The 72,089-nt window shown below is 41.0% G+C and overlaps 1 protein-coding gene across 2 annotated transcripts; it reads right to left on the bottom strand.

The window, feature by feature from the left end:
* Positions 1 to 14,574: 14,574 nt before the first annotated feature.
* Positions 14,575 to 61,047, bottom strand: TRANK1 (tetratricopeptide repeat and ankyrin repeat containing 1). 2 transcript variants are annotated; one of them, XM_050890716.1, is made up of 24 exons: positions 60,914 to 61,047; positions 58,919 to 59,042; positions 57,393 to 57,543; positions 56,258 to 56,376; positions 53,724 to 53,807; positions 50,087 to 50,225; positions 49,363 to 49,494; positions 47,193 to 47,360; positions 44,869 to 44,878; positions 44,301 to 44,446; positions 43,664 to 43,915; positions 42,622 to 42,798; positions 38,283 to 41,162; positions 37,474 to 37,673; positions 36,857 to 36,994; positions 32,418 to 32,558; positions 31,534 to 31,690; positions 30,260 to 30,348; positions 26,032 to 26,135; positions 24,241 to 24,373; positions 23,189 to 23,334; positions 18,352 to 21,428; positions 16,699 to 16,800; positions 14,575 to 15,464 (listed from the first exon to the last, which is right to left on the bottom strand). In XM_050890716.1, exons 1-24 carry the CDS (start codon positions 61,045 to 61,047, stop codon positions 15,352 to 15,354), a joined length of 8,916 nt encoding a protein of 2,971 aa, XP_050746673.1. In that variant the 3' UTR covers positions 14,575 to 15,351. The 2 variants fall into 2 exon arrangements, with proteins under 2 accessions (XP_050746673.1, XP_050746672.1); XM_050890715.1 differs by lacking the exon at positions 44,869 to 44,878 and having other exon boundaries at positions 44,301 to 44,459.
* Between the last annotated feature and the right edge of the window lie 11,042 nt (positions 61,048 to 72,089).

Raw genomic sequence — 72,089 nt, 5'->3', positions numbered from 1 at the left:
CCTCATGAGGGCAAAGCAATTAGGATGTAGCTGCTCTTCACATATGCAACTGCTGACAACCAACTGGCAGTCAAACATGGGTAATCATCCCTAGGTAGCTTCACATTAGCCCTGGCCCTGTTTTTCAGAGCTAGCATCGACAGCTGCTGCATCAACAGCACAAGGTGGAGACCTGACATTATTCAAATTGGAGGAAAGCATAAGGGGGGAGATAAGAGACTGGAGGCAAAGGACAATTCATAGCAAAACAGGATTGCTCAGTCCCACTGCTCGCAGAACAACTTGCTTAAATCTCACTGATTTTAAGATAGGGGCCACAGCACAGACACACTGGCCATTTTAGAAGAACACAGTAAAATGAACACACGGCATTAATTTTGACTCCTCAGAGAAGCACTTTAAAAGTCTTGCCACCTTTTTTTGATAGCACTTTCCTTTGCTTCCTGTGCCAATATGCAGTATTACATTATTTACAAGCTTCTGAGTTCTTTATGTTATTGCTTTCATGACTTAGCCTTGCAAAACAAGAGTGCAAGAGATGCACATAACTGGACAAGGTGAAAAATCATGAGAAAGTGTGTGGTTTTCCACTGGCCCTAATGAACTTTGCTCAACCCCAGAGAACACAGGGGAAGCTGAAGTACTGAAAGTGCTTCTATATAGCTGCCAATCTACCCGTACCCAAGTAAAGGAGAAAGATGTAAAAGGCAAGAGCAGGCAGTTAAGTGCTTTATTAGGATTTTGATGGAGATGGTGTTTTAGCACACAGCCATATGGCAGCAAGCCATTTTTTTTCTGGTTTTGCCCTTCTTGTAGTGCAGTGAAAGAAAGTAGAGAAAAAGTTGAGGGGCCTCCCAAACCGTGGCCACTCAGCCAAGAGGACTGTGCCTAGTATAGCCTTTCCTCTGCCATGTGTCCTTCAGACACAGTAATAAGCTCCTTTAGAGGGAGAGGGAAACAATCTCCTTTCCCTGCTTCTACCCATATACGTTACACATCAAATGGTATGGGCACAATCCCTCGATCCCCCTCCCAGCTCAGTCAGATCAGAGCTGCCCCTATTCTCAGAGACGTCTTGTTGGAACAGAACTTGGCATAAGATATTCTGGTTAAGAAGTTTTCTGTCCCTCCTTCCCTGGCACAGATTTGTGGTCCCAGCTTATTCTCTAGTGCTCTATCCAATGCTATTTGTAAAGTCTTGTTTTTACAGGAGGCTCAAACTGAAACAGTTAATGTGGGTGCACCGTTCAGAGATGATCTGTTACAGGGTTAAATTAGCTGTTCTGCAAGAGATTAAGAACACCTTTGTACCAGACCTCCACTCAGATTTCATTCCTAAACAGCTGCACTAAGATTTTAAACTGCTTTGAACTAAGAGACCTAAGACTAGACCAATTTTCCTCCTGCTGAAAGGGATGAAATTTTTCTGTACATGCTGAATAATGAGGAATAGTGCATTGATGTGAATGCTTTTTCAGTCTCCTCAGGCAGAAGACATGGATGAAGTGTTAAGTTTACAGATAATGCTATTTATTGTTACGGCTACAGATGGCTACATCCTTTTATTTATACTTTTCTCATTTGCCAGTGTTCCTCACAGTCTCTGTCTAAACCAAGAACAACTACATTTGACATTTCAATGGTGAAAAGGTGAGAAAAGAAAAAGAGGTGGCAATTTCCTTCCCTCCAAGAAAATTCAGACAGTCTCTTCAAAGCCATCTTAAATCCATTGCAGATCACTTCACAAAGTCCCATGTGGCACCTCACTTCACACAAAGGCACCACAAAGCAGTGAGGGCCAGCTGCCTGCGTCACTTCATCTAGTCAAGCAGTAGTTTGCCTAGAAAACATGCGAAGTCACCCAAAAATTTAAGTTCACTTCAAAAATGTCCCCTGCAAACACCACTTTTCCCTCCCTTAAATGATCCATAAATCCCTCTCAAGTAAGGAAGCAGGAGCAAAACAGTTCAAAGTAAGCAAAAGGTTTCTAATCCCTCTATACTTGTTAGGAACAGGCCTGCAGTGGAGTATTTGCTCACAGCCTGGGAGCCTGGGGACAATATTTTGCTACCCAGGCGACTTATTCACATCATCAGTAAAGCCCTGTGGATAGTATCTGCAAACCAATCTGAATGAAAAATCCTGCATCTCACCAGCTGTATCTTTTATTTACTCAACAAGATACAAATACAGCATCTGTCTGATGGTTTTTGTAAAGAAAGGAGTGAAGTTTACAGTGAAAACTTGATCGGAGTTGTTAACCAGTGCTTTATCCTCTGTGCTGAAGATCACCATAAGACTGTCAAATGCACTCCAAGGATGCATTTCCCTTATGTGAAGCTGGTGCTGAAATGTGGCATACCTTAGACCTTTGTGTGAAATAGAAGATGTGATTCAAAACACCATCTTTGTATCAGAGAGTTATTACAATTATCTGTTGAGTTTTGCCATCAAAGATGAATAAAAGAGTGAGTCAGCCTTAACTAAAGACGTAAAAACTCCTAGTCCATTTGCTGAAACCAAGCGGATGAGATGCTTTTATGGATAACTTTGCTCATTTTAGGAACAAACATAGAGACTACTCTCTAAAGAGAAAATGGGTGTTCCCTGTGTAAATTTTACCTGCTTCAAGTAATTGAGGCTATCTGGAGTTTCAGGTATTTTTAAATACTGAATGTATTAAATAAATAGGCCATTGTCCTGGTTTTGGCTGGGACAGAGTTAATTTTCTTCTTAGTAGCTGGTACAGTGCTGTGTTTTGGATTTGGTGTGAGAATACTGTTGATAACATGCTGATGTTTTAGTTGTTGCTAAGTAGCGCTTATCTTAAGGATTTTTCAGTTTCCCATGCTCTGCCAGCAAGCAGGTGTGCAAGAAGCTGGGAGGGAGCACAGCCAGGACACATGACCTGAACTGGCCAAAGGCATATTCCATACCATAGAACGTCGTGCCCAGCATATAGACTGGGGGGAGTTGGCTGGGAGGGGCGGACCACTGCTGGGGCATTGGTCAGCGGGTGGTGAGCAATTGCATTGTGCATCACTTGTCTTTTCTTGGGTGTTATTTCTTGGGGTTTTTTTTGTTATATTCCTTTTCATTACAATTATTATTATTGTTATTATTACATTTTGTTCTATTTTAGTTATTAAACTGTTCTTATCTCAGCCCACGAGTTTTACTTTTTTTTCCCGATTCTCCTCCCCATCCCACTGGGAGGTGGGAGGAGTGAGCGAGCAGCTGCGTGGTGCTTAGTTGCTGGCTGGGGTTAAACCACGACAGTCATACATGTGCCAATGCACACATTGGTCATATGTCAATACTGTCCAGCGTGTGACAACTTCCCAAGAATCAGAGCCGAGGAAATTAATTCAGTCTGTACAGAACTGTCTTTAACATTATGTTCTGAAAAAAGTGCAGGCTAGCTGTTCCCCTGCCCTTTCCACTGGAAGATTTAAGGAGGCTACACCCATTATTTCACTCAGTGCTTCATGCCCTGTGGTGAGTGTGAACTGCACTTGAAAATCAAGACAGTAACAAAAAATTGCCTCACCAGCAAGTTGATAAGGGAAAGAGCAGCACCATGTGAACAAATTCTTGCTTTATGTTTTAAACTTCTGGTTTTTTAAGGCAGGAATGGAAATTCATTTATTTTAGACATTTAAAAAAAAATGTTTCAATCAAAGTTCTGTGTTACAGTAATACATGCACCTATATTGCAAGGGCATATAAAATATCTGGAGGCAAGATTACCAGCTTATCAGTTTTGAATGTTCAGTGAGCACTCCGAAGGAGGACAATTTAGAGAGAATCAGGCTGTGGTAAATACTGAAAGTTTTCAATAAGAATTCTTTCAGAATAGAGTCTGTCTAAGCCTGGGTTTCTTTTATGGCCACTTTTCCAGGTGAGAATTTAAAGGAAAGCTGAATCTCTCTATTATAAAGTCAATGAGTGGGTGCTGTTAATAACTCCAGTAGGCTGGGGATGATTGCACATGACTTACAGCTTTGTTTATTCACTGCATATTTTTTTAAATGACATAGCATAAATCTAAAGGGAAACAATTAGTATCCATGTGCTGAGAAACAAAACAGTGCTGGCTCTTCTACTCCTGAACTCTCAGAGGAGTGACCAAGAGCTAGATTTAAGAAAGAGCTGAAAGTCACAGACATGAGACTTAAGTTCACCAAACCAAAATCACATTCTTGAGCATCTCCCCTTCCCCTTAGCCACCTCTAAATGTTCTCAGCACCTTCATTTTATCCAGAAGCTGTTTAGTGTAAAATGCATAACCACTGAGAGGTGAGCAGGCGTCATCACCGAGTGACACCAGCACTAGGCTGCAAGGTCTTGGTCCCTGTACCCCCTCCCTTTCTCACCCAGTCAGTCTCTTCATGACTGTTCTGCATGAAAGGGCCAGGTCCAAGAGGGAACCTTGCCTGCAGCTTGGCTTTGTGTCATGGTCACAAGGTGGGAGATGTTGGTCTGAATATTCTGGGTGAGGAAGAGTCTAACTGCGCTCCCATTTTGTGTCCAAATGCTCCCACCATTTCAGTGTTGTCTTCAGGATGGAGCTTCAGGAGACGCTTTAGAGAGATGGATCCCGTGTAGACACCAGGGCACCTCAGAAAGTTTCATCCTTCGCTCCATTATTTCCACACGCCTAGATTGAGGCAGCTGTACGTTTTAGCTGATCTCATAAATCAGTGTAATGGCTGCACTGGATCGCATCCTGAAGAGTTTTATTCTCTACATGAACTGCACATATTTCTGAACAGAGGAATTTGGATTTCATTGTGGAGCCAAGCACCTAGTATTTGAGTGCCTAACACATTCTCTGGACATTTGAGGTCACCACATCATTTGAGGTTATCTATTAAGTGTTCATTACTCTACTGATACCAGAAAGAAAACCTAAAAGAATTAAATTCACAAACGCAGCTATCATCAAATGCACACAAAGCCTACAAGAGCTCAAAGAGAAAGGTAACATATGGGTAAGGCTGAAAAAGCTAATTTTAACATGATTTAGTTCAGCAAAGAACACATCCTGATTCAAAATGTGGCTTTATTCTTATCTCACATTTGTTATACTTGGTTATTTTTCTGAAGATTGAGTCTCACTTCTAGCAATTATTAAGACATGCTGTTTTGCAAGTAAGTGAGGTGTTTTTACTAAATCTGGTACTTTTTCTTTGGTAACTAGAAGAATGTATAATTAGATAACTTAATTTTTAGACTGTATTCTATTAGAAAAAGGCAGATAATGCTTCTTATTTCTAAGGGGATTCCTTTTTATTCATGATTTGATTTAAGCTAATTTGGATGGAAATTTCAGTTACATATAAAAGGCAAAAACTTGATATGCTTTAATCAATTAAATATAATTACGTGGAATACTATGAATAATAACAAAAAATTTATTGAATTATATTTTGAAGTTAAAACTATTTGAATGAGGAATTCTCTGTGGCCGTCTGTCCTTCAAGATATCTAGAAGCAGAGGAGGTTAACTCCTCTTCAAGGTTTTGTCGTTCGGTTGTAAATTTTCTTCACCCAGGTTTCAACTCCCAATCAACTTGTCAAGTTCTAATGGTCCTTGTATTGAATTCAGGCTTTTATGCAGCAAAAAGTAAGAGTATCTACATATAATTTATTACTTCAGCAAATCCTACGCACAAAATCACTAGAGGTGATTTCACCTATTTCATTGACTGGACTTTTGTGACTGACAACAAATACAGACTTTTTCCTAGGTGTAATTTACAAGGATTTCACAAATAAATCTGATCTGCAATATACATTTTCATGGCAATATTCAGTTCATAAGCTGTAAACACATTTTAGTAGAAAATATTAATGACAGTGGGCCCAGTTGCATGTCTTTTTTGAAGCCACCATTATTTTATTCTGTCTTTTCACACCAAGGCAGAAAAATAAACCATCAAAGTTACGTTTTAGTTTCTTTGTTAATCTACTCTTAAGTAAGTCTGGAAACAGGTCAGTTAATGCTCTTTCATTCTGCGTAAGATATTTTTCTTATAAATGAAGAAAAAGAATTCTCTATCTTTGTTTATAAAGCTGTCTTTGCTCAAGGCTCTTTATCTCTTCATATCAATCAGCCAAGACTAATATGTGTGACAGAAAGTAGGACAGAGATCCCCAAAGAGGGACAAAAAAAATGAAATGACAAATAAGCTGGAAAAGATACAAGGTCATTTCCCTTTCAGCTTCAGTGAAATACCTTGCTTCATGAGACAGCATTGAAGACACAAACAGTTTGCAATTATAAAAATAGTAAGATGATGAACGCCAGACATTTGCAGAATGTATTTTGCTACCCCAGTTTAGCAAGGCAGGAACAAGCAGGACTGATTGGTCTGAGATATCACAGTTAAAAAGCATAAACGCAGGAGATGAATCCATGTTTAGGATACCTAATCAAGCAGCCAGAACACCAGGCCTTTGTGCGACACAGGCAGAATCACCTCACAAAAGAAAAACAGCCCAGAAGTCTAACATTTCAGAAGCTTAGCTTAAGAAATCCTCATATGCAGAGACACACTCTCCTAGTCACAGAAATAAACACTTTCTAGAACCTGAGAAAGAAAGCAAGAGGTTCATTGCCCTGTAGCCTTCACCAGCAGTTCAATACTATCAACGTCCAGTCGAACTGCCAAGACAACATCCCTTTTTTGATTTCTGACTGGATGAACAGGTCAGAGTAGTTCAGAAGGTCCACCTCGGCTTGCACATTGAGACCTGACTGCCCTGCAGTAAGACTTGAAGAATCTGGCTTTGGTTTTGCTTGTTTTCCTTTTATATCAATGAAATTAATCTGATTTTTACCAGATTTACTCCACCTTCCCATAAGCATAAATAAGATTAAAATGTGTCTGGAAGTGTTTATGCTGAGTGCAAATATACTCACATAGTTACTTTCAGTGCATGGACAGCAGAACTTACAGATCTTTCTGAGCTCATGTTTAAACATCTCACCCAAATACGTATCTTCACATAACCATGATTTTGACCTTGCTTTAAAACAGCAGCCCTTTTTTGAGGAAATGTGGAAAGCTAATTAATTCGTATTGCAACAAATAATCAGAGATGCTTTTTCCCCCCCACTTAAAACAAATATTGAGGGGGAATAAGTAAGATTTTGCAGGTGGAAACAGTACAGATACTCTTACTTAGTGATTCTCTCACTGCCATTCTCAGATGAGAAAATTCATTTTCCAGGAGAGGTTTAAAGTCATCAGGTCTAATGAAAGTGACAGGTAAATTAAGCCTGATCAAGGAAAGTAAATGCCAGTGTAGTCCAGGGGAAGGCTGGGTCAGGCACGTACAGAATTGTCCATGTTAATACCAGGCAGCTAGTCTAAGCCTGAACAACATATATAGGGAGTGAAGTCCTGTACTGGGAGCAGAAGATGCTAGTAGCATGAGGTCCAGCCCTACAAATCAATATTCTTGTGCACCTAGGCTTGTCATATACTCTCTATTCCTGAATTTCTCCACCTCTAGATAGGAATGATCGATACATGTCCACTGGGATATCATAAAGCTCAGCTGCCTAATGTTTGTAAAGCATTTTGACAGTCCTAGACGGAAGCTGCTCAATGGAGAGTTGCCTCTACCTCCTTGATGCTGCTGCACTTTTTAATCCACCCTTTTATCGACTGGTATTTCATGCACCCTCCCTTGCAGCCGAAGCAGTGAGCGAACAGAAATGACAAAGTGCGCTTCCAAACTTCCCTCCCACTCACCTCTCCTCCATCTGTTGGAGAGAGAGATTTTATTTGCTGCAGAAGTGCTGTCTGGCTAAAAATGTGAGCACTTTTTACAGCATGATCCCACTCTCTCCTCCACACACACCCACTGCCCAAGTGCTTCATTTCGAAATATGACATCGCTTCTTAGCTAACACCCTGTGTAAGAAGAGGCTTCTACCGCACATTTTATTAGGTGCTGCCTAAAAAGCTGCTATAAAATCCCACATGGTGTTCACTGCTGATCATCTCCACCCTACCTCTTAGGAACGGAAAGGAACAGAGGATATCCAACAATAAAGACTATTTTTCTGTCTCTTTTCCCTGTCACAAGCAGTCCAGTTCAGTCATATGCCTCACTGTTTCCAAACTTTGAGGTTTAATCCTGAGTCTCATGACCAATTGGTATTTCTCTTCAATACCTGGCTCCTGGAAGGAAGTGCTCACTTCAGATTTTCTGTTTCTTTGAAAGAAAGCAGTAAGTCGAGCACCCCTGGCTAGGGAGGAAAACTAGGTTTGGCTGAAGACACTCTAAAAGATTCAGGAAATAAAGGTATATAGAAAGCATCAAAATTCATTAAACACACAATGCAATCCTTTGGTTTTAAGCCAGTGTGCAACACTTCTAAATCTGTGGAACTGGCACTATGAGGAGTGGGGAAAGCTTGTGGTCATGAACACAAGATTGTCCACCACGTGTAACTAAAGGGAATATAAAAACCTGTGTTCAGACAGTATTCTCGTCCACATCTCAAGGTCTGGACTTGAGATACTGTTTAAAGAGAAAGCACAAGAGTAATTAGATGAAAAAGGGACATATTGCCTCATTTATCATTGAGGTGAAACCTCCCAACTTCAAAAACCTCCCAACTTCATTCATTCTTATTTTTAATATTGCAGCTTTCATAAAGAGAAAGGTTTGTACGGTTTGGGACTTCTTTGAGTTTGAATGGTCAAAGGAAGTATCTTTCCCAAGTATGTATAATGGTCTATCTATCAATCGAACTAGGTAAATAGATGATTTTATTCCACATTTTCAGCTAATTTTTTAGTAATCTTTGCAGAATGAGTACAAAATGGGGATGGCTGGAAGGTGAACATCAGACAAGAACTGGCATTTTCTCTCCTCTCTCACCCCAATTTTGGTTAGCAGGAATATGGAGATGGAGGTCCATACTACAGCTTTGAACCAGGAAAGATTGAGTCCTTTCTTCCATAAGGACGCAACTTCTTCAGATTGTGCTCTAGCAATTCCTATCAAAAGTCTTCAACCAGAAAAGCAGATGCATCACTGATGCCAATTAAAGGCCCAGGCTATATTACCAGGTGATTACAGTTCATATTAAAAGCTCATTACACCTAGAAGGAAATGTTTTCTGGTTGGGAATGGTGACCAGTCCCAAGTGGTGACCCCAGCCTTGGACAAGCTTCATTCAATCGCGACAGCTGCTCAAGAGAGTTATAGCTCCTCTGGCCAAAGGGGTTGTCTAACTTAGGTCCCCAAAACACTACTTACTGAAGATTCAGCATCTTTATCTTGATGACTCACAAGCCACAAGAGCTTCAAAAAGATAAAAAAAAGAAAAGCCAGCAAAAATAGGCGGAGATAGCGATTTCTGAACTAGACAACCCAGAGTGGGCAAGGTGAGGGGATGAAGAAGGACTTATGTCCTTAGGGTTGGTGGTGAAAACAGGCAAAATTCTCCTCTCCACACCCATATTCACCGTTCAGTAACAAACAGCGATCTAATTCTAATTCCCAACACAAAAAATATTCCACATGACAACCAAAGTCTTTTCTTCCCCCCTACAACAAGACTGCTGCAGAGCACGGAGCTATAAATACCCCAGCTCACAGGTACAGTTCATTGTACTACAAGTTTATTCCTTTTTTAAACATTGGACTCCCCCAGCCGAAGTAGAGTGGTGAGAAACTGTGAATGTAACACTGGGAAATTCCTTCCCATTAGCTGGTGTTTAATCTTGTCTGAACAGCATCGGATTCAAAGTGACAGGGTCAAGAAAAAGTGAGAGTTGCCCAGGCATGTTATTGACAGAGACAAGCAGAGCGACTTGGAAGCTGACAGGTTTTTTTCATTACTTACTTACTCACTTCAGCTTGATCCCTCTGTTCTTTATGCAGGTCTCCAGCCAAGAGTTCCTTGTTAACTGCTCAAAGTGCATCTTTAAGGAAACTTGACCATATTTTATCTAGGAACTGTGGAAAATGTGGTTCTGCATGATTTATTAAAACAAAGTATCTAAATGCTTTATACCTGCCTGATAATCATGGTTCAAATAAATACAACAGCACCGCTAACTTACTCCAGCACTCCAGTGAAAAATTATCATATAAGATTGCAAAGCACCAGTTGTCCTAAAACCTCCCAACTCTAAAAATTGATGGAGTTATGTAAGCAATATTAATATCTGCATTTAACGGACATGAAGGGCAGGAGTAGTCTCATCAGTATGGGCATGGCTTGTGAAACAGCATTCCTTGCCTTGAAGGTAATGTCACTTTGAACTTGACCCTGTAAAGGAGCAGACTGACTGGGGGAAGGGAAAGGGCTTCAGGAGAAAATGGGTGGGATTAGCAACTGGCCAATACCAAACCCAAGATATAGGATGCACCACCCTTGGTCTGACCCAGTACCTCCATTATACACCCAGAACTGCCGTATTTTGACAAAGCTGAGCAGCTCAGCATGTTACCTACCTGTAAGTCCAACCAGGATCCAGAAAACAGGCAGCTCTTTCTCATCTTCTACCTTAGCCCACTAAAGTACTCCTCAAGGTTCTTGCACACCATGGGCATTCCCATAAAACATACAATAGTCACTATTGACCAGCCTCTGAATCAGAGCGTTCTCTCCGGGAACATGAGATCCAGGTTTAACTCCACATCAGCTATAGCTTAGCAGAGGATGAGCCTGGCTACCGGGCTGCTGCCATTTCCACCTCTCCTGCTGAAGCTGTTTCACTGGGCAATGAATTCAGGGAAAGGGGGCTCAACCCTGCCCTGGCAACCAAGCACCACTAATGCTGGAGCTACAGGTCCCCTTCCAAGGGCTGGTGGTTTCTTCGCATGTAGGACTGACTACCAGTGTTGACCCCTGCAACTGCAATGCACGTCTTCCCTTCCTGAATGGGTCCCTCTTCCACCCTCTCTCTGGCCCCAAAAAATCCTGAATTGTCACCTTCAGCAGCAGTGGCAGTGAATGCTCCTCTAGGCAAATCAGCACATGGCTCAGAGCATCCTCCTGGGAGGGCTGAGTTTGAAACCTGGCCGTCTCAGCAGCCTAGAGAAGTACTCCAGCCACACGGCTGTTACATAAGTACTCATCATCACGTCCTCCTCCACGTAAACTTTTTTGTGGCTGTCTCCTGGTGAAGATAAAGAACTCCGATCTGTTCTTGTGACAGAGAGACTACTGAAGGCTTCGACGTGGCACACTTCAGATACTCTGACTACACTGAGTGCTCCAGACCACAGAGACAGAGACTTTGGCTGGGACATCACCAATACCGGAGTAACTCAAAGCTCAGCATACCTAAGCTGACAAGGCAAGTCAGCAGCAGATCTCCTTGTAGTGTTTTGCTCTAACCTGTCTGTTTCTAGGGAAGCAGCCAACTTTTAAACAGCTTAAATGTTCTATCCCTGATTGTTTGAAGCTAAAAACCTCATCCTGTGATTTCATAAAGCGTGTCTAGCACAAGACAAGCAAATGTTACAATGAATAGTTCAGAGAGGCATATAGCACTGAGCTGGTGTAAATGTAGCTTCAGTAAAGCCCTACTCACCCCTTCACAAAAGGGAATTACAAGGATTTATTTCTACAAGATTTAATGAAAACTACTTTCTGGCATCACTATTATTTATTTGCCTGCAGAATATCTTAGAGGTAACCTAATTCTGTCAATTGTTTGCTAAAATTTCAGCACTGGTTTACACAGGACAATTTAGAAACCAGTTGATCAGAAGCCCAATGAAAGTAACTTATAAGTGTCTGGAGTATTGATATTATTTAAATCACTAGCAATTGCATCTTTAAACATGAAACTTTGTGGGCAGACTAAAGGAAGATGGGCTGTAGGCAGGTAAGAGTCTTCTACCAATTTCTTTCTGTAACAGACTTCAAAGACACTGCAACCCATCCTCTTGCAACAAGGCAGGATCAACACAGCAAAGATGACAACACGAACACACACCACCTATGCACATACACATACCATGCTCAGATCACAGGCTGAAAACAGTATCAGACATCCACGTCAGAAAACTGAAATAAATGCTCTAATTCTCACAGAGTATTTGTTTGTAATGGCTATTAATCTGAAAATTCAACTGCTTTGGTGTTTAAGTATCTAAGTGTTTCACATTGACTTCATCTGAGTATACGTACAGTCAGAAATCTTGGCGTACGAATGTAGTCATGAAAACTACAAAATAAAATATGTAAACTCTTCCACTCCCCGCCATGCCAGCTCTTATAAACGGGCATTAGGGAAGACACTCAACATTTCTGACATCTACTATACCAAGATGAACAAGTAAAGAGCATGGGTGTCGCCTGGTACTTTGATAATACATTTCTGAGTTACATGCTAACTGAAAACCTGAATGATAGATGTGCCACAAGTCTAGGACACAGCAAGACCCAGAGACACTTTAGTAAAAGTGCAGGTGTGAAAGTTTTCATGAAAACTGAATGCTCCAACAACAAAGCTCAGCAGCAATGGCTGTGGTCCCCTTTCATATAAGGAAGGGTGCTTCATAATGGGTTTTCAGCAAATAATGTCACAGGGATTGCTGGCAGGAAAACCTTTTATTTTATTTACACTGAGATAAGACAACTTCTTCCCTCCTACGTTTTCAGTAAGCATAAGGGCAAAAGGCTTCCTTTTAGGAATGAAAGTAAATACTTAAAAAACAGCGAGTGTTTAAATGTTTTGCTGAGTCAGAGTTTGTAACAGCTAATTGTTAGGAAAGCGTTTTGGAATAAAACTGTGGGCAATATTATGAAACAATGCTTTTAAGAGGAAAAAAGGAAAAAGGTGGAAAGTACCCATCACTTACTACAAAGTCCTTTGTATTAATATGAGGTTCAAGCAAGCAAGAGATTTTTTTTCTCAAGGAGTTTGGAATTTGGATAGTTGTCATCTTTTAGACCACACTCCTGTCTTCCAACTACAGTAAATAGTTCATTCTTCTTTTTCATTTAGGTGTCATTTTTGTATCACCAGGGAGAGAGATTTTTAAGTCACCAGTTTTTGTGCTTTTGAAGCCTTTTCTAAATTCTTTTCAACTTAACATGGCTTAGACAGGCAGAAGTGGGTGGATTAGCTTGACAGCCTGCATCCACTACTCAGTTCCAAGGTTTCAGTGCAATATGCATCTCGCATGTACCAAGGCACCTGTCATGGCTCTTAAGCCCTTTGAGTCAAAGGCATTAGCTGGTGCCAGAACACTGGAGCTTCCACCAGGGGTGAGAAAGGTTTTTAAATAAACACACTCTCCCCGCCCGCCCCCCCCCCCGGGTATATCTGGACAACCTCTTTTTGCTAATTAAACATTGAAATAGGATTAATGCACACAGATCGTTATCATCTGAAGAGACTGCCATGGAAAAGAAAGGTTTATGTTTAGTTATGCATACCATCACAGGGGAAAAAACCCTTTAAGCACTGATATTTGACTGGAGATCCAACTAGATTTCCCATCTCTGCTTGAACATTACTGAAATCTTGGCCTAATATAGCTCGGAAACCATGAATTGCCACGAATTTTGACTAGCAGTCAGTATTTCACATGTTATTGAAATAAGTTCCATCTGGGAGCGCTGATTCAAAGTCAGAGAACGACCAGTGGTTGGTATGGAATCATACCAAGCATCATAGGTCCCTGCACCAAGGAAACGTACCCGAGATGAAGTTCTTTGTGCAATATAACTTCTGTTCTTACTTCTCCTTCTTTGTTTTCTCTTTACTTGGTGTTTTGCAATAATGTTTTTAAAGCTTCATTTTTCCCATAAAGTATGATCACTAGAAACTGCAGCCAGCAAGGATTTCTAAATTGTAATTGTCCTTAAAAAGTTTACATAGCATTTACTGCCACAAATGTAAATACTCAAGCCAAGAGACTAATCAGGAAAGTTGCTTGGAGTAATCTCAAATACAAAATACACATCATTACAGAAAACAAAGCCAAAAAAGTTACATTAATGATCCAACTTTCTTAATTCTTGATTTCTATACAGTGTAAGTGACTAGCATTACATTTCATCAATGTATGTTTTTAAACTATCCTCTAGACCCTTGCTTAAGCAACAAGGCTTCTTTAAGAAGCAGCACTTAGTAAAGAGTCTTCTGGCAGACAACAGCAATTACAATGCAATAGATAACTATTACTGCTGCCCACGTTGCTCCATTCTACAGTAGCATTTCATTTTTACCCATGTAAAATGTCCCACGACACTGAGCATAATGACAATTTATTAAGTTTTTGGCCAAAGGTGATTATTGAAACAATTTTTATGTATACAAAGTGGCTCCCTTTTCAAGACAAAATATTTCAACAACTAAGTAATACTCTAACTAATTATGTTTAACATGCAAACGCATTAATTTAAAATGTTGCTAAAGGAGACTACAGTATGTTGGAGACATTGAAATCCCAGAAGTAAAACAGCGTCAGTATGAACTGATACTCTGAACTCAACTTGTAAATCTCACTCATGCAGTCAGTCACATACAGCTTTCAGAAAGCATTCAAAAAATAAGACAAGATCAAGTGATTTAAAAAATCTTACAGGTTTTATAAAAATGTTATTATACATTACAAAAAGCCTTTTATCAATTAAAACTTACAAAACACTTAAAATGTGTAATACTCTTTTAAAGAAAGATTATCTATATTTCAGTATGTACAGGTAATGGTTTATATCAAAACTTGATCAAATAGAAGGCAATCCATAACTTTCATACCTATCTAATTAGAAGTATGAACACTGTCAAAAATATGTGTTTAGAAATGACTGTTCTTGTCTATAAAAATAGAAAAGAGAGATACTGTATCTCACCTGAAGACTCAAGAATTACAAAACATAACAAGACTCAGAACACAGCAGGTTTACAATGGTAACCTAAAAACACTTGATTAAAACCTCTTAAAATCAGAGAAACTATCCTTCTATTTTTCTGAGTATTCCAGCTCAGATGAATGATGATGTAAATTAACAGGGAAGAAGAAAAAGAAGACTGAGTGAAAAAATACCCCTGAGATAAGGCAGAAACATTATTATTTTTTCCTACTTGTTTGTTTCTTTGGCTTTTTGTTACTTTCAAGCTACCACATAGGTTTGAAAGGAATTTTGTCCTGTCACAGATTTTAACAATTACATCATCACCACATATGTAATTATTCTGATACAAGTGATTAAAAAAATAGTGTAAGTTGCTCTTTTTCTTCAGATACTTCCCATTTCTGACCCCATCCCTCTATTTTTCTTTTCAACAACTTTTTTTGTTCTATAATTAGATTGTTAAGAGGATAGAATAGCCACCTGCATATTTTTTCTAATTACCATTTCCCACATCTTCCTTTTTTTCTTGAGAGTTTTTTACAGACAAGTTCTTCAAAAGCCATGCTTTCATCTTCCACTTCATTTTCCAAGTCTCTATCATGCACAAAGCCTATATTAAAAACAAGAAATTAATGCAGAATGGAAAACCTCAACACCTTTTCCACTTCATAGTATGACAAGCTATGTCACTGCTATTTTATGTCAGCAATATACCTTCATACATGTATAATCATGTTTAAGAAGTATTGGGCTTAATATGACAATATGCTTAAGAGCTCTGCTAGGAAGCAGAGACTGCGAAGCCACTTGCTGCACTAGTAATTAATTTTTACGCTGAAAATCTGTTTCTATTGTTACTGCTTTTGACTTTTTTAAGAAGTATGTCTTTCCTCTCTCAAGGTTCAGTTTCAGCAGACAATACATTTGCTTACTGACTTCAAAGACAGACTATAATGTTGCTTATGAGACTATGAAAGCACTCCCATGTAGTCTCATTAACTATATCTTTCTCGGAATAGGAAGGTGTAACACAAGGCTTTACCACAGTGAAATTTTCTAAAACAGAGCTACTTCAATGCTTTACATATAGTGCAATTTGTAAGCCTGACCACTTCATTGCTGCCTTTTTATGCAATTGTTGCAATCCCACCACCTAAATATGTGCTTAAACCTAAACATACAGGTAGGCACAAGGAAGTCTTAAACATGTCCTCAGAGGTCTGTGATACAATAGACTGCATCAAAGTATGTTACTTTTGGTGTGAAACCAAGTGAAATGGAAGCAAAAACAAAAGAAAACCAACTGCATATAATATTTTTCCACAGAACTCTTAAAAGCAAGCTAAGGATTAGTTTTGTTAGGTTTCCAAGAACTTGGATCCACACTGCCCATAAATGCACTGCCGCAGCAGAGTAAAGAAACAGCACTATCTTTTTGGTGAAGATGAAGATAGCTTCTCTTCTGTCCCCCCTGCCCAAGTTTCTATCCTGAAGACTGCACTCGAACCACAGTTACACGTGCATCTGCGTGTGCCTGTGTGCACAAACACACGCATACTTTATGCAGGTTGGGATCCACTGAGGGCCAGGGGAGGAGGCTTGCTCCGTTCTGGCCACCCTGTAACCAGCTGCGAGGCTCACGCTCTGTTTTAAGAGCCACTGAGGAAAGACTGGTTAACTCATGTTTTCCACATTGCCCCTATGGAGGTGCCCGTTTCTTGTGGCCTAGAAGGTAAGTGAATATCCACAACACTGCTGACTTGGAGACTAAAGTGATGCTAAGAGACCATCACCGACCAGTGTCCTCTAGGGGGCACAGAAACCTGTGTAATTTGAAAACATACCTTCTTCTTTTATCCTATGAGAGTCCATTTTCTTCAGCCACTTACGAGCCTCATCAATGGTGGCAACCAATTTGTTGGCATGTTTGGTTATTATTTCTTCAGCTGAAATGGAGCACAATTAACATTCTGTAAGAACACTAGCTGAGAGATGGACAGCAGCTAAAAGCCAAGCACAAAACAAAGTTACACAGAGCTGTGTTGTATGATGATGCTGCAAAGCAAGAAGTCTCAGTCACCAGTGATCTCATGTGCAGGCAAATTCACTACTGGGGATGAAGATGCTGTATGTATTACTCCCCATTTCAATCAACATTACTAGCACTATCAGAGGAGAAGCTCTCCATCCTTGTGCTGTCCCTTTTAAGGTATACCTGAAACTCTGAAAACATCCTGGCTTTCATTATCCCTCTGAAATTATACAAGTCAAAGTAAAACATGGACCTGAGATGTTGCACTCTTGCTTAACTGCACCATTAAGGACTTGAAAAATGCTTGTTATAAAGTGAGGGAAAAGTAATCTCAAAGGCAAATAATTTCTGTAAATATATTTTCACTGAGTGGAAGAACAAGGTAACATTCATCAAGCAATTGTCATAACAAAATCAACTATTACCTAATTAAGCCTACTACATATTCATCACTATCATGGTTCATTGAGCAGAAAGCCAACTAAATAATAAGCAAAACTTTATGGACTTCATCCATATGTAAAAGCTTTCCACTAGGAGTAAAGAAAAAGCTTACACATGAAGACCACAACCTAACATTTAATTACAAATTTAACGTATTTCACTGATCACAGCTGATGAACATCTCAAATATTACAGTTTTTCATTACTGTCAGATATCACAGGCAAAGTGACAACTTGACAGGGTTGGTGGATTTCTACAACTAAAGCCAGTAACAATGTTTTGATTTAAGATGTCACTTTCCTACAGCAAGTACCCCAAACAATTTTGCTCCTAAGCCACTCATTCAGTGATTCAATTTTGCTCGCAAAAATCAGCATAGAATAATGCTTTAAGCATGGGGGTGGGGGTGGTGTCAAATATCAAAATATGTATCTCTTAAGTACCATAATTTACTGGACTTCATAATACCAGGGTTGCCTGTGGGGTGTCAGGCACTCAAAGATTTGTAGTTCAGTATCCACTTTTGTTCAGTCCTAGCAAAATTACAAGTTCAAGGGCAGACTAGTCAGAGATACCCTTAACCAAAGACTCCAAGTACTCCTAACACTCTAGCCCTGCATATCCAAATTACTATGGCTGGCAGAACTAAAGTAGGAGACAGCAGAAAAATTAGTAAAGATTACCTGGTCTAATGTAACAGGCTGCTCTAAGATTGTATAAATTCAGAGAACAGAGCACATCTGATCACGTAGTTAAAATTCACTTTACTATTTACTAAAACTCAGCACTATTCACTTCACCTGTACTGTCTGATGTATTACTTTGTGTTTGGAAGAGGTGAGAATATATTTTTTAATATTTTCAACTGTCTCAGTTCTTCTTTTCCTCAGCTACCTGAAATACCTGGAAATACCTTTCTCTTGACCACAGTAAGATTTTCAAATGGAGCTTTGTCAGGTCTAGAAGTTTGGCCACAAATGACATATTAAATTGTTTAAAAGAAAACTGGAAAGGTCCTACCTTTAGCCCAGGCCTTTCTCTCATAGATTTCCTCTACTGCATCTGAAATCTTCTTAATATTCTCTTTGATTTTTCTCTGGCGTAAGTTGGAACCTTCTTTATATGCTAAATGGTCTCGGGTGTAAGTCTTTTCTGTAATGGCCTCCACTACTTCCAGTCCATCATATATTACTGGATCTATCTTTCTTCTGAAAAAGTCAGCATAGTATTTGTAGGCAGCATTATTATTTCTGTGTTCACCTGTGTTTCTGTGCTCTATGTAAGCCTCACTGGCCACAGAAATTGCATTTCCTTCTGCATGCAACTTTTCTTCCCCACTGATCTCTGTTGGTGTCACAGGTTCAGAAATGTCTGCCTCCATGTTTTCTGACTGGCTGAAATAGTTCTCAGAGCTCTGGATAAATCTGACTCCACAGAGGTCACACTGGGTTTGGTCAATATCTGCTTTTTTGAAGATCTCTGATAAAAATTCCTCTCCTTCCATGGCAACAGGCTCACCTTTGGAGCAGGCCTTCCTTTTCCACTTCATGCATAGAAAAACAAAATGGAAGACACGACGCAGCTGGCGTTGAGCTGATGCCTTCTGCTCTTGCTTCTGTTGCTTGCTGAGTGCAATGACTTCCAGGGGATCCTTTTGGTCCTCTAAGCAATGAACCCTTTCAAGTTCCTTTTCTAGCTCATCAGCGTATTCTGTCTTATCCAAAGATGTCATAAACCTGTCAAGGTTTACGGTTTCATACAGGATGCCCCGTATGGGTAGATGCCCCTGAGTGTACGCAGAGTCCCACTTCCATCGGCAGTCAACCAAGTACTCTGCATCTCGCTCTGTCAGCAGCTCTTGCAGGCCTACAGCGATTTCTCTTACATGTGTAGCACCACTCACTTGTTCCACAACCCTTAGCAATCTTTCAGGCACTTTAGAGGGGGAGTCTTTTCTCATTGATTTCAGCATCGCCTTGATTTCAGGAAAGTGGTGGCGTAAGAGGGATCTATATTTAGAATTCTGCACCTGGTCAGCATTCAGTAACATCACTAAGCACAGAACTACAGTCCGCTCAGCCTCCCCTGAAGTTATGCTATCAGGATCCTCGAAAGCATCCAGAAGGACATTGAACTTTCCATGAACTCCACACAAAACTTCTGCTAGATAACAGACATGAAACCTGAAATTCTGTACAGCTACATATGCGTCCTTTGGTCTATACTCCTGTATAATAGAAAATGTGTCTCTAAGTTCTTTGTTATGGTCCTTGCTTCTGAACAAAAACTCCCAGTAATGAATAAGAGCAATGTAACTCTTTGGAAAGCAGAGAGTGATGTTCTTGGAGAGACGCATCAGGACAGCACAACAGAGAATATACTGGAATTCCAACAACTTCACCGTATTTCCTATGCTTGGAATCAGGTATCTCGTGCATTTCTTGACCAGAACATTCATAAAGCGGAAAAAAAACCTTTTACAGTTTTCCGGATTCTTATGAACATAGAATTGCTCAAGTGAATTTTCAAGAAGTCGAATGAAGCACAAATGTGTTCTTCCTGCATTTTCAGCATTTTTGTCAGGTAGCAACATACCATGTCTGCCCTCTATTCCTTTGGTCTTTCCTCCTTGGCCTTTACTCTTTGGGGAGTTTTTTGCCTTTAACAAAGCAAAGTTTAGCTCTTTGTTATAATCATCCTCTTCCTTAAAAAGAAGTTTCTCAAATTCTTCAGGATATCCCGAAGATAAGATGAAAACTTGCATGGCACTTAGCCACAAATCAGTTGATTCTCTTCTGGCTGCAGTGCTTTCATTTTTAAACTTAAATGTGATGTACTCCTTCAACACCGCTCTACAGGGTTTGGAAATAATGTTACTGAATTCCAGTATTTCTTTGCATGCCTTTGGGTTCTCAGACAGTATTCTCAAATGAAAATGATTAGGAAAAAACATTTCTAGGAGGGCTTTACATGATGCATATTTGTCAGCAGCCAGAAGTTCATCAAAGCTTTTGCATTGATTCAGTAGCTCTTGAGGGAAAGTGCGTGTGGCTTCCAACAGCAGTCCATTTATTGCCACCAGATGCATTTTACACTGAAATATTTTCTTTGCTTCATGGCGCAACAAGGGTTTATGGTAATCCGCACAGGTTTTATCTTCACAGTTCAAGCCAACAAGGAACTTCATACAAATATCAGGGTAATGCTTGTTCAGTAACTCATGGGTGATAGAGCACAACCTGCTTAACAAGTGCTGCTTCAAAGCTGATTTTACCTCCTCTGTGCTTACTGAGAAATCACCTTTTGTCTTCCTCTCTTTTAGACTTGGCTTGTCTGACAAAAACTTGAGAATGGGTTCAGCTTCATTTTGAGATACCTGGCAACTGTCACCTGTTGGGACAATCCCAAAATAGGCAAAGCATGACTTCACCATATCTTTCTCCGCATTGGTGGCTGCTTTCTTCAAACCCCTAACCAGATTCAGAAGAGCCATTAAGCCGCGCGTTGCCATAAAGAGGATGTTCTGGCTAGGAGTGCTGCAGCGAGATAATGCAAAGAGAGCTTCAACTGCACCAGCAGAATGATTCAGAGATAGGAACTGACAGTACGCACTGCTCAGCTTTGCAAAGTCTCCCTTCAGAGCTCCCTGCAAAAACACAGCCTCAGCAATGCCAGACTTCTGCTCAGTTTGTTCACAAAGTTCGAGGGCTTCTGTTAGGATGACCTCCATGTCCACCAGGTGCGATTCTGAACCGCGAGTCACACCGGCACGTGCTGCAGCAAGCAAACATGATGCACGAAACTCTTTTATAGCTGTGAGGTTGGCTGCTTCCAGAGCAAACCCATGTTGTTTCATTAACTTTGCAGCTTCTTCCTCTCGACCTTCCCTTTTCAGTAAGTCTGCTGTTTGGCGCAAGCATCCACAAGACTTCAGAAACTCAAGCTGATCCTCTATATCAAGTTTTGAGAGGACTTGCATCATTTCCTCAGTTCTGTTCATACTCAGGTACTTTGCAGCTGCTTCCAAATACAACTGATTTGCTGTACATGAGAGTTTGGAAACCATTTGTCCTTTTGTATTTAACATCTCTTCATATCTGAAATAATAGATACATCAATTTACTACCATAGATGACTAACCTAGACAAAAACACCACTGCATTTTTAAAAAGCCCCTAAAACATTAAACAAAAAGCTGCCCCCAGAAGCCCTTCCTTCAAAAAGGCCAACTATTTCAAGTGGTATGTCTGTCATATGAAAAATAATCACATCATCTTAAAAGATCTACAGAAAGAATTTAGTTAAAACATAAGGCTGTCTGAAGCAAGATCATTAAAATGTCTGGTACAAACAAGATCATAAGATTTACAGCATTAGTGAATCTTTCTGCATGCTGTCAAATCACTGTACAAATTATTTTAATCACATTCTGCCAGTGATAATCTTCTGTTTATTAAAGTAAGCCTCAATATAGAATGGTTGTTTACATGAACAGAAGCCAGTATGAAATAAATGCAAGTTTCAATGAATTCTCCACAGGCCAATATAGATAATATTCTGTAAAATTTACATAAACTGGTCCGTTTAGAGAACTCTCAATTCTGTCATATGTATCTACATATACTTTGCTGTTTATTGAGTGCCTGAGCAAAGTACCTGGTTGCATCTTTCAAAACATGCACTTTAAAACACTCAGTTATTATTATTGGCTGATGTGAAATTATTAAGATATCCCCCAAGCCAGTCTTGCAAAAGTATTCTCTTCTGCGTGCTGAGAATGAGTAATTTTTTCCTGATGGTTGAGTAAATTATCATTAGCCTTTCATTATCATCTTCTTCATGATAACCGTGGGAGTGCAGATTTTTGTACCTATGCTGATGAATTTGCATGAATGATTTGGGGAGGCTGATTTAAAAAATCGTTAGTTGGTAAGGTGACTTTAATGCCTGAACCTTTTGATCAAACTATCTCTACATATTAAACAAGCTTTAATCCTTCAAAAAACAGTTGCCATTAATAAAGGTACAACACAAAGGATTTCAATGAAGGTGTGTAACTGTAGGCCTTGCTAGAATTCTAATTGGTGCATATATTCTTTAAAAGTCATCAATCAATTTAGGTGTAATGAAAGGTGTGGCCAATAAATGAGCTGTTTACACAAGAATGTGCTAATGACGTCACAGGGATGGTGCCAGATGCAAAGTTCTGTCAAAAAGATACTAATAAAATCAGTTTATCAAGCGCAGTGCAAGGCAGTTCTTAACTGCCCTGAGCCAGCACAGGGGAGATGGTATGGAAAAGTTCATCTCAGAGACTGGGACCAAGAATCTGTCAGAGGCACAGCACAAGCTGCTCATTTAAATTACTAGTCTTTGCTCTTAAGTTAGAGATTTTGAGAAACAAGTAGTTCATTTGCCACAATGACTGCTGCATTATATACAATACATCTAATGGTTATACTCCTACAGAAGTCAGTGACTAAGTGGCTAAATCCATGACTATTTCACTCTTCAAAGAAAAATATTTAATACTTCCATTAAACATTTTTGTCATATTTACCATAAGAACCTTGTTCAGAGGACTGGCTGAAGGAGAACTTGCATGACTAGTAATACAGACTGGAAAAAATCCCCAGGAAAATGAAGCTAGTCACTGCTCCAGCTGTGAATGTAGTAGAATGCTTTCACCATGTTATCATTACCCAAGTGAGAATTGTGAGAAAGTTAATTTAACTTAATATAAAACAAAGTCACCAGCCAAAACTCGTGTGAAAATTTTATGGTGAGCCAGCTGTATTATGTTGAATTTGGAAATGGAAGAGAGAATTATATTCCAATACCATCTTGGAAGACATACCTTTCAACTGCCTTTGCTGCTTCTTCATAGAGTTCTTCCTGACAATACATTTTAATTGCCAGATCAAACTCCTCAATTTGTTCATAACATTCAGATGCTTCTTTGTAGCACTGGCATTTCTGATAGTAAACTGCAGCATCTTTCATCTGCAATGCAGAAGTCAGTAATGAAACTGAAGTGCTCTAAACAGTCAAAACTACATGAATAGAATAAATTTAGTAATTCCATCATGTCGGTGTCTCATAGAGAAACACACTTCAATAAAATGTAATTAAAGTATCTGAATGTAATCAAATACATATTAAAGTCACCATCATTAAAACTGAACAGATTTTTAAAAACCTTCAAAATATTTGTGTCCGAAAAACTCAAATGTAAAATTAAAAGGTATTATACAGGATTTCCAAAGTACTTTTTATTCACCCAGCTCTGTTTGTTGTTAAAAAACACCACACACACTTCTGTTGACTTGCAAATTTCTCAGAATCAACAAGATTAAAAGTAAAACAGTTATGCATGCAGAATGGGAACCCTAACCTTCTATATTAAACTTTAAATATTTGGGAACAATTACTTTACATTCTTTTAGTGGAAATGCACTGCAAATAAAAAATGTTAAATATCCTCATACACTTAGAAAATTATCGTTAGTACATTACTTAACCCTTGCAAGTTTCAAGGTTCCATTTAGATGGCTGTAATCAGTGAAGTTTCAGTATCATCAGAGTATTGAATGAAGTGACAGCTTAAGTTTCATGAAATCAGTCATTAACTAACTTTCAACGGCAAAGCAGACATGACTGATGGTGACGTTTGAGGAAAGCCAAAGAAATAAACTTAGACTGCATAATTGCATCATTGTCTTCTTCATTCCTCTTCTGGCCATTCTGTGACAAATGCTTCCTCTTGAACGGCTCAGCTTAACGAGCTGTTTTAGTTCAGCTACTACCATGTCACAGAAAAATACTATTACCTTATGAGTAATATGAGGGGAAAAAAAGCTGTAGGAAAAGGAAAGTGATAAGGAGAGGATAGTTTAGAGGATTTAATACCTTTCCTAACTTTTTACACAGTTCTGCACAAAGCCGGAACTCCTTTGATTGAAACAGACATTTTAGTGATAGTTTTGGTTCTCCACATTCCAAGTAAGTTTTAGCCAATGTCATATATTCCATCTGTTTTTCCCTGTAGAAAGTAAGAGAAAATTACCGCTTACATCCAAATTAAGTTTAGGATCACATGATCTGTCACTGAATCCAACCAACACTGACATCATGTGTTCTTCTTCATACCTCTACCTGATGAGGTATTACCTTACAATTAGTTATATTTTGGGCTGACACTGTTCTGTCCAGAAATCTGTTCCAGAATCTCACTGCTCTGGCAGTAAAAAGCTTTTTTTTTTTTTTTTTTTTAAATTCTCAAACTAAAGTATACTAGTGTGGTTTTGTGCTGCTTCTCTTTTCTAGCTTAACTTGCTCCTTCTTCCTTTCTGCTGTTTAGCCCCAATGCCATTAAAGACAACAATCAAATTTATTCTCAGCCTTTGTTCTGCATAACTAAACAAGCCCAGCCTTTCTGGTATCATCGCCACATGTCTATTTTCTTCCCAGACCTAGTCTGAATTCTTCATTCTTGAGCCTGGAGGATCAGAACCATACAGAGCATTTCATATTATACAGCACACAGGAGTCTTAGTTATGCTTTGTACACCAGCATTAATACCTCTACTAAAAAAAAAATGCCACTTTCACAGCCTCATTATTACATATGTTCTGTCAACTTAACATATCCTAATACACCCAATTTCTTCTCCTCAAATTTTATCCAGTTGACAAGCACCCCAGCTTGCAGCCAACTGAAAACAAGTTTTTTCAGTCCCATCAACAAATTCTCTATGATCACAGAATTTTATGAGTATCCTTATACTTCTAGTCAGGGCCACTAATATAAAACAGGTAATTAAAAAAAGGTAAAACCTTGATTAACTCCAGTAATAACATTTCTCCAGACCTTCCCCCTTCGCCCTTCAGCGCTAGCTTCCTCTGCTCTAGTCATTCCCTACCCACTCTGCTATCACTGCTAGTTTTTGGCCTCCCCAGCATGAACGGGAATTAATTCACCTAGGTCTAGAGTCCTCCCCATGAAGTTTTTTCCTGTCTTATTTAAGACAAGCCCCAAACAGTTTTTCAGCCTCTTCAGGAAACTGCAAACTTTCTCCCCTGTCAAACCCTTGAGCTATTTTGCCCAGCTGACAGCATGAACTAAATGATTCATCTCAAAATCTCTCCCTTTTAGAACTGCCCTTTGGTTCAGACCTAGTTCTGCTTGTTTAGTTTAGATTGACTCTAACACTAATTTTACCTCAAAGCTTCCCTTTTTGTTAGCAGCTTTTCTTCCCCAATGTACAACATTATTCCTTCTTCTTTGTTAAGTGAATATGCAGTGGGATTAACTGGAGTTGAGCACTGCTGATGGCATATGCTCTTCTATCTATATCTACGAATACAAAGCCTCTTGAGGTAATGCAAATCCTGTTGCTTTTCTCTCACATAATGAGTAAGCCCTTTCAAGGGCCACATTTGGTTTGGACAGCCTATGGCGTATAACTGCTTTCACTGCTCCCCAAAGGGAGCAGTGCCCCAGATCCTGTTGGAGCTGTGCTAGACTTTCCAATTTCTTAAATCTCTTTTGCCACCCACAGACAAAGGTGTGAAGACACCTCACCTGTGTGGTTCTCCGATGTCTCCAGTCCGGTCCCACAACTGTGGTGGGAATCTCCCCCTGCACACACCCATGAGGTATGGCACTGCAGAATGACACTTATCTGCGTTTACACTTACCTGGGACTGCTTTTCTTTGAGTGCACCTTGAGAACAGCATCGTGTGCCAGAGCTAGTTTTGACTTCTCAGCTGCTCCTCCCTTTTGGTAACATTTCGCTGCCACCTGGGGTGAAATCATACACAGCATTCACACATGTGCATCCAGCCCATGGCTTATCACATAAAAGCAATACTTAATTTTACAGTCACTGTAACGGAAAACAGAAAGACTGGCAGGGTGCCTGGAAGAAGGAAAAGGTAAAACATTGCAGTATATTTTTAGGACAAAAAGAAAAGCTTTAAAGTTAGTCCACATGTGACTATCACAATTCGAATTTTAATTACAATGTTTTCCATGGAAGCAGCAAAAGCAAAATTCCTGGTAGGCTAATAGAACACATAGCACATGCAATTTGAATGATGGCCTAAACCATTAATTGGTAAGTCACCAGGTATCTACCACAAATTCTATTAATAAAAGTTAGGAAAACCAATGTGTGCAAAGTTAAATCGAAAAGCATGGAACATTTATACATGCTTTTACCATACCAGGCCCTTTCTGTGATAAGCTAAAGGGAAACAGCAGGAGTTACCATGCTCCTAGCAAGGTTTGCTTCATCACCACCTTGCTCATTCTGCAACACCATTATTTCTTTATTCTATCCATTAATTTAGTATTTGCTTCTGTTTGGAAATTGCACATTGCAAGCCACTCTTAGAACTGCCAAATTCACCAGATAATTTCTTCCTAATGTAGCAATGATAAGCAAAGAGCAGGGTTATAAAGAAAACAGAATAGCAGATAATATAGCTAATACATTTCAGATTTCAAGATGAAATTTTTTCAGCTGTGTGTTTTTTATCTAAAACACTTTTCTGTCCATTTAGGAAATTGTCTTTTTTTTTCAAGGCGAGATAAAGACTGTCTGTATAGTGGCAGCTGATTATTTTGATTTTTGCCTTGTTATAAACATCTATTTTCCACACAAAAAAATTCTATGTTGCTATCAGCAAAAAATGGAAGCTTTCCTTCTGCCATGATCAAAAAAAGTATCCAAAATTTTATTTCATAGAATCACAGAATCATAGAATATCTCAAGTTGGAAGGGACTCATAAGGATCATTGAGTCTGACTCCCTGCTCCTTGCAGGACAACCTAAAACTAAACCATACAACTAAGAGCGTTGTCCAGACGCTCCTTGAACTCTGACAAGCTTGGTGCCATGACCACTTCCCTTGGGAGCCTGTTCCAGTGACCGTTAGACAGTTCCTCTTAGTGAGGAACCTTTTCCTAATGTCCAATCTGAACTTCCCCTGATGCAGCTTCACTCCATTTCCCGTGTCCTATCACTGGTCACCAGAGAGAGACCAGCACCTCCCCCTCCGCTGCCCCCTTGAGGGAGCTGTAGACTGTGATGAGGTCACCCCTCAGCCTTCTCTTCTCCAAGCTGAACAAACGAAGTGACCTCAGCTGCTCCTCGTAAGTCCTGCCCTTGAGACCTTTCACCATCTTGGTCGCCCTCCTCTGGACACACTCTAGTAGTTCAATGTCCTTCTTATATTGAGGCACCCAAAACTGCACACAGTACTCGAGGTGGGGCCGCACCAAGTGCAGTGTAGAGTGGGACAATCACCTCCCTCGACTGGCTAGCTATGCTGTGCTTGATGCACCCCAGGACACAGTTGGCCCTTTTTGCTGCCAGGGCACACTGTTGACTCATATTCAACTTGCCATCAACCCAAGCCCCCAGATCTCTTTCTGCAGGGCTGCTCTCCAGCCTCTTGTCCCCCAGTTTGTACGTATAACCAGGATCACCTTGTCCCAGGTGCAGAATCCGGCACTTGCTCTTGTTAAATTTCATATGGTTGGTGATTGCCCAGCTCTCTAGTCTACCCAGATCTCTCTGTAAGGTCTCTCTACCCTCAAGGGGAGTCCACAGCTCCTCCAGTTTAGTATCGTTGGCAAACTTACTTAATGTACATTCAATTCCTGTGCCCAGATCATTTATAAAAACATTAAAGAGCACTGGCCCTAAAATTGAGCCCTGGGGAACGCCACTGGTGACTGGCCGCCAGCCTGATATAACCCCATTTACTGTAACTCTTTGTGCCCGACCCGTCAGCCAATTGCTCACCCAACATATTATGGACTTGTCTAGCTGTGTGCTGGACATTTTGTCCAGAAGAATACTGTGAGAGACAGTATCAAAAGCTTTGCTAAAATCCAAAACCACCACATCTACTGGCTTCCCTTGGTCCACTACATGGGTGACCTTGTCATAAAAGGAAATTAAGTTGGTTAAGTAGGACCTTCCCCTCACGAACCCATGCTGGCTATGACCAATGACTGCATTGTCTCTCAAGTGTTTTTCAATAACTCCCAGCATAACCTTCTCTATAATTTTACCAGGCACTGAAGTGAGACTGACAGGCCTGTAATTACCAGGGTCTTCCTTCTTACCCTTCCTGAAAATTGGGACAACATTTGCTAGCTTCCAGTCAAATGGGACCTCTCCAGACTTCCAAGACCGTTGAAAAATAATGGAGAGAGGTCCCGCTATAAAATCAGCCAGCTCTTTCAGTGCCCTGGAATGAATCCCATTGGGCCCCATAGACTTATGCGCATCCAGCTGGAGCAGCAAGTTTCAAACAAGTTCAGAGTCGGCTGGGAGTTTATCATCCCCCCAGTCATGGTCTTCCATCACGGCTCCAGGGGTCCCAGGGCTCACCATTGGTGTTAAAGACAGAGGTGAAGGCGGCATTAAATGTCTCTGCTTTGTCTATGTGCCTATTTGTGAGGTGACTGACCTCATCAAGTAATGGACCAATGTTACCTCTGATCCTCCTTTCGTTGTTAACATATTTAAAAAAAGCCCTTTTCACTGTCCTTCACAGCGCTGGCCAGCTTGAACTCTAATCGAGCTTTGGCCGCACGAATTTTCTCCCTACAGTGGCAAACAGCGTCTCTGTAGTCCTCCTGTGTCGCCTGTCCTTGCTTCCAATGTCCATACACTTTTCTTTTCTGCCTAAGTTCTAGAAGAAGATCCCTTCTGCCCCTCTTGCTTGACTTCCGACACTTTGGAATTGCCTGCTCCTGCGCTCTTAATAGATGGCTCTTAAAAAGTGACCAGCATTCATGGACCCCAAGATCTTCAAAAGCAGATTCCCAGGGCACCTTACTAACTAGCTCCTTCAGCAGCCTGAAGTCTGCTCTCCCCATATCCAGGGTCAAAGTTTTGCTGGTAGTTCTTCTTCTCCTGTCGCCAACTATTTGAAACTCGACTACTTCGTGGTCACTGTGACCAAGACAGCCACCAACCACCACTTTGCCCATGAGCCCCTCTCTGTTTACAAACAACAAATCTAGAAGGGCACCTTTCCTAGCCGGCTCCCTTAGTACCTGCACCAAGAAGTTATCTTCAGCATGCTCCAGAAATTTCCTGGACCTGTTTGTGTCCACTGTATGATATTCCCAGTTGATGTCTGGGAAGTTAAAATCACCCATAAGGACAAGGGCAGTTGATCTAGAGATATCGCTTAATTCCTTGTAGAATAATTCATTGGCGGTGTTGTCCTGGCTGGGTTTTGCTTCCATTCCGTTAACTGTCATCCCATATCTGGACAGTATTAACTATCAATTTAGGAAATAAAAGACTAAAATCTCCATGGTCTGTAAATAGTAAGGGAATGAAACCATCATTTTGCTACTCTTTCTGTGGTTTTCTTAGTGCTCCCTTGGTTCTTACATGCTGTTCCTTAATGTGTGTTTTGCATCCATCCCTAATTACTGTCCAAAAACACATAAAAAGGCTCTGAGATCATCACCCAAATCAATATACTTCCAAGAAATGTTTTCATTTTCCTACAGTAACGTGTAATGATACTGTCAAGCACGTGGTTTAGATTCACAAATTCCAGTCAATTCCAGTTGCTGTTAATAATTGTTTTTTCCAACCAGTTGTTGTTAAAATGTTTTTCCCTCATTGGACTGCAAATTTCTAAGTAGTGAATTTAAGATTACAGACACAGACAACAGGCTTGCTCTCCCTGCTTACTTCTTGCAAATCATGTACAAGTAGTCTGTAGACACCTACACAACTACAAACCACAAACTAAGATAGACTGCTACAGAGCAACTGAAAGTTTACAGATAATTTTATAGATGCAAAGAAAAAAAAAACAAAAAAAAGAAAAAAAAGGTTTCAGAATAGACAAGAATCCTTATTTCAGATAAACATATGCTCCTACCTCCCAGAACTGATGTTTAGCATAGTAGTCTCCCTGTGCAATCCATTCTTCTGGAGTTGAAGTTTTAGCAAACATGCTGTCATCTAAGTCTAGAAGGTCGGGAGTAATTTTATGTTAGAATGGATAAACCACAGAAACCACTTATGTACCAAAACTAAGCATTAACACCTCATAATGTTCCAAACTCTTTATGATTTGTGCTCACACTGGTAATAGTAACTATGAGTTAAATACATTTTATCCCTCAATCAGCACTGAAAATCAACAAGTTGGGTTTGGTTTTGAAAGACCTTTAAAAATCATGCCTGTTTTTTGGACAAAACTTTGAGTAAACCCACTGTCTTTATAGAAACCAAATTCATTCATTTGATAAATCTTTTAGCTGGGATGGTTTTCCCTGAACAGCCTTCATTACTGTGCAGGTGTGACAAATGCACTCCTCCTGCTTGAACTAACTGAACTTTGGTCCAGGCAGATGCTCAGCAAGTAGGCCTAACCAAAGTTAATCCTATTGTGTAAGGCTATCAGTAAGAACACAACACCAAAATAAAAAAAAAAAAAAAAAAGGGTTTGGCTGGAGACTGGGCTGATAAGCGGCTGAAACTGTATAAACATAGCAGAAAATCTGACTACAAATCAACCACTTTATGCTATAAATATCTGCAGCTATCAGGTTCTGTTGAGCTCTCCCTCCGTAGCAACTGGCTGAGCAGCGGCGATCTCCCCTTGAGTAGGGACGCCTCTCAAGGTTACCCCTCGAGGCTGAGAGATCCCTTGCCTGACACCAGACATCAATGGGTTGGTAAGTGACATTTTTGCATGCATGTAACATTTAAGATACATATAGTAAGCTTATGCGATAATCTTTGTATCCCATACTAACTTTAAGTGTAGTAGATAGTAGAGTATTGACTGCCAATCCATCTGTACTTACTAAATATTTTACATAGCTAAATTTACTGGTTAGAACTCAATAAACTAACTACTAGATCAGATCTGTCTGAGTGATCTCTGACTCTTCTCCTGCGACAGCAGGAAAACTTACACTAATGAATTAGCAATGAAGTTATGTATTAACATATACAAGTGATCTTTAGAGCCAAAAGTAGTAAGACCCACTGAAACCAGTGGAAATTTACAAGGGCAGTTATCAATGCATACTGTTAGAGGGAGCAAGGAATTTAACCTTCTTTATTACACAGCCTAAAAGCAAGAAAGCATGAGTAGGCTGTCCTGTTTGACAGTCTTTTAAGAAAGCTTTAGGATAACTTTACCTTTCTTTTCATCTGCTTTGACAACCTGAACAAATTCTCTTTTGATGAAATACTTAAAAGCTGGAGACCGTTTATCACTATCTTCATCGAAGATCCAAAGATTGACTCTGGCTCTTGTAATGGCAGTATACAATTGCTTTAGTTCTCCATTCAGCATCTGAAGCAGAACCGTAAAAGGGAAAAAAAAAAAAAAAAAAAGAAAAAAGGCAACACACCAAAATAAAATAAAATAAATAAAATACCAGATGAGCTAAATTGTTAGAAAGAAACATACTTTGCAATTATAAGAAAACAGCGAATATATACAGAATGAATAACAAATAGGAAAGTATCTTTAAGCAAGCAAGTCTAAATATTAAACGTGATTTTTCAATTACATAAGCCATTGTCCAGCTAATTTGCATGCAACTACTGCTACAGCAAATCTAGCAGCTGCAGGTGTGACAGTCCATTTTCCTTCTAATCACTTGCACGTATAATTATTAATTTTTTACCGTACAATCCTGAAAATATCTGACTTACTAGATTCTAAGAAGTTTCCTTAATTTTAAGGCACTGACACCTATCTGAAACCAGACTAAAGTAACAATAAATATTGACAAGCTGATTTGCTATTTGCTTTAACCACAGCTGTTCTGTAAATATACCTAGAAGTCTATTATATGTAGTTTTTGTTCTCTCATCAAATTACATTCGCAAAAAAACTCTTACCTTTCAAAATCAAGATTCTATTATACAAACTTGGACAACAATATTGGACAACTACCAAAAACATAAAGCAACCTTGATAAACATGGAACTACAGGATGAAAGGATTTTTCCCTACTTCTAAGATTTAAGAATTTAGTTTATCCTTCCTATTCCCAATGTTACGAAAAACTCACCTTGTACATTTCTACATTAAAAGCTGTTCTTTTCTGCATACCAGTAGCATCCTCTAAAGGCATTTCGATCAGCAATTTGCTTCCTACATGCACATCCGAATCAGGAGTATAAGAAGAAATTATTTTCCATTCTTTGCTAGCCTAAAATGTCAAGAGAATGAGGTTTAGTTGTATGCAGCAATCACTACTGCCCACATACGCAAAAGATAAGGTCATATGTTGTGATCAACCAATGCACCTCCACAACTGAAGAAGGCTCAGAGGAGTTGAGTGGGAAAAAAAATTATCTCAGGAAAGAATGTAAAGAATAACCACCAATTTTCATCAAGAAAGCTGAACTTCATCTCAGAGCAAGTGGGACTGGAGGGTAACCTTTGTTTGAGATACATGTCTGTACCAGGCAGTCATCAACTCAAATAAACAACTTTCCCTAAAATAGCCAGTAGAGAGTAATGTCCTCCTGAGCCGCCCAGACCAATATGGGGGAAAGTGAATGCATGGCTCAGCCCAGAGTGTGTAAAAACCAAGCAATAAACAAAACAAACCGGGAAGAGTGAACTGGCTTGAGCTGGCTTCAAGCTACATATTACTTCCCGGGGACTGGGGATGCCCAGCATCATGATGGTGGAGCATATAGGGACCGCTAATGGGAATCACGTTTATATTGTGACTCTGCCGTATCTTGCCATTGTTACATTGTGCCTGTCTCGTGATTTCAGGATACTGCTGTATCACTCTAAATCCAAATCATATGCAATGCCTAACATATCAAATAAGTAAATTTGATATTAAACATGAAAACCCTCTTGGGTAGATTATAAATTTTCAGCTAAACTTGAAGATACACCCCTACAATGGATGGCCCATCTATGGGGAAAAGGAGGAAATCAGGTTACCCTCACCATGGATGAGGCTCAACGTTTAGTCCTAGGGCTGGGGATTCTCCTACAAACCCCAATACTGCAACAGGCAGACGCTTGGGGGGGGCGGTGCTGACTGCTGGGCCAGGCAGCTCCCTGCCAGCTTGGGGCAGGGTGAAAGGTAAATGGTGGTGGGATAACACTCACAAGTTGCAATCTGTCATGCTAAAATCTGCTAAGACATGTTGGATAGATCTTAGCCTGTAGGTCAGGATGGGCAGCCGGCAAGTCTCCTTGACACTACAAGACTGACAAGCTTGGTGAGTTGCAGACCAGCTGGCCCACAACTCACCAACCTCCTTGTCACTGTAGCACTAAGGAGACTTGGAGCAAGGAGGATCCAGACAAACAGAGGCAAGTGGTTGCTGTCCTTTGGCTGGTGCACTGACAAGGCAGTTCTCTGAACAGGGACCAGATCGTTCACCTTGGCAGAAAAAGGCAGTGGATTAACAAGAGGGACATTTGGGACGTCATCCTTGGCATGCAAGTTATGACCAGTGCTTGTGTAAACCATGATGTGGTAGGGCCCATGGAAAAAAACAAAGGGGTTGAAGCCATGGAGGTGGACCCACCGGTATCCCATACAGGCACATATTCTCACCTTCACGGTGCCCAGGCAAGAGGGCTGGTCATTCATGCGATGAATGTATTAAGCTCACTGTGCAACATCAGTAATTGCTAGTGCTGGTCTGAGTCAGGGAGTGGAATGGCATCTGCCAACACACCCACTTGGAAGAAGGCTCAGAGATGAGCAAAAAACCACTCATGGGAAATATCTTAAAAAGCCTGGTCAGAGAATATTGGCCTCTGACATATGTACATGTGAGAAATTTCTACAGATATGCACAGACATGCTTAAATATATGAAGTGTGGCAGCAGATTGGTGGTGTGCACTCTCATGCCATGTAACAAATGCCAGCTCCTGATCACACCATTCTGCAGATTCCTGAGCCCCCGCAACACTAACAACCCAGAAAATCGTAAGTGTATTTTAAGTTATGTTCATTTTTTCCCTTTTTTGGTACTTAATGGAAACCTGATTACATAGTGCCGAGTTTCTGGCACAAAATGAAAAATACTTGTAATAAGGCTGAAACAGCTTTTTGTTTATATAGTTCAGAGCTTGAAGCAACCTGATACAGGTTAACTGTCTTCCTATGGGGAAAAAAATGCAGGAAATTTTTCTTGCAAAATGTATTTTGAAGTTAAGATTGCAATAAATCATCAATCAAAACATTCCTAAGCCCATCATGGATTACAAAATGACAACCAGCTAATGGTATCAGTTTGGTCAACAGCTTGCTGCGGTTTGGGGGGTTGGGTTTTTTTCCTTTTTGATTCTTCATTCAAATCGGCTGCTTGAAACAAGACTCGTTTCAAATCTCATTTTCAAGCCCAATAAAAAGAAAATCCAACACATTCCAAACAACACACTGCCACTTTTGCAGTGTTTACAACAGTTGACAGATTCAGCTTCTCAAAACTAGAAAACCTGAGGGTAAGCTGCTTTCTTGCCTGCTTGTTTAACTGCTCAAATCAACTCAATTACTCGCAACTCGCAGGAAAACAGAAGAATTGTATGAAAACAGTTCTCCAGGCCTGACATACGTTAGTCTAAGTTAAAATGCTCTACACAACTCAGCTCTGTTAAACTGATTCTGCTAAATTCTGATAAGCGTTTCGTTGTTATTCTCAGTACAACTTGCATCACCAAAACCAAATCAACTTTGAGAAATCTACTATGACAGTCAGTATCGTACTGTCCCCGAATCTCAGTAAGCCAGATACAAGGTCATTTACCTCAAGTTCCTTCCTTCTGCCCTCACCACATAATGTCCACTAACCCCTATGAAGAGCCACTAGCTAGTAAGCTGCCCTCAGTTTTCCTGTGGTTTTCATCTGCTGACAACCACACCTGAGACACTGTTTTGAGGGCTAGAGGCAGAGGGCATCTGCAACAGAGATGTTCACACTGAATGTTTAATTGCAGAGCAACTCAGTCATGGGCATTCTCAAGTCTCTACAGGCATGTTCAGTAAGGATGCTGCCTACTGCCTGGCTGGGGGTGGGGTGGGGGGGCTTGGTGATGCTCCAGCAACAACAGTGAGTTTGCTGTGGTTGATAGCTCTTTGCAAGGAGCCTTGAGGACCACACCCCTGTCAGGTCTGGAGTTACAGGAAACCCTGGAGAGACCAGGTCTGAGCTCCCCAGAGAACCACAAAGGGAGAAAAGGGAGTACATAAGAAATACAAAACACAACACCTCCACAAAAGAAAGTCTTCTTTATGCAAGGCCATTCTATGGGCAATGGTCTCTGCTATATAGACTGTGAGACCTTCCCAAGTTTCCTGACAACTCCTGAGCTAGATCAGAATGAGTTTTCTGGAGCTAAGCTGCGGACGGCTACAGAGCATGCTCCTCCCCCCCACCCCCAACACATACACACACTATTTGATTCTAAACATAATTGTTTTACAATTTGTGGTGATGCAAAGCAGGGGGTTGAAGGTGCTTTTTTGGGACCCAGAACTCCAGTATAAGGTAAAGAGTATGAGAGGGTGAAGATGTGTGTCCTGATTTCAGCTGGGATAGAGTTAGTTCTCTTGTTAGTAGCTGGTACAGTGCTGTGTTTTGGATTTAGGGTGAGAATAATGTTGATAACACACTGATGTTTTAGCTGTTGCTAAGTAGTGCTTATCTTAAGTCAAGGATTTTTTTCAGTTTCCCATGCTCTGCCAGCAAGCAGGTGTACAAGAAGCTGGGAGGGAGCAGAGCCAGGACAGCTAGGACCCGAACTAGCCAAAGGGATATTCCATACCATAGAACATCATGTCCAGTATATAAACAGGGGGGAGTTGCCCAGGAAGGGCGGATTGCTGCTGGGGCATCAGTCAGCGGGCGGTGAGCAATTGCATTGTGCATCACTTGTCCTTTCTTGGGTTTTATTTCTCTTTTTTTTGTTATATTCCTTTTCATTACAATTACTATATTATTATTATTATTATTCTTAGCTAGTAGTATATTTTATTTTACTTTAGTTATTAAACTGTTCTTATCTCAACCCACGAGTTCTACCTTTTTTTTTTCACCTCCTCCCCATCCCACTGGGAGGGGGGAGGGGGAAGCGGCTGCATGGTGCTTAGTTGCTGGCTGGGATTAAACCATGACTAGTGTCCCTCCACCAACTGCTCTGACCTGAACAGGAATCAGCCAGGAGGGACACGCTGGAAGCTAGCGGAGTAGTCTTGGTATGCAGCAGAGTGTGTGTGTGTGCATGCGTGCACTGTCGTGTGAACCCCAAGGCTCTCCCTTAAATTGCAACAGCCAACCTGAAAGAAAATGCAGCACTAAGGGAAGACAGCCTCAATTTATAAACCTATGAGCCCTGTTTTCTACTGTGATGAAACCATCCATCTTCAGAGGAAACAGGGAATCCTTCCCCAGCTGGAAAGCCAGTTAGACCACATGTAAAATCAAGGCTTAAGAAAAAATGCAGAAAACGGGTAAGAATTAAATACCTCTGAGTCTGTGAAAAAGTTGTAAAGGAGTACATCATCAAATTCCAAGCCCTTTGCTTCATAAACTGTCAGTACAAGTGCTAAACTAAGTTCCTCAGGTATCTTCTCCTTTGCAGTTTCATTTGCCACTAATACCACCTGTCATAAAATACATTAATAAAAAGAATATATTAGGAAGCAAAATAAAAAAAAAAAAGGGGTAACAGCTGCATAGAGACAGCATACAAACATGTCACGATAATGCAAAAGCCTTCTCAAAACCAGACAACATTTAACACAGACATTCCAGCACACTCCGCAAAAAAGGTCACAAAACTGCCACTAGAAGACTGACAAATGTGTGGTATGTGCAGTCATAGATCTGATGTAAAAAAATTTGGAGTTAGAAAGGAACAGGACAGGCAACACCTGATGCAAAAAAGAACAGAAAGAGCCAGATGTGTATTAAGAAGAAACAGAAACCAACACAATAAAGGTTTCTAAGTTTAAAAAGCATAATTTGCCAGTGAGATTACAAGGGCTTAAAAAAGAAAGTTGTGGGCAGTCCATATAAAATTATGATTTAGCAACAGAGCTGGAAGAATCTGCAAAAAGTTGTTTACCCACAAAAAACAAACCTGATGTGCTCCAAATTCAATGGGTTGTGTTTTCCTTTTGTTGCCCCTCAGCAGAATTGCTAGGTCACTAACACTGCAGGATTCCAAGACCGTAGGTTTTGGTCCATCAAAGAGACCACAGTCCTTAGGAAGCCTATCAAAAGATTCTGGGAAATAATGCTGAAGCAAATCAACCACTCCAGATGCTAAACGGAGAATACCTGTAATAAGCAAAATAGAGATTTTAAATTTCAGTCTGACTGTCTCATACTCTCTCGCAAACACACTTTTAAAAGATTTTGTTAGAATTTTGAAATCAAGAAATATCATGACAAACACTAGTCAGAGAAGAGAAAAGCTGTAAGGTCCACTTTATGTTTCTGCCATTTTGAGTGGACCTCATTCTCAGGCCTGCAAAGATCAGAAAGCATGCCACAAAGGCTTACCAGTGTCCTCGCAAAATGAAGGCCATAAATGAGAAACAAACAAGAAAAGCAGAAGTAGCACACCGATGCTGCAAAGTCTAGCGATTTGAGGATGGGACAACAGAAATCGGTATGATTATTTGTCAAGTTTTCCTTCAAACAAATACAGTCAAAACATGCAGTAAGCATGAGTGCTCAAAAAATGACAGTTTTGAAAACGTTCATTCTTGGTTTTCCAGTTGAGATGTCAAAATACAGAATTTGCATGTCAGAAAAAGCTGACCATCTGATCTCTTAAAAAACCAGGCTGCTTAAAGACACTTTGAATAGGCCAGCAGAAAACTTCAATCATTAGTGACATCTGAAGAGCATATGCTCAGATCATAAATAAATCTGTTACTTTACCTGAATGGGACCTGTAGTTCTGGTACAACTGATATATCCTTTTTGGTTTTCTAACACGTTGCTTCTTGTTCATGGAGTTCTTGCTTGCGTAATGAAACAGTGACCTCAGATCACTAAAACGAAAAGCAACTCCTTTCATTATGCTCTGGGCAGTGTCACCAGTTAGAAACATGGCATTAGGGTCATTGATGCATTTCATTAACAGTGCTAGCTCAGCTTGGGTGAAATCCTGTATCTCATCACCATAAAACTCATGGATGGACCACGGCAGCTCCCTGAGCTTTGAGAGTCTTTGAGATAAATTATACAGCAAATCTTCTTCATCGAAGTAACCTCTCTGTGATCGTATCTGCTGATAAAGACAAAAGAGGTGATAGATTTCACTCCTGTCTTCTGTGAAGTTCGGTGATCTCTTTCGGCCCAGCTTTTTGTACTGCTCCTCAGTAAGTTTACCCCCAAAGCAACTCAGTGCCTCAAAAGAGCCCTTCAGAAACGATTTTATTTCTTTCCAAACCAGTGCTGGATTGTACAAGCTTTTACCTTTTATCATTTTTGGCCATATTTCATTTGCAAATACATCATAAGTCACAAAAGTCCGAGGATCACTTTCCCTAGAGTACGCATCTGCAGCTCCTTCATCATCACCATGTTCTGCTTCAACGTTACCTTCTTCATCCTCGTCTTGCCAATTTGGTACAACGAAGTCTTCCTGAGGACTCCAACCAACAATGACTCTTTTAAGGCTTCCATCCTCGTTTCTCGGAAAAAATGGGTCAGGCATGGATGCATCCAGTAACAGCAACAACTGCTTGGAGGTGACAAACAGTGGAAAATTTTCATCTTTAATGTCTTGTAGCTTATGAACATTTGGCTCCAGAGGCTTGAAGTGACTGGTTACCTTGGAAGACTTGCTAAGTTCAATGAAATTCTTCTGAACTTCTTGGCACAAGACAGGATTTTTTGTCACGAAGATCTGATGCAGGTGCTCCAGCCTGTTCGATGCTTCTGCGCTACACATTTGGTCTTCTTCATGGCCATCACATGAATTCATTTCTGCACCAGCTGTGCCTGCAGGAACCTTTTCATCCTCACTGTCCTGGTCTTGCTCGTCACTCACCTGCTCCTCACTCGAATCATCACTGTCTTCTTTTAGTTCACTCTCTTCCTTCTCTAGCCTAGCTTTTTCAACCTCACTGCACTGTCTTTGCTGCCATGTTTGCCTCTCCAGCAGAGGACCATCTGCCAAGGTGGATTTTTCCCAGTACGAATAGAATTTCTTCCAAAGCCTATACAAGCAGCAAGTCGTCTTCCCTGTCCCGCTTCGCCCAATTAAAATGATTGGTTCCATGGGCTTTGGATTGAGATCAATTACTGCGTATTCCAACTCCCCAACTCGGAAAGGGTATTCAACAGAAGAATGTACATCATTTATAATGTTAAGCGCCATGTTAGTACTGAAGCTGTGAAATTTCATTATATTGTATTCCAATTCTGCTGCACTGGCTGGAGGGAAATACTCAGGTATGGTAAGTTCTTTTGATTTTTCTGCCTCTGGGTCTTCAATGTAACAACGTGGAACACGCTTCTGTGTTGTCATGTTGTGGTTCTGATGTCCTTCACTTATGCCCTTGAGCTTTTTCCTCAAGATGCAGGATAAACCACGATTGTAGGAAATACATATATTATCTAAGACACGGTTCAGCTTGCAGTGGTCGAGAACAATGGCCCAAATTCTGATTATTTCTGTGTAAACTCTACCTGATTTTTCTGGAAGACTTTTTGTCTGTTCTGTCTCCATGATCTTCTCCGCACTCTCGCTGCAACGAGGAGAAAAGTCAATCGCAAGTTCCCATAGCATTCTTGCACCTTTGCCCAACTTGGCTTCATACAGCTGGATATCAGCTTTCAAGTGTTTCAGTGGCTTCTGAAGGCCCCTAGTCCATTCCCCGTTGCCAAGCTGCTTAATTGCCATTATAGTTTTAGTTTTCAGATAATGAGGCACAGCTTTGCTGCCCAACGTCTTCAGCATTTCAGGAGTGCACTCTATTTCCCAGGTCATGTTATCAAACTCCTGCACATATGCCTCAATATCCAGAATCTTCCCCTTCTCTTCCTCTGGTTCTTCCTTCTCTCTATTAGGCAGGGCCATACTAAATTCCCCTGCTCCCTTCTTTTTCTCCCAATCATCGCCTTTTCCTTCAGGATAAGTGATGCTTCCACAAGGTTGCGAGGACTCACTTCTTCCCACTTCCAAATTAGTCTGGGCTGGAGATGGCTTTTGTACCAGAGGATGATCCTTTCTCAGGGTGTCACCCAATTTCAGCTGCTGAATTAAAGCTGTGATTGCCTGCACTAGACTTTCCTGCAGCGTTAAGGGGCTATTTATTCTTTCTGTTTCCTGCTTTGCCAACTGATCTTTTTTTGTCTTTACAGAACACGGGGTTTTTAAAACATTATGCGCTGCGTTGCCAGATGGTGCCTTTAATGAGGACCCAGATGAAGAATGGCCTGTGCTCTTTGGCTGTGAAATCTCAGAGGCCGGAATGGGCTTAGGTGTTTTAACTGACTGCCCTGCTATATCCTGCCGGTACTTCTTTTTCTCCAGTGCAGCATTATTCCAGGCAAGTAGCAGTGGGTCATTTTTTTTAATTCTATGCCTCACATCTCTTCCTAATTTGTTTTTTATATTAAAGTTAACATCAAATTTTGCCAATGACTCCATTATTCTCTTAGCCTGTTTTGAAAATCCTCTCTGAAAAACAATATGCATCACTGTATTTCCAGCCTCATCTTGTATGTTTGGATTAAGATATGGAAAGTCAGAAGGTCTTGAAGCAAAGAGATCAAGTAGATAGTTCAGGATATTTAAACCAATGCCATCTGAAAGCAAGAAAACAAATAAAAAAAAAAATAAATCACTTGCTTTACAAGGCTGCTTTGTAGGCCAACAATTTTTAATACTTTTTTCTGCAACTATTAAATGAAAATCAATTTGCTTTCAAAAGAAAAAAAATCTCCATTTCATGTTTGTAAAACATGCTTATTTGAAATGGCTCAAAACTGAGCTTTTCTAATATTCAGGGAAAACAATATAATGGCAGCAAAACTTTAGAAATCCCTAGTGCTGCAATTGTTTCAGTAGCATCAGTCAATTTCACTCGTTTTTTAACCTCTGGGTGCAGACAGATTCGTTCATCTTCCAACATCAGCCCTGACTGCTACCCAAAGTAGGCTGGTGACTGGTCATCTGGACAAGCAGCAGCTCTGGGTACTGCTCTGGGGTCATTTTGTTCACTTTGATATGCCACCCAGAAGTAATCTGCTGCAGATAACTTTGGTTTACTAAAATAACCTGTGGCAAATCCCAATTATTTCCTGACATCTGAGGTCCCTAGAGCAACTTCCTACAAAATAAGATTAGTCCAATACCTCCCTGGGGAGAAAAAAAAGAAGAGATACCCTACAGCTTTTTTGATTTAATCCAGATAATATATGTGATTTAAACCAGATAATATATGTGAAACTTTTGTTTCCTAACTGTAAAATAGCAACACATCAAAATCACTGTAAAGAAATTCCACCTCAAAAACTTTACATAGTGAAAAATACTTAAGAGAAGATATTGTCATTGGACTTCTTAATCTTTTGATTTAAAATTAACAACTGGCAGTATCTATGCTTTTAGTCTCTCAAGCTATTAAATGAAATGTTTGTACTTTAAAAATGAATAAATTCAGTATTTTTAATTATTTTAATCCTTCAACTAAAAAACGTATTTTTCTTGATTTAAAATCAAACTGACTTTAAGATAAACTATCAAATTAAGCCCTAATTTCTTACATTTTTATGTAAGCCCTACAGTCCTCTCACTCACTCCTTCTCTGAACAAAACTTTGCTTGATTTACGACTGAACAAAAACTGGGAAACAGATTTCAGATGTCACCATAGGATTTCCTTCAAAGTCTGCTGCCATTGCTCTGCCTTTACCTTTGTTTCTTCCTAGATCCTTCCCGTTTACTTCATTCCCACCTAGTACACATTTTACAGGGTTTCAAAGAGGATCCTTCCTTTCTAAATCAGCTTGATTAAACAAGAATATATTCACAAAACAGTAACTGACGGAGACACTACAGCTGCTTGATTCCCCCTGGTCACCTGAGCTGCCATTAACTCTCACCTGCTGCCTCTGCTATCACATCAGTAAACAGCAGCAGAAGGGGCAGTGGGCTAGACAGGTAAGAAATGGGGATGTTTTCACAACAGCTGCTGTGAAAACAAACTGTGCACATCTGCTAGAGCTCTTTGCGTCCCCTAGGCCCAGGCACACAAAAGCCTTACCTCTATTATTTAAACAGATGGAAACTGCAGCATGCAAAGGAGTATCTCCTTGTGCAATGGAGACATTTCGAGGATCTGCACCTTTGGTCAGCAGCAAATATACCAGTTCAAAATAATTCTTTCTGAGGCATATTTGCAGTGGTATTTCAGAGCTGGTTCCCATCCCATCTGGCAGAGCTGGCGGTAAGGACATGACAATATCAGGGGTTAAATCTGATACACCAGATCTGCAAACTCCAGAAAGTTCTAAAGAGATGAACGTACATGCTGATTGCTGAGCAGGTGACTTTTTTTTTTGTCAGCTTTTTACATGTATCTGTTAAAGAGTTTTTGACTAAGAAAATCTTCAGAATCTCCTTTTATCTCCCAATAAGCTGAGCAACCAGTCCTCCTGTTGTGACAGGAAGACAGAAAGGCCAGAACACATCTTCAAGTCAGTCAGTCACTGACTGAAACAAGAAGCCTCCTTGCACCTCTGGCACTCACAAGGCTGTAGCAGGACTGTGTGTCCATAATTTATAGCTAATATCAAGTTATAAGATGAAATGAAAAATGCCAGAGTTATCTAGGAATAAACCTCATGCAAAACAAGAAAAATGATGATGTCTACACTACCTAAAAAAAGAAAGACATCTGGTCATGCCTTTGAAATCACTGAAGTAGTCAATTACTTGTAACGTAACAACAGACTGAACCCAAAGGCTGTAGCTTACAGGATATCTATCAAGATAATATTGTGGCTGAAGACAGAGAAATTAAAAACCAAAGAAACTACAAGCAAAGGAGCAATAATAATCTTTGGCCTTTTACCAACCCTGACAGCTAAATTTCATTTGAAAAACATCTTCCCTCCCATGTAGCCTTACTAGCTTCCCCATGTCGCACACAGCGGATGCAGCCAATGGACTGGACTCCAACAAGCTGCTGCACTTATACAGAGCCACAAAAAACATGCGTTGGTATTTCTGAAACTATGTTGCCCCAAACATGCCAAATAAATACCAGATCTTTTATAACACATTAATATTGCACAGGTTTTCACCTCCTCGTTCAATCAAGCATCTTATGAGGTGCACTTGCGTATCTGATCTGTCACACTGTTGGATAACGTTGCCAATGTCAACATCTGACAGACTGCAGTTTTTGAAGAGTCCTCCACCTGACGGCTCTTCCCCACTGGCTTTTCCTGTTAGCAGCAGCAAAACTTTATGCCACATTTGCTTCTCCAGCAACTGTTTTATGAAGCTGTTAGCACAGGCATGGGAGATGTTGCAAACCACCCCTTCAGGGATTTCTGCAAGACAGTCAAGACAACATAACTCACTGAAAACCACATAATAAAATCCATCTCACTGTAAACTAATTTCAGAATAATGAACTCAATAAATTCAAAGTACAGAACAGCAAAATGCAACATTTGCATCTTTCAGTCCTTATGCTGATGGCCAAATAAATTTGAACATTTTGATTCATCATACTGAATTTTTGTGCATATTCCAGTGGTTCTAAGTGCAAAACACAATAGTAAAAATAAGTAAAAGCACATTGTTCCAGTAATATCAGTTGGAGAAACAGGGAAGAGAAGGACGGGTAAAAGAGCAAAAACTGTTTGTTAGCATCAAACACATTTTTCACAGCAATTAAGTTTTGTGAAGGGGAGAAATGGGAACTCACTGTACCTTTCACAGAAGACAGCAGTTTCAGAAATCGCTTAACTGCATCCTCCTTCAATACGTTTTTATGATGTGCTCCATTTTCAAACCTGTAGAACTGGACAAACTGTTCAAGAACATCCAGAAGAGAATCTGTATCAGCTATGGCTCTGCTTTCATTCCCCCCTGCAAAACATTACAGAAATTGAAAATCCAGTTCCTTGTTGGCATTTTTTTCAGGGCAGGACTGTAACATGTTACATCTCAGGGCTCTAAGAAATGTGTAGTAGCAGGTTAAAATCAGATGGCTGAAACTCACTGCCAAAGCCAGTCCTGTGATGCATTTCATATCCCAAAGGATATTTGATACACTCATCGAATACACTCTTTACCATAATACACTAGGTTGAAAACTGTAATAGTTCACAAGTTGATCTGCATGCAGGCAGGACACTGCTGCCTCACAGTGATATCATTGTTCAAAATTTTTAGAGTAGGTGACTAAAAACAGTAATTTTTTCAGCACACAGTTTTAATCAGATGTCCTGAGCTTGTCTGATTCCTCAGTGCCATTTAAGAAATATACCCATAAAACAATTTGTCCTCTTAAAAGAAAAAAACAAAACCAAAAAAACCCCACCACACCAAAATGATACCTACAAGTTTAGGAGATACTCAGATAATGGGCAATGGCAGATTTTAAGTCATGTCCCAATAAATGCCCTTAAATGAAAACTGAAAGACTTGGCCTGACTTTCCTAAAAGCTTTGAGGAATTCAAGCACATCAAAGACCAAATAAAACAGTAGCTTTACCCCTTAGGACAGAGGGATAGACAAGGTTGGTCATCTTTTTAGCAACGAGGACTAATCTCAGACTGTTACCTGTAAAGTAGTGGCTTATTCTCCAGCCTCTCATTTTGCACAAAGCCTAGAAAACTCTTGCGGGCTGTGCATTGCCAAAAAAAAAAAAAAAAAATTGACCACAAAAGACAGGCTGAGCTACCTGTAGCACCAAAGTGATTACTGCCACAAGGGTATTGGTGTTAACCTCCTACCTGAGAACCACTGGGCTAAGACCTTCTCCAGAACAGAGATCTCTACAGTGAAGAAAGAAAAACTGTGGGAATCTGCTTGCCAGGAGCCATAAGATGTAAGTGCAACGAAACCCAGTGCTTTGCAGTAAACTTACATGCAATATGCACATGAAAAAAGAGATGTAGCCTAAAAACTTTGCTTTTTGCCAAGTCTGATCTGCCTGTGCAGTCTTTTGCTCTATCTGAGCTTTGAGATTTGCACAATATGAGCAAGTTCTGGTTTGAAAAGGTTATGCTTCGGGCTAATGCAGTAATACTGCTAATACAGGTGTTACCTTAAAGTTCTGGTTGGTTAGTGCCAGGGAAAACAAGCAGATCAGGCACCAAGCCATCTCAGAAAGACTGTACTGAAGAAATGCTTTCAAGATGAACAATGTCAATGCTTGCGACTTATTTTTAAACAGCAGTCTAAACCATGGCTTGAAAATATCAGCTGCAGGATCTACCTCCTCAGTTTCTGAACCTCAAAGTCCTGCAGGAACATCTTGCCTCACCGGCCAATCCGTCAGTTCTCATGTGGATACTCACAAGAGCTTCTCCGAATGGCCTCCTACGACTGGATCCTCTGCTGGAAATGTCTGCAGAGCTAGGATATAAGTAGCAACCAAGCTGTAGTGCCATGCTGCCAAGAAGGTTCATCCTGCAGGGACCCTCCAGTCCTGAGGGTAGCTCCCCATCTCCTGCCCCAACTAGCATCTCTCTGACCATACTGCAGTACAGGCAGCTCAGGCTTGCTCCATTTGTTAGGGCATACAAGAAACTATATAAGGGTTAGCCAGTCTCGATACTGTCACACTGGGGTGGTATTGTACAATTTGTACATTTTCTCATTCTCATTTATTGGTGTGGAAGAGGAAATTCCCATTATTTGGGCAATCACACTTGATACATTACTTTCCAGAATGGAAAATTATAAGAAAACAGACAAGTCGGAATCCTTTTCAGAACTGACAGGCTATTATAAAAACGCAGACTGGAAATCAGTTCATCACCCCAGTTCATGAAATTTCATATTAGCACTGAGACAATTAAGATTTGTGTCTTTCTGTATGACAACAGGTCCTTTGCAAACTGCCTAGAAATATCACTAATAATTTTTAAAATGCACTTCGAAGTTTCCCCATACTTCAAGAGTGTAACTAAATTTTAGCTCCCCTGTTTTGGTTATGAGAGGCTCTCATAGTTTTAGTTTCATAGTCTGCTCTGCTACTCTTTTCCCTTAACATGTGCAGAAGTTAAGATTTTTCAAGTAATACAGGAATTTTAGCTGCATATCACCAACATAGATCAAAGATGGCTAAAACTTTGTGAACAAAGAGCTCTTACTAAAATGTTATTTTGTTTTTAAAAATGTCAGCAACTTTTCACTCACATTTTCATCCTTTCAGAGCTTCTCTTTTTTTTGTCAATATTTTTTGTTATTAAAAGCATTTTAAATATGCCACCAATATTTTAACAAAATGTTTTATTTTCAAAAAAATAAACTGAAAGTAAAAGGTTAAAACTGAAAAAGCATCAAAAAGAAGCATTTTCTATGGTGGGGGGAGCCTCATGTTAAGGGTGAGAAAAAAAACAAAACAGTGGCTTATAGTAACTTAGAGCAACTTGTAGTTACTTATTGCATGATATACTAAGAACATCAGTTGGACAGCAGTCACCTTCAGGCAAGGACAAAACTTTCATCATTGACTGATAGAGATCAGGGTGACAACTCATAGGAAAAGTTACATAAAAACCACCTACTATTACCAATTACAAATAAAACAATTTTGTATCTAAAGGATGTATTTTTAAAACAGGAAAAGCACACAGTCCATGTAGTACCTGTCCGTTTCTCAGAGGAAGGGTGTTTCTCAATGTGACTGCTGACTGCTTTTACAGCATCGAAGTTTTTGTTCTTTTTCAAGATATCTATGACATATCTTGACCGTGCATCTGGAACAGTGGGATCAACCCCAAAATTCAGGAGCATGATCACATCTTCTGTTTGGCCTAAAACATTACATGAATAAACATTAGAGGAAGAATAATTCTCATTGTTCAGGGGTTTTGTTCTGTTTTCCTTTGTATTTTTAATTTCCTGGCACAATTTCTAGCATAATTTTAATTTAAAAAAAAAAAAAAAATCTAAACTTTTCCAGTGTCATAAGAGTGAGGTATTGTTAGGTATTTTTCCCCAAAAGAAATCCCTTAAAAAAAAATTAAAACTCTATCTTCATTATTATTAATTGGGAAATGGGAGCACAGAAACACAAGGTGACTGGGTGCCTCATGAGCATCTCACTGGCCAGAGGCAGTATGTGGAATTCACCTCCTCCCTTATGCCCCAACCCTGTTCTCCAGCCTCTAGGCAAACTGCTCTGTACGTAAAGAAAAAACAAAACAAGGGACTTTGCTACTGTTTGCGAGGTGACTCAATAAACCAAAATATTTCACATATTCAGGCATGAATATACACTGCTAGGCACTGAGTTTCTTTCCTATGCAACATAAGACACATGATTTTCTTGGTAATAAGCCTTACAACAAAGATGTTCAGTTTGACTAACGGTAGGTACCATTGCTTTGAAGAGAAACTACTATCCTCTATAGCATTTCACAAGTATTACAGATTACACATAAACACAATAAATATAATAGTGATTTAAAGCCTTGACACAGTATCTAATATTCTGGAAGATGACATGCTCGCTTCTTAGTATGTCACACTGCATTACCAGAGGAAACTTTACAGCCCTGCAAGCAGCTGCCTGTACTCCTCTTGCCTCAAAGAGGCACATTTGCTGTAAGCCATGCCCTCAGAACAGCTGGGAGAGCACAGGAGCAACAAAGCACCAAGTCACGCAGGAGAAGGCTGAGTGATGGGGAGCAAATAAGTGTTAGACCACCACACATCTCCTAGGCACACCACCACAGCACACAGCCTCTGTTACTGCATGTGCCAAAGGCAAAACATAGATGAGGAAAAAATGATGCAGCCTAACACAAATATCTTGCTTTGTTTGTCTAAGCCTTACCATTCAAGCTATTTTAGGGATTATTTTTTGTTAACAGACAGGTGCAAGGGTTTATTTTTATATGTATATTTACAGACATCTATAAATATACTCTCTCTCTCTAATATATATACACTATATAAAGAAATAAACTTTAATAAATATATATACACTTTATAGATAATATATACTATATAAAGAAATAAACTTTAATAAATAAATACATATTAAAATATATACTCTCTATATAATATATATACTATATAAATATAATTATAAATAAATAAACATAAATAAATAAATAAATACGGTCTCTTCTGGAAACGCGGGAGTCATTTAGCAACAGATGGAACTGCTGCAAAAGATGTGTTACACCTTTCCAGAAAATGAAATTATTTAGATATAGGTTGTGAGCATTTCATTCATACTATTAAAGAGAACCACCAGAATGACCTAGAAGTCTGGTATTATCTTGGCATTGATGCTTATTTCCTGTTGCCACCTAGTGAGCCAAGCAAGAAATACAAGAAAAAAAGCCAGGCTAAGTTAACATAAAAGAAATCCCACAGAAAACGTGAAGGAAAGCATTTCATTTTCCTCCTCTGACAAGGTACACTGCTACTCAGGTTTTAAATCTCCACCTATTTAAAAGAACAGGACAGGTCTCCAGGTGGCCTAATATGATTTTAAGGGCACATCAAACTTTAAAAGGTAACTTCTATGATTCTACAAACTGCAGCATACTTGTGGGAAAATCATAACCAGTCAAACCAAAGAGCAAAGAAAGTAGTCACAAATCAGGTATACAATTTTAAAAGGGAATTGTTGAAATGTTTAAATATTAGTTACCATTGCAAAGTCTACATTCAGATAAAAGGACTTTCTCATTTTCTTCCTTAGCATGAAATAGTAAACACCAGGGTCTGAAATTTTCTTCCATTATTCATTTTTCCATATGAAAACAAAACACCACACACAAAAAAAAGAATTGTATTTACTGCGTTTCTGGGAATATTCACTGGAAGATGCCACAATATGCAGGAGAGTGCATCCGTCTCTGTCTTGCTGGTTGATCCTATCCTTCAAGTCTGGCCTCTGAGTCAGTAACCACCTGAAGAGATGGTTTTTTCCTGGAATGATAAAAAAATCCCACTTGTTATAAATGGTAAACAGAGATACAGCAGAAACAGATCCTGTTTTTTTCCCCTATGGAGTGGCAAGATGCATCTGTATGAAACCTTTTCTCAAAGACGGGGAGTAGGAGAGGGAAGAAATACGTGAAAGAAATCATGGTAAGAGCCAGCTGCATTGTGGGAGACATGATGCTACATTCTCACTGACTCGCAGCAAGTGCAAATCTGAGGTTGACTCATGACTCTTTAGCATGTATAGAAACTGTTGCTCCACACCGAGGTGGCAGGAAGAAATACTGTATTTTCGTTAAAGTTGACATATTCAGGTTACGAAAGACCCACATTAATCACACTTTCACTTCAAACCATGGAAGAGAACAATTGTATTAGGTTTGTACCACTATCAGGCACAGATGATCAAAGAGAGTGTTTACAAAATTTTTTAAATAGTGCCTTATTGGCACATGCAAGGTTATACCTAAATGTTCTGATCTCATTAGTTTTTAAAAAAAAAATTTAAAAAAGCTCTAGCTGTCAGTTCTCTGATGAAGGCCACCATTGTTTTATTTTAGCTGCGGATGTCACTCACTTGCTTTGATACACAGTCTGATAACAGCATGAAGCAGATATACTCCAATGGTTTCAACTTTCGCCCCAATGGAAATTAGCCACTTGACTAACTCTGCTACTTCTTGCATCTTCTCACCACGCCCATACAACTCGGAAGTCTAATAACAAAGAGAACAATTACAACACATATTTTTTTTTACATACACAAAAGACATTTCTTTTTTAATCTTATTCACATGGTTTTTTATTACAAGAATCAGTGGAACAATAACAATCAAGCCACATCCGCTGTAAAATGAAACGTTTATTATATATGTAACAATTCCAGTAGAAGCGCAAAACAAATACTCTTCTCCTATGAGATGTTCATGAATCTTAAAAGAATCTTGTCCTGCTCCAAAGAGCACTGAACCTAAAGTCTATTTTGTAATACGTATTTCTATATTTCTTCTCTGTAATTGACTGCAACTTTCTGCCTTACACTTGTCTATTAAATGTTACTGTATCTCAGTGCACATATTGCTATAACTGGATATTGTGCCTTTTAAGCTTGGATGAGGCAGCTTATGCAGGCAGTCACTGCAAAGCAAGAAAAGGCTGGAGAAATACTTGAAACTGTGAAAAGGGAGTTAAGAGACTGGGGGAAGGAGGTTTAGGGAACTCAGGTAACCTGTCCTTTTACAGCTCAGGAACGCCATGGATGGAGAGCAGGGCAAAGCCCTACTCTCATCCAGCTCAGGAAGCATCTGGCTTTATTAAGACAACAATGATAATATGACTGCTCACACAAAGAAAAGGTGTTAAGCCTTAGGAGACAGCTTTTGGCCAGATAAATTCCTAGAAGGTGGTCTGATAAAAGTATGGAATTTACAGGGAAGTTTACAGACCAAGACTGAAAGCACACAGCCTGCGCAGAAGGCAGCTGAACTGAAAAAGGATGTTCTAGCAAGGACTTAATGAACATGAAGCACAGTCTACAAGGGGTACAGTAATACAGGGAACTCTGGAGGTGGGCAGAGGAAGCTCAGACAGAAATTGAGACAATATGCCAGAAGGATCAGGACATGAGGGGGTGGTCGGAAACAGTGTTCAGACATTATTTCTCCATTTGTGCCAGTCATCTTTTTAAATAGCAGGCTTCACACATGCTTCCAACATCCACAAATAAATCTTTTTTTCTAACACCTCATGCCAAATTTTGACTGGCAAGAATTACTGTTTGCGCACAGTTACAAAATCAAAATACAACAAATTACAGGGAGAATGTAGCGGCAGCAGGGAAAGTTTGAGTTGTCAGAAAGCCACATTTTCTAATTTCTGCAAAAGAGAAGCAGTGCTTAGGGATCTTTCATCTTGATTCTTTCAGTCTTCCACATGTACAACAAACCCACTAGAATAGCTAAGACTGGTGGGGCCAGTTCAACAACAAAAGACACACTATTTTGCAAAGGCAACCCACTTTTATCCTCCTCTGTCAACGAGTCATTTCGATTTGCTTGCCTAGTAAGGAAGATTTTTTGCCAAGACACCCTACCTGTGTCCTCTACTGCGTTGCCATGTTTTACTGTCAGTGTGAGGAGCACGTTCACCCCTTGCAGGACTGCTTTGCTGCTGTGGCCCAGGCCAGGGTGCTGCTAAGAGCTGCAAACCACAGCGGCGGCAGTGGGCACCTTCGCTTGGAGGCTGCTTTAAGCTGAGGGTCTCATGCCTTTGTCCCCACCACAGCTATGCTGCTCTAGCACCACAGCCCTGCTGCTGCCTGGCCATGGGCCTGGATGATCCAGGACTGAATCCTGACCTACCCTCCCTTCCTGCAAAAAACTGAGCAAACACACGAGGGATGGCGGCGGGTAGCATAAAGTCCCATATGGGCCACTCTGCCGGCACTCACACAGCATACCTGCCTAATGATAGCTAACCAAGGCATGCTTGCGTATATTCATCCACTAATGCTTCTGCTATCGCTATAAACAAGCCTATGAATAATGTCGATTTATTTCCTTTGTGTTACCCTTCTGTTTCAGAATTACTCCCGCACACTCTGTCAGGCACCTAACTGAAATATATTTATGGAAAAAGCCCCAACTTGAAATTATTAATGACAAAAGTACCACAAGCAACGTAACAGCCAAATGGCAAATTCTGGCATATTCCATCAATATGCCCTAAACTGTTAATTTGCCAACCAGTAAACACCAAGCAAATGTACTGTGTAGCCTACAGTTAACATCTTCTAAAGCTTCCATCAGGAAAACCACAGTGCTGTAAGATATCTAGTATACTCAGCATAAAGCCTAATGGAATTTCTCAATGAATGCGTAACCATATCTTTTAAAAGTAGATTACATTCAGTAGAACTATAGATAATTAACTTATATACACAAAGAAATGGAAGAATAATACCAAAAAAAAGCATACAGAGAAGAATTTTTTAATGGTGCATAAAAAATGCTTTACTTAACTGCAATTGCAACAGGCTGGGCATCCACTGTGTGGTAACAGACACATACACTGTGAGATGCCTTTAGAAAGTTGGTATGTCACTGCTATGGAGACTGGCTGGTCCTGATTTGCAGAGCTGGTGAAATCCCAGCGGCTCCTGGCTCACAGTCGGCCTCTGGCTACACCCTGGTTCCCAAGGGGCCAGAAGCAATGGCTGGACACCCCTTCATGCATTCAAAGCGTTTTGGCAGGATACTCATGCACAAAGGCAGTGGCAAGCAGCAGCAAGCCCTACAAGGCCACCTAGCTCACACAGCGATGTGGGCAGAACCTCTGGGGTGTACCAGTGTGCACGACATGGCACATGCACCAGGCAGGCACAGCCAACCAGCAGCAAAGTATGCGTGAGCATGGCAGTTTCTGACAGCTGGAAGATTTTATTTTATCCTGCCAGCATAGAAAGCTTTGGAGTTCCCAAATGCTGTAGAACATGAGGAATCACAAGATAAAGAAATGAGCAAGTTTCAGAGGAGCAACATAAAGATCAAATTCTGCTGTGTGCAGATGCCATCATCTCAGTGAAAGGCATTAGGAATTGTGGCTACTTGGTCTATGACTACATGTTTCCATCTTACCAAAATTGTCTAAGTTATTTGGAAAGTGCCAAAGCCTTTAAGGAGAAAGTTTAGCAGTTGCTGCCTAGGTATAAAGCAACCTATCAAAAATTTGGGGCGTTGAGGGAAGGGAAAATTCCAACACTGCACCCTGCTCAACTCCCTGTAATCATACTCGGCACCATGAAGCAGTCCAGAGACAGGCTAGCAAAGTATAATAATACCCTATCCCAGGGATATTGTAAATTGTCCTGGTTGAAAACTCATCCAACTTAACTGATGTCAGACATTTTTCTACATTAAATTCTCAGGTTCCAAGCATGAAATGAATAGCTTGCTGTACTTGAGAGGAAGATGACTTCTTTTGACCAAATTAAAAGAAACATTAAATTACATACAGAAGTTATGCAAATTAAGGATTTTTTAACGTTCAGATGAAAAGGGACAAAATAGATGATTTAACATAATCATACAAAGTCCATGTATTATTTTCCATTTTGTTTTTCTTTGATTTGTTTTAGCTTTGCACACAAGATGGAAAATCTCTCACTAAACTGAACAGAAAGAAAAGAAAAAGAAAAAAAAAGGATGCTACTTTACCTCAAAGAGATTCTTCAGTGATAACTGGTTGACTCTGAGATTGGTAGGCAACTCTTTCTTCTCGGACAACAACAACAGACAAGACTGGAAAAAAAAAAAAACTATTAGTGATTTTATAGGCACACTTCGAAACTTTGTTTTTCACTGCCTCATCAGATCTTGTAGGAAAGCGAATGAGGGCCAACAATATTTCAGATCTTTTTTTAAGATCATAACTTCAATTGAATTAATTCAATTGAATTAATGTAATATACAGTGGACTGTTGGAAGCTATGACCAATGAAAGTTTCCTCAGAAATAAAAACCATGTAGAAAGGTCAGGCCCTAAAAGTCTCTCCAATACACCTTGGAAGTGACCCTTCGCTTTAGGAATGGACCTTTACATTCATGGGGATGAGACTCCCCAGCTACATCAGCATCATGAGCAGCAAGAAATGCACACTGTATCTTTTTCTGTTTTCTCAGTTTCCCTAAAAACTTTGTCGTGCTCCTTGAAAATCTACCTAGCTTCAGAGGACAAGGGAAGAACTACAGATGTCATCTACCTGGACTTCTGTAATGCCTTTGATACAGTCCCCCACAACATTCTTAGCTCTAAATTGGAGAGATCTGGGTTTGATGGATGGACTGTTGGATGGATAAGGAATTGGCTGGATGGCTGCATCCAAAGAGTTATAGTCAATGGCTCACTGTCCAAGTGGAAACCAGTAACGAGTGGTGTCCCTCAAGGGTCTGTACTGGGACCAGTACTATTTAGTATCTTCATCAATGACATAGATAGTGGGATTGTGTGGTGCACTCAATCACTCAGCAAGTTTGCAGAAGGCACCAAGCTGAGCGATGCAGCTGATACGCTTGAGGGAAGGGATGCCATCCAGAGGGACCTTGACAGGCTCGAGGAGCAGGCCCATGGGAACCTCATGAAGTTCAACAAGGCCAAGTGCAAGGTCCTGCACCTGGGTCAGGGCAATCCCCAGTAGTAATACAGGCTGGAGGATGAATGGATTGAGAGCAGCCTTGTGGAGAAGGACGTGGTGATACTAGTGGATGAAACATTGGATATGAGCTGGCGACATGCGCTTCTAGCCCAGAAAGCCAACCATATCCTGGGCAGCATAAAAAGGACCGTGGCCAGCAGGTCGAGGGAGGTGATTCTGCCCCTCTACTCGCTCTGCTCTGGTGAGACCCCACCTGGAGTACTGCATCCAGCTCTGGGGCCCCCAGCACAGGAAAGACATAGACCTGCTGGAGCAGGTCCAGAGGAGGGCCACAAAAATGATCAGAGGGATGGAACATCTCTGCTATGAAGAAAGGCTGAGAGAGTTGGGGTTGTTCAGATTGCAGCCTTTCAATATATAAAGGAGACTTATAATAAAGACCTTTTAACAAGGCCTGTAGTGACAGGACAAGGGGCAACAGTTTTAACCTGAAAGAGGGTAGGTTTAAATTAGACATAAGGAAGAAACTTTTTTACAATACAGGTGGTCATACACTGGAACAGAACGCCCAGAGAAGATGTGGATGCCCCATCATTGGAAGTGTTCAGGGTCAGGTTGGACAGGGCTTTAAGCAACCTGGTCTAGTGAAAGATGTCCCTGCCTACAGTAGGGGGGTTGGATAGGGAATGAGGGGCTGTGGTCAGTCCATAGCAGTCCCTCTCTGTCGCTCCCTCCTACTTATGCTTCTCTTCTGCTCCAGCTTGGTCCTCCATGGGCTGTGGTTCCTGTCAGGAGCCTGCTCCTGCACGGTGTCTCCACAGGCCGCAAGGGAACCCCTGCTCCAGGCCTGGAGCACCTCCTCCCACTCCTTCCTCTCCTTCCCTGGCCCTGGTGCTCACAGGGCTGTTTCTCTCACTTTTTCCCCCCCCCTCATTCTGCCAGGCAGGGTTTTGCCCTTTTTAAAACACACTTTCCCATAGGCACTGAGGGGCTCAGCTGTGCCCTGGGGTGTGGCCATTGCAGCCAGCTGGAACCAGCCACATCCAATACAGGTGCAATTATGACAATGATTTTTTTTTTATTTTATTTTTTTTTTTTTTATATGCAGTCACTATAGAAAAGAGGATTAAAATAATTTCAGGTGATTCACCTTCTGTTTTTTCTAAATGATCTGGTTTTGTTTAACAACCATGTACTTCCACTGAGATACTCCTTTATTTGTGGGTCTTTCACAGACAGCTTCAAAAAATCCAGTTTGTCACACAGAAGGAAAAGTAAAAGGGACCACAAATAAACATGCAGTTTTTTCCCTCTGATTTCTTTCAAGACTAACAACTCTAGATGGCACTGTAATTATAACACAGACAACAGCAAGAGACAAGCACGATTTCAAGTTCATTGTATCCCTTCAAGAAATGAATTTTGGAAATTATTTATCACTAAAAGTATTTTTCAAGTCTTAAAAATCAAGACATTTGAACCAGGGAACAATAAATATTCACTGTTTTGGATTTTAAAGGTAACACGAGCTTACTCTGAAGAGGTAAGACATGAACACCTACCACACAGCAGTAGGTAACGCAGTGACAGACTTACCCGCCACTTCCCTTTCTGGGCCAACCTTTCTATCACCGCTTGCCAAATCAGTGCATCAAACCTTGCACTGAAAATATAATCATATGCAGGGGGAAAAGTTGGTGGAAAGACTCGTTCATCTGCAAGAATAAGCAATTAAGAAAACTATTTAGTATTCACAGCACTTTTAAAGTTGGGGGTCTCCAACTAAATTACTTCATTGCACAGTGACAATTTTAGCACTGATTAATACCCAGGCGAATGCCAAATGGGGGCTTAAATATCCCTGGCCACCCAACTGATACAGCACCTTGTTATCAGCAGCCAGTCTTCATTAAAAAAGGGGAAAAAAGTTAATCCCTGCCCTCAAGAAACACCTCTAAGCCCCAAGACACTGTGAACCTTGTGGCGGTTCTTCCACTTGTGGGTGAGCCCAGCTACGGACGCTGCTAAAGCTAATCAAGGTCCTTAACACGGGGCTACAAGTTCAAGTAAATGCAGCAGGGGCACAACCCAAAATCTCCTGGCACACCTGCAGGCCCCATCAGACAAAGCCTGTGAACTGGACAAAAAAGCAAGTAGAGGAGGAGAGACTGAGGAGAGGGCAGGGAGACATAGGGTGGACATTGCTCAAAAAAACCCACGCAATGCCACAGAAAAGCCAAATTCCCTCTTTTCATTGCTGCCCATTACTAGCTGAGGGAAAGTCCCCCACACTGGAATACACTACACTGTAAACTCAAGTTTAAGCTGAGTTTCTTCTAATTATTTTCAAGTCTACCTAGCTAAAAGAAAAGCAGAGTGGTTTGGACAAAAACCACTAAAGCCTTAGGGGTCTGAAGCTCCAAATCTCCAACCTTGTCTCCCTGACTCTGAATTTCGACCTTTTCTAAGTATTCAACAATTGACGTGTTCTTGTGAGACAACACACTCCCTTGCACAGTGTTTTGGGATTGTTGGCATCTGCTGTATACAAACTGGACCAAGTTCACCACATCCTTTTGATTAGGCCACTCAACATATTCCTAATCCTCAAACAGGCCTGAGGCACTAAGGACCAGATGAACGATCTCACAAAGGATGCCCTACCAAGGACTTGTGTTGTCATCACTACTGAAAGGCTCTTGGAAAAATTAAGCTCTTAAATTGAGTTTACCGTTGACACTTATGAAGATTCCTGCTACAAAATCAGCAACCTGAGTTCGATCTGCAGAAGCATTCAGAAGAATCAAACCTTTATGAAACATAGAAATCGCCTCATAAGAGTCTGACAACATGATCAATGAGTGGCCAGCTCTATAATAAGCCTGAGAACAAAAGGAGAACAAAACAGACCATTGTTGAGAAAATATTCAGAGATCTTTACTACAAAAGAAAATGTTGTATTTTTTCATAAATTCTCTAATTATGCTATAAAAATAACATGTAGTTCTGTTTTTACAGCTTCTTACACACAGATCCAAAAAAAGTGCAATAAACATCCCTTGAAATTCACAATATGCTACTGATGTCATCACAGATACTAAGAGTGATAAATCCTGGAATACAAAACTTGGAAAATAACTACAGGATGAAAGACATACTGTTAGCAACTATATTTAAACCTCCTCTGGACAGGATTTTTTTTTTTGTCACAAGGTCCAGAAAATATGTTTATGTCCCCATGTCACCGCGTTTTGCAGTATTTACCACAATGCATATATTCTTCAGCCAATGGCATCTAAACATGTTTATATTCACCACTGAACTAGGTTGTACTGGCTCAGAGTCACAGTGGAGTCAATTTTTTCAAACCAGGTAACTGGCATACTGCAATACAGCGCAAGTTAAATTGGTATTTGCATGCAATTTTAGCATATCTAGATCAAATACCTTCTACTAAAGTCTCTGGGAGTCTGTAGTGGTTAGTCCAGAAGACTACTTATTGTACATAAAAGCCAATCCAAGTGTATGCCTCTGTATCATAAATACTGTACAACTGCTACTTATTCTTAAGAGATGAGTATTTGAGTCAATGTGTACTTAATCACAAGCATGTGTGCAGTGTATTGTTCTGTCCACTGGAAATACAATATGACCTTCATCGCCACATACTGCTCCCAGGAACTGTAGGCTTATTAACATGTAAAGAATATTAGGGCACACTGCCCAAGGGAGCCTTCAAAGTTAAGTCCCCATCCCAGACCTGACTGCTGTCAGTGACTGATGAATCTGTACCGTGAGCCAGGCTCTGTAAGACTGCAAGGGAACACAAAGCTGGTGAACCTCACCACGGACGGGAACTGCACAGTGTGCCATGGCCTGCCCAGAGACCTGGCCGGTGTTGCGTCATCCCCAGGTCTCCAGCATCACAAGGGCGCGTAAGATTTTATTACTTGCTATCACCTTGCCTGGGACAGGAATAAAATAGTTCTCTTTCTTGAAAGCATTGGTGCCTCTCTTGTTGGGACCCAGAAAGAACCAGCATCTCCTGGTGCAAAAGAGAGCTGCTTCATTTTATTAAAAGTACTATTACAGTAGTAATTCTGACGGTCATGTACAGAGTCAGACACCAATTCCGGAATGTTATGCTACATTTGCTTATCACACCTCAAAAGTAAAACACAATAAAAAGCAGATATTGACATTTGTTTTAAAAAAAGTAAGGCATGCAAAAAACTGCCAGCTTAAACATCTGAATACCTTAACATACTCCGGATCCCAGTGTAAGCTCTGGTAGGCTGAAAACACTGCTTCTCTCCATTTACCAAGATTGTACAAGGCAGTTGATTTGTTGCAGTGTAACACAGCTATGTCCCTGGAACACCTAAAAATACATTTTTAGCATAACTATTTATTTGCTTGAAAAAGGATGCATCGTACTTTATAGTTAGCAACAAGAAAAAAAGAAAAAAGTTAAGTTCTACAGTATGGAATATCCCTTTGGCTAGTTAGGATCAGTTGTGCCGGATACGCTCCCTCCCAACTTCTTGCACACCTGCTTGCTGGCAGAGCATGGGAAAGTGAAAAGTCCTTGGCTTAAGATAAGCGCTACTTAGCAACAACTAAAACATCAGTGTCTTATCAACATTATTCTCACACTAAATCCAAAACACAGCACTGTACCAGCTAATAGGAAGACAATTAACTCTCTCCCAGCCGAAAGCAGGACAGTCTACGGTATCACCCACCTAACAAAATTAGAGGTAAAAATGGAGTTGTAGAAAATAAAGATCATTTGAACATCAGCTATAAAATCTCTTAGTGACATCCTAAATGACACCTTAGTGACACCCGTAGTGATATCCTGGTCTCTTCTGAAGCAGAAAGCCAACCCACTGCAATAACGCAGTATGAGGACTTAGAAAGAGTTTAGACCATCTCGACACACCTAGATATGGCTCAGTGAAAGCCAGTGGCCAAGAACGGGAGAAAATAGACACACGAATGGAAGCTGTGAGATGGAAAGAATGCTAAACACATTTTGCTCACCAAAAAACAACCTAAACGCATTTTCCTGTATCACCAGTTGATGAAGTCAACAGAATTATCCACATCTACACCAGCTAAGAAATAAAGACATGTATTTTAGAGAACAGAATACACTGAAGTATATAAAGCGTCTGCTGGATCCAAGAGAGTTTCTGGAAACAGCTGCACAGGAATTACAGGACTACAGTCCACAAGCTACTGGGGAGCCTGGAAAGCCTGTCTTGCCTGCGCTCAAACAAACAGTATGTGCCACGGAGCTGCATCCTTCATCTTATTCCCATCCACTAGTTTACACTCAAGAAAGTTGTTTCAACTACACTGAATGTGTTCAGAGCACACTCTTGCATGCAAGCGTATCCTGACGAGGCAACCTATGGCAAGGGGAAAGGAGATGCTCAGGAGCAGATCCCTGTAGTATGATGAAGCCCCGCTGCCTTCGAGGGGCAGGCGCTGGAGGTAGCCTGCTCGGCTCTGTTCTCACACGGTCCGACTCCCTGCATATACTCCAGACTTATTTTACTACTTAGTCTAAATGGCTAGTAGTCAAAATAAATGAATGGCTGGTGTTAAATTACATTAACAGCAGTGTTAGTACACGATAGTAATGAATATTTAATAGTTAACATAACACTCAACTATTTAATCATTAATAACATTAGCAACTGATGTTAACTGATGAAAACAAGCACTTAACATTTCGAAAGAAATACCCAAAGAACTCTTCTGCTGAAAAATTATTTTTTACCAAAGCTGAGATTACTAAGAAAGACCAAATAACAAGAACAAAGTAACTTGCATGAATCATTTTAAAGATAATCAGATGACCCATGTAACAACAGGCCATAGACATGACAAATACACGGCAGAATCACAGCAAGATTAATCCACAGCATGTCAGCTAAGAAACAGAAGTAATTTAACAGAAAGCAACACAGTTTATGGAAAATTAATTTGAGCTTTAATTACACTAATTTATAATTGATGCTTATATAAAAATATTCAGATTACAGTCACTACCTAATCTCCCACATATATGTCAGGAACAGGAATTCCTCTTTAATTATAAAACTGGTACACTAAAGAGTGTGACAAAAGATACAAGAAAATCAGGTGTCAGGGCAAGAAATATAGTTCTGAGTTAACTGTAGTACTGTACAAGTTTTGGACTTGTTTATTGTTTACATCTTGTAATTCAAGAATACTTACGGGACCCATTGCATTAAACAACCGAGCATATGTAGAGCTTGATCATACTTTCTGATGGCCAAAGAGTAATTTCCATTTTTAAAATCCTGGTTCCCAGCTTGTCTCATAAGCTGTGCATATTCCATGGCATCCATGCTAGTTAAGAGCAAAAAAAAAAAAAAAAAAAAAAAAAAACAATCAAACAGAAGCACTGATTTATGAGACACTTCTTTCCTAAAATCCACTTAAATTTTCACCTTAGTTTTTGCATATTTGAAAAGGAGGACAAAAGAGCACATCTTTGTTTGCTGTAGTTGGAATAGTAAAATATAACTCAGGTGATAGCGTCATCTTTGCTGTTGATGCCTCAACTTCCCATCTATTTTTTAATCAACCTCAGCTAACCAGATCTACCACTGGTATGCATTTTTTTCAGTTTTTCTCCTCAAGTCTTAAACCATATTTTTTAAATTAAGATTCCAAATTATTTAAATGTGTGCACACACACTAAATGCAGAAGGAAACATCCCAGAGAACAGAGTTCATATGCTTAAGAAATACATGAAGCTATACATCTCAATTAAACACAAAAACTCATTTACCTGCTTTTTATTTATCTTTATGACTTTTTTGTCCAGCCTCTCTGGCTAGACATTCAATAATCCAATGTATACAAAACTGCATTGACATTTGATTACTGCATGAAAATACTGTAACATAAGTGTATTAATAGTGCATGAGGACCTTGAATCAGGTTTAAAACAGTAATTAAAATGAATATAGCAAGCATCCGAAGAAAACAAAGGTTGAAACTGGCATCAACTGCAACTGATGGAAAAAATATTTCAGCATTAAAATTGTAAAACTAGGTTCATTACATAAAACTCATCACATGGTCGGGCAGCTAGATAAAGGAAACAAACACAAGAGGAAACACAGCTACATGTATGTTGAGAAACAGCACATCAAAATCACAGACAAGAGAAAAATCCAATGCTAAAGCCTTGCATAGAATCATTCTTCACAGATGTGTTTTACGATTAAAAGTCATTTCCATTACCTGCAAAAACCTGTATGAATCTCACAAATCTCAGTACTATTAAATAAGATTAATTCACCAAAAAGGAATGCACAGATTTACTTACTATCCAGGTATTAGCAGGCCTGGAACAAAACCAGTAACAATCTAACTTCACAACCAGCTAACATAATGTTGTCGTTTAACCCGGCAGGCAGCTCAACACCACACAGCCATTTGCTCGCACCCCCCCCCCCCCACACACACAGTGGGATGGGGGAGAAAATCGGAAAAAAAAGTAAAATTCGTGGGTTGAGATAAAGACACTTCAATAGGACAGAAAAGGAATGGATAATAATAATAATAAAAGAATTAGAATATACAAAACAAGTGATGCACAATGCAATTGCTCACCACCTGCTGACCAATGCCCAGCCAGTTCCCGAGCAGTGGCCCCTGGCCAGCTTTCCCCCTAGTTTATATACTGAGCATGACGTCATATGGCATGGAATACCCTTTGGCCAGTTTGCATCAGCTGTCCTGGCTGCGTCTCCTCCCAGCTTCTTGTGCCCCCCAGCCTACTCGCTGGCGGGGTGGTGTGAGAAGCTGAAAAAGTCCTTGACTTATTGTAAACACTGCTTAGCAACAACTAAACCATCAGCATGTTATCAACATTATTCTCATCCTAAATCCAAAACAGAGCACTATACCAGCTACTAGGAAGAAAACTAACTCTATCCCAGCCAAACCCAGGACACATAATCTGCAAGATCTCTTCACAACAAACTGGATATTTTTAAGTATATGAACCTACAGGCAAGCCAAGAACTACTACCGACGTATTTTCGCTACAGTACTCCTCATGATGAACCTGAAACATTGAGAATCAGTACCGTATTGTGAGCACAGAGGTATGAAGAGGCACGCTATGGATGGCGCTGCGCCTCCCTCACTTACCCAAGCGCAAGAGGCGCTCGGCAGGATGACACCTGCACTCAGCAGACAGGAGCACTGCAGCTCACAACTCTGAAGAGGCAACACCAGAAGAACCAGCTGCAACCACAAAGCTCAGATGCAGGCTGCTTCAGGCTGGCTGAGAAAAGGCTGTCGGAAGTTATGTCTTATTTAATTAAACAAATAAACACTCTGTGATGATGTCTGCAATCCAAACATCACCTCGCTAATTCCAGGGAAGCACCAAGAACAGATGAAATTCCTGGCTATAAAGTAAACTGAAGAAAAATAGGTCCCATCTACATGGGGGAGGTACGACAACCAGTCATGCTGGAGGAGTAATTATGACATTTCACCCCAGGCAAATTAAATCATCACTTCATTGAGCAATGTGCATACAGTATATATTTTAAAAATGCTACTTATCACACAGCAAATCAAATGTACTCATAGTGTAAGCAGGACTTTTTTTTTTTTACTCTACACAGTATGAGCACTACTGAGGCAAAGAAAAAGAAAAAATAGAGCAACAGTGCGAAGAATAAAAAGCAAGTGCTAAAAGATGGTTCTACTTCATATTTTTGTAATTCTTTTAGCTTTCAACTTTTTAGCATGAGAAGGTTAGATAAATTATTTTCACCAAGAATAATACCAAAACAGTTCAACTGCACAGGAGCTTCTTCATGTAGGAATACACATGAACCTGTGGTTTTCTAAATCAGAGTTGAATTTCAAGCTTTTTTTTTTTTTTTTTTTTTTTTTTTTTTTTAAAGAAGGATATGCTTCTACTTAGGGTAAAAATTTCACCCAGAGTTACATTTACCTTACTTTTCCTTGGAATCTACTTAAAGTACAATTACAAATAAAAGGTATTTACAAGACGTTTAAAGGATTATTTTTCCCACAATACAGCAAGAGACCACCAATTGCAACATACATTTTAAAAGGACTTTCAAATGTGTCCTGTGCTGAGAAATTTTGGAACTGAGCTCCCTGTTTCAGATCAGGAGGCTGCATCCCCTCCCGCTCCAGGTGGCAGGATTTCCAGCAGAACACAAATTCCCATCCTTTTCCAGCACTGGAGTTTCCCAGCCAAAACTCCAAACTGTAGGTCATTTAAATAACTGGGATGTCTTCTGTGGGCTTTAGCAACTACACTCAAGTTTGCAGACCCAAGAGATACACAGGCATGCAAATCCGACATCTAAGTTAATGATCCAAAAGAATCGCTGTGCCGACCAGCACAGCACGTCTTGCCATTGCCTAACGTCCTCCCGAAGCATAAACAATTTTAACTCAAAACCAGTGGACTAACTGAAGACCTATTCTATAAAGTCTACTGAGCATGACGAGCATTAAACAAAAATGTTGTCTATTACTCCGGCTTAACCAGCACAGGTAAAGGTCACAACTGCATCTGAATATAACTAAAGAAAGATTTTTGGCGTGGTGAGTACTGTGGGTGAATCCTGGTGGGCAGCTAAGCGCTTACTTCCCCCCCATCCCCAGTGGGATGGGGAAAGAAGAAAGGAAGAGTAAAAGCAAGAAAACTTGTGGGTCAAGATAAAAATTGTTTAATAAGCGAAAGAGAAGTGGAAGACGAGAGGAAGAAAACAAAACAAGTGATGCACAGGCAATCATTCACCATGTCCCACACACAGACCGATGCCCAGCCAGTTCCCAAGATAGGGATGGCTAATCTCTCTAAGCCCCCTCTTTTTATTGCTGAGCATGACGTTACATGGCATGGACTATCCCTTCAGTCAGTTTGGGTCACCTGCCCAGTTGTGTCCCCTCCCAACCTCTTCTGCACCCCCAATCTATTCACTGGGGGGACAGAGTGAGAAACAGAGAAGGCCCCAACACTGTGCAAACACTGCTCAGCAACAGCTAAAACATTAGTGTGTTACCAGTGTTGTTTTGGTCACAAATTTAAAACACAGCACCACACTAGCTACTATGAAGAAAATTAACTCCATCCCAGCCAGATACAGCAGAGTAAGACAGGTTCCCCTCATAAAGTAGGGATTTATCCTTAAGCTATGGAGTTCATGAAACACATAAATGTGCGAGAACACCCTAAGGTCTGGGAGACCCTCCCCAGTGCATTGTTGAGACCCTGTCCTTCAAAGAAAAAAAACAACCAAACAAAAAAACCCAGACAAGATGGTCTACTCTGTTCACTTTTTTAATGGCTCCTGAGGCCACCAGCACAACCGTGACAGCAAAATGAAGCATATTAATTTCTACTCAAAGAACTAAACCAAAAGATTATACAGTTAAGTCAGAAACAATCGGCTATAACCCTTACTGCTGCCAGTGGGCAAAATTCCCATTTACTTCACATGTTGCCAACTCTTACGTTATTGTGATGGTCGGTGCCCCACTGAACTGCTTCAGTCAGACTGTCCTCAGAAGCAGGGCAGTTTTGAGGGTTTACAAGGCTAAGTTTTGATTCCTCTCTCTTCAGCAGATAAGCTTGAAAACACGAACAGAGACTGCCCAGAAAATCCATCTGTCATTCTTGAAAAATGTTTTGTTCCTTATGCCAGCTATCAGTCCAAGAGGCCAGCTTGTGCTTTCTGAATATCTGAAGTTGACAGTACTAAAAACTTTATAAATCTGAGAGTGAACCCAAGCAATTGGTTTGTTCAGTCTGCATCTGGTTTACACGTTTTAAAAGAGAAACTGTGTGACACTGCTTATTCACAGAGAAAAAGTGGAAGGTCTACACAGCTATGCTTTTTTAATTATTGTTGATATTGAAAGTTAAGCTTTGAGGTTCCATCCCTATGGCATTACTCGGTGGTAGAATAACGTTTTTATTCTTGAGGCACAGTAGCTTTCCATAACGCAAGCAACAAATGAAGTACAGCAATCTGGGGAGCTCTGTATCTGAATTAAAACAGTGGTGAAAAATGAGCATCCTCCTGTTTCCAGGAAATCTGACTTCTAAAGACTGTGCATTCCTCATTCCTCTTAAGCAGAGGAATAAACAATCTTTCCTTCTTCCCCCTTAACTAACAGGCAGACATTATCAACTGGCAACAGGTAGGGAGAGAAGGCCCAACAACACATCTAAACTGTGGTTGAGTGACAACTAAATACATTTCATCAGCATTCGAATAATTCATGTTTTCTCATCAGGAAACCTCCAGGCTCTCATTAGCTCTTGCCCAACAAAAGCACACTGGCTCCGAGAGGATGGTGCCACCAAGAAGGAATTGCCACGTCACCCCAACCTGCTACATCAGAGGGACGCCTCCAGCCACATGCCCACCACTGGCACTGTCCGTCCAGGCAGTCCTGCAGTCATACAGCAAAAGGACACTGCATATAGGTCTTCTGAATGACACACTCAGTATGTCCTGGTATAGATTTATGTGAATGTCAGGGCAGGCCCAAGAAAAGAGTGGAAAAGTATAGGATGAGAAGGCTCTAGCAGGCCGTAAATTGAAGAGGCAATGCTCTGCCTGCTAGCCAGTTTTAGTTGCTTTCCTGACAACAGCAGCAGCTACCAAAGACATTTACAGAACACAGCCTCCTTTGAATGCGTATAAACATAACCCTGACAGTGAAAAGCAGAAAAAATGTACTTCTTCCAGGAGCTTTGGAAGCTTTTTTTTTTTTCCATCGAAAGCTGAAATGGTGAACGAAAAATCTTGAAATCGCCTGTACTTTCAGAGGAGGCCTTGGAGAAACCGTAGAGACAAAAATACAAGTTCTGCAATCAGGATGAACAGGTTATAACTGACCAGGCCATAAGTAGACACATTAGGAAATCTCATGCAGAAGAGGGGAAAGAAGTTGAGATTTAGACATGGCCATCCTCATGGATCTGTTTAGTCTGGAAAAAGTCACAGTGGTATTTGTGATTATCTGAACATTTTAATTGAATGTTCAGCCAGTATCTCATGAAGAATGTGTTCAGTCCTTGTAAAATATGTCAGCTCATCTTGGAGAAGCTGGTCAACTCAAACAAAAAGCCTATCATTTAGATAGCTTCTCATTAGACGTCCCTATCATTAGGGATAGATTCAGATAGATAGGGACAGCCTATCATTAGATAGATTCTCACTCTGTCCTATGAAACAAAAAAAACATTTCTGTAACAAGTCACCTTGCCAGATTCATACCAGAGCTTGGAAGTGCCAAAAGACCCTTTGCTCCCAGTAAAAGCCAGCACCACTTTGAAAACAAAGAATGAGATTCCAGAGCAAACTGGAAACAGATTAGGGCAAGCAGAGCAGCATAGTGATACTTCTTATCAGTGTATGTTGCCCTGAACTTAGCACAAATTGGACCAAATGAAGTTTCTTGCTTCTGGGCCCTACGGCCGGCCAGCGTCCTATGCATCGCAGTACTCCAGAGGTGAAGACAGCATCCATCTCTCTAGCTGTGTTTACCTCTAAAAGGACAAAGAAAACAATTTCCTAGGTAAATGAATAGCGAGAAAACTTTATCAGGTTGTTTCAGTCTGAACTGGAGACCTGAACACAATCTCCGTAACTGGAAACAAACAACCCTAAACACCACTCACAGAGTTTTGCTTCTCCAGACACCCTTCCCTCCTAAGTGTTCAGCCAGAACTAGCACTAGGGGAACTCAGCCTACCTTTTCATAGCGCCACCAGTGCAGTACCACACTGAATCAGCGCATCTTGCCAGTGCAAAGCACATCTCACTCTTGAGATGGGATTCGTACCTGCACTGGGTCTAGCGTGCAAGCGCTACGTCTGTATTTTGAAAGTCAGCTGTGAGATTTCTCAGTTCTGGCTGTGCTTTCAACAGATATTAAATGGCTGCTGGTGTACCAAGCAAGACAGAACATCCCAGGCTGCTCTTCATTTCATCCCAAGCTTTCCCCTGGAAACGTGCTCTGTAGTAAACTGATGATTGTATGGCACACACATTGTCAGAAACAAGACACACATCCTTATCAACATTTGGCAAATTCACCCCAGGATATGATTAGCACAGACATCTCAATGGCCTGTTAATACTTCAAATGCTACCTACAAACCAGGTAAGGAAGAGATGTGTGCAAGGTCTGGGTGAAACAAGGGAGCAAGTGGAATACAAACACTGGAAAACTCAGGCTCTGGCCTAGGACCCTGCTCTGGGCAGGCCTGGCCCGAATGACCTCCCAAGGTCCTCCTTCTCCAGATTAACACTGAACATTCGTTTCTATTTATGCAAACTGTTACAAAGCAATTATTACTAATAACTAAGCCCAGCTGCCTGACATCTCCAGGTAGCCACATACCAAACTCACATAGCTGACACTGCTTAGCAGCTCAGTTCCTCTTCAGATGCATGACCAGCAAACCAGACCACAGTAACAGGACCCAAACCTGGCCAGAAGTACTGGGCCAGCCCTGCTGACTTGCAGTAATCCAGGCTGTCGTGGTTTAACCCCAGCCAGCAGCTAAGCACCACGCAGCCGCTCCCTCACTGCCCCCTGGCTCCCAGTGGGATGGGGAGGAGAATCGGGAAAGAAGGTAAAACTCGTGGGTTGAGATAAGAACAGTTTAATAACTAAAGTAAAATATAATACTAACAATAATAACAATGAAATATGATGATAATAATAATAATAATAGTAATGAAAAGGAATATAACAAAAAAAGAAGAGGGGGGGAAAAAAGGAAAAAAACCCCAGTGATGCACAATGCAATTGCTCACCACCCGCTGACTGATGCCCCAGCAGCGATCTGCCCCTCCCGGACAACTCCCCCCTGTTTATATACTGGGCATGATGTTCTATGGTATGGAATATCCCTTTGGCTAGTTCAGGTCCTAGCTGTCCTGGCTAGGCTCCCTCCCAGCTTCTAGTACACCTGGTTGCTGGCACAGCATGGGAAACTGAAAAATCCTTGACTTAAGATAAGTGCTACTTAGCAACAGCTAAAACATCAGTGTGTTATCAACATTATTCTCACACTAAATCTAAAACACAGCACTGTACCAGCTACTAAGAAGAAAATTAACTCTATCCCAGCCGAAACCAGGACGCAGGCAAAACCTCAAGACAAGGACACTAGTAAAAAGTTATAAATAAATCCCCTAGAGTAGGGATTTGTGGTTGACTTGCACACAGGAAAGGTACTAGGCCAAGAAGCAACATAGCAAGGAAATAGAAATCAAAAGCACGTCACCAAGGAGAAGACAACATTTTCCGTGAAAACAGATGGGTGCACACACCCCAGGACACCAGCTCTGTACCTGCTTTATACCATGAGCGCTCCCTGTGCAACCAGAGTTTTACATCCACGAACAGGGCAACAGAAGTGTGACAGACTGGCTCCTACAGACCCCTTGGGATGTCCTGAGCCTGTCCATAAGGTATCTTCATGTGTCGTGGTTTAACCCAGCAGGCAGCTCAACACTGCACAGCCGCTCGCTCACTCCCCCTCCAGTGGGATGGCAGAGAGAATCGGAAAAAAAAGTAAAATTCATGCGTTGAGATAAAGACACTTCAATAGGACAGAAAAGGAATGGATAATAATGATAAAAAGAATTAGAATATACAAAACAAGTGATGCACAATGCAATTGCTCACCACCTGCTGACCAATGCCCAGCCAGTTCCCGAGCAGCGGCCCCTGGCCAGCTTTCCCCCTAGTTTATATACTGAGCATGACGTCATATGGTATGGAACATCCCTTTGGCCAGTTTGCATCAGCTGTCCTGGCTGTGTCTCCTCCCAGCTTCTTGTGCCCTCCAGTCTACTCACTGGCGGGGTGGTGTGAGAAGCTGAAAAGTCCTTGACTTAGTGTAAACACTGCTTAGCAACAACTAAACCATCGGCATGTTATCAACATTATTCTCATCCTAAATCCAAAACAGAGCACTATACCAGCTACTAGGAAGAAAACTAACTCTATCCCAGCCAAAACAAGGACATCATGTCATTGATATTACACCCCATTTGGGAAGCTCCATAGAAAAATTACAAGGAAAAATAACACCACCAAAAGACCGGGGCGGGGGGGGGGGGATATCACAGCTCGCTCACTTTATGGGCAAGACCTCGATGCATTGCTGATTAATTTGGCAACAAAGGTTCTCACACAAGGCCATGACACACTATCCTGGATTTAAGGTGGCATCTTGGAACATCCTTCGCAAGCTGAACTCACAGCGAGCACATGTGGACCAGCTTTCATTGAATGCTGCTTCACAGCTTGCACTGGTGACAGTTTGGCCTTGTTCCCCAGCATATCCTGTTTTGCTAAGTGAAACAAAACAGGCTTTTTTTGCTTTCAGTTTCAAATGATTCTCCCCTCTTTGTAACCTACCAGTAACAAGTTATACCTAAGGGAACATATGGTTAGGGTAAGTTGTAGGGTTGCATTTTCAAGAAAAACTCTGTGTATACATACATATACTTATGATTTCCAGTAAACTAAGAAAGGACTTGCACCTCCCATTTTATATACAGAAAAACTGATACAAAACCATCTTCAATATTCTATATACACAGTGTCATTACTGTTTCACAAAACAAAAAAACTCCAAAACCTCACAAAACAGTGGAAAAAGTTAACCCTGCTTCCTATCCTCTGAAATAACAATAATCTTGAAATCCCTAATCCAGCTCAGACATGCAAGACCTAACTCAGTCCAAGAGGGAGGTGTTTACACTGTGGCAGTTGTTTGCTCAGCCTAGCAATGTTCCTGTCATCAAACAGAGCTGACTGGGTAAAAAAACAACGGCAACAAACAGCCTCAATATTTCCTTTGTACAGATTAGCTCAAGATGGTATCGCATCTGGAATGAAAAAAAAAAAAAACAAACCCAAACCTCAAAACATCGAGATTCTGCTAACAGCAAGGTTTTCAAGCTTGTACAGTTCACAGCCAACACTTGACAAGTTTAATTGCATGTTGGTAAAAACACCGGTAGGAAACACTCCCTCTTGCATGTTTTCAGGGGAAAGCAAAGCCTCTTCCCATTTGCAATAAACCCACTCCATCAACCCGAAGTTCATTTTCTGTAAATCGGGCAAAAAATACAAAGCCTGACAAGAGATCTTTTTCCTTTTTCCCTTCTGAAATACACACTGTGCCCAAACTCCTTTTCAAATGAAAAAGCCTGTTTTGTTAAGTGACCACTCCACGACCTTGTACAAGAGTTTTGCTTTTCAGCGAAAGGCTCCAAAACCGCTGAAGACAACACTTAGCTCAGGGCTGTGCCAAAGGAGTCCTCTTTCTTCTTTTCAAGCACAGATACACCATCGCATCTCCCCCAGCTCCTCCGCGCAAGCTGTACCAGGCCAACACACACTCCCAGCTGCCGGGCAGGAGCGGGAATGCACTCTTCCCTTTTTCTCCTTCAGCCACCCCACACATTCCCTGGCGGGCTTCCCAACCAGCACGGCCACCCTCGCTGCCCGCCACCCCGCACGCCAAACCCCGCGCCCGCGCTCCTTATCAGGGAAGCACGACCCCTCTTCTCCTGAGCTGCGGGAACCTCCCGCGTAAGTACACGGGAAGTTCACGCCAGCTCGACCGAGGTGCGAAGCCACCCGCAAGGGGCAACGGCTCCCGCTGTGGGGCACGCAGAGCCGTGCAGCGCACGAAGAACCCCGCAAGGCATGCATGCATGCATGCAAGGTCGCGCAGCGCAGGCAGAGCCGCGCAGGGCGGGGCAGCTCCCGCCGCGGCGGGCAGATGCACCCCCAAATCCCGCACGGACGGCCGCAGGAGCGGCGGCTTTGCCGTACCGGCGGGCGCAGGGCCGGCGATGCCCCCGCTCCCCCACGCACATACCGCGGGGGCGTGGGAGGTGGGGGAGTGGGTGTCGGCGCGCGCACCTACCTGCCCGCGCGCCGCGGCCGCCGCGCGCCGAGGCTCCCCGGACGGGCGCCCGCCGCCGCCCCTAAACACGGGCGACCCGCGACCCGCCCCCGCTCCGCCCCGCGCCCCGCCCCCGCCGCCCGCGTCACCTCGGGAGTTGGGGGGCGCGCGCGGGGAATCGAAACCGAGGCCGCCCCGCCCCCGGGGGTGTCCCGTCCCCGTCCCCCGTCCCCCCCCCCGCCCCGCGCCGGGTCCCGGGGCGGGGGTGGCGGCCGGGGGGGCTCCCCGCGCGGCGGGGGGCGGGGGGTGTTGGGTGGTACCAGGCAACCCTCTCCTAACGGCACATTCAGAAAGCCGCAAGACGGCTTTATGCTCCCACCGCAGCAGGAGTGTAAATGCCATTTTTTTGAAATGACGTAGCAGTG

This window comes from Gymnogyps californianus, chromosome 2 (assembly GCF_018139145.2).
Source record: "Gymnogyps californianus isolate 813 chromosome 2, ASM1813914v2, whole genome shotgun sequence".
Taxonomy (NCBI): Eukaryota; Metazoa; Chordata; class Aves; order Accipitriformes; family Cathartidae; genus Gymnogyps; species Gymnogyps californianus.
This window is presented reverse-complemented; position numbering and strand designations above follow the sequence as displayed.

What these genes read in the sequence shown, in the direction of transcription:
- TRANK1 (XM_050890715.1), bottom strand. Translation starts at nt 61,047, where the DNA reads ATGGATGCCATGGAATATGCACAGCTTATGAGACAAGCTGGGAACCAG. An exon ending in TGTTTAATGCAATGGGTCCC is followed by an intron (nt 59,043 to 60,913) that starts GTAAGTATTCTT and finishes ATGTATTTTTAG; the next exon opens with GTGTTCCAGGGACATAGCTG. An exon ending in GGGATCCGGAGTATGTTAAG is followed by an intron (nt 57,544 to 58,918) that starts GTATTCAGATGT and finishes TTTTGTTCTCAG; the next exon opens with GCTTATTATAGAGCTGGCCA.